This window comes from Hemitrygon akajei, unplaced genomic scaffold (genome assembly GCF_048418815.1).
Source record: "Hemitrygon akajei unplaced genomic scaffold, sHemAka1.3 Scf000045, whole genome shotgun sequence".
Classification (NCBI taxonomy): Eukaryota; Metazoa; Chordata; class Chondrichthyes; order Myliobatiformes; family Dasyatidae; genus Hemitrygon; species Hemitrygon akajei.
Window position 1 is genome coordinate 6,240,647 of NW_027331931.1, and position 65,750 is coordinate 6,306,396.

General features: G+C 43.9%; 1 protein-coding gene across 1 annotated transcript; it reads left to right on the forward strand.

Moving 5' to 3' along the window:
• Window positions 1–29,563: 29,563 nt before the first annotated feature.
• On the forward strand, window positions 29,564–45,252 carry LOC140720611 (uncharacterized). The gene is made up of 3 exons (XM_073035439.1): window positions 29,564–29,588; window positions 31,392–31,538; window positions 43,144–45,252. The coding sequence occupies exon 3, from the start codon at window positions 43,550–43,552 to the stop codon at window positions 45,008–45,010; it is 1,461 nt and encodes a 486-aa protein (XP_072891540.1). The 5' UTR covers window positions 29,564–29,588; window positions 31,392–31,538; window positions 43,144–43,549; the 3' UTR covers window positions 45,011–45,252.
• The last annotated feature ends 20,498 nt before the right edge of the window (window positions 45,253–65,750 follow it).

Here is a 65,750-nt window from a genome sequence, read left to right on the forward strand (position 1 = left end):
TGAAAGAAAAATTCACTGCTCGCTCATCTTCATCCTGATTTTGATCAAATACACAAGCTAATCATCCAAAATCCTCTTCTACACCTGGATAAATTTAGTTTTGCTTTACAAGCCAAATGGAAAAAAAAGACATTTCTCGGCTTTAAGCTGGTTTTACGTCATTTCAACTATCATTAATAGCGGATCAACCCCTTGGCCTCGCTCCACCAACTGTAGCTGATGGGAAAGAGGCTCTTTTTCTCTTTGTGTTGATGGGAAGAAGAATAATTTAGTGAGGCAATGAATGAGACAAAACACATTTCCAAACCTCCCAAATGGTTGCTGTCCTCTCGTTAACATTTATCACTTTCAAAATTCAATATTTTCTATTCATATAGATGCAATAATAATAAAGATTCAAGCTTCTTTAACTTTTTATATATTCAAAGACTAAACAGGGTCTGTATAGGTCTAACCATGTAACACCCGTCATGTGAGGATATTGTGACTATCGACACTCACAGGTACACTTCCTGTCCAACCATTTCTGCGAGAGAAACGGTACGAGGCAGAGTTGCCAACCTACCACTTTTGAGACTAATATTCAGCAATATTCCTGGCTTTAGCAATAGTTCATCAGATGTTCTTTTTTCATAGTTGATTACTTGGTTCCAATTTAGGGGCTAAAAGTGTAAAAAATGAATTGCTTTATTTCTGTTATTTTTATACCTCTGAGGAACACTGCTAAGCGCTGCGGGCCCTGCTGTCTGCTCTGACTCAGTCGTATTAGTGAGGCTACATCTGTGGTGGTCCGTGGATTACTCGCTAATCCTAAGGTAAGTTTTTCTGACATACAACCCTTTGACTTCTAAGCAAAGTTATTTTACTTGCTTGATAATTATATTCTATGATAATCAGCTAAGTGCAACCATGCAATACTTTGTCATATTATTAAATTAAGTATTATATGTTTAATTGTACCAGTTATACACTGAAATGTAGTGATAGACTATAATCTTGTTAATATCTTAGCTATCACTATATTTCTGTGGAGCTCTAGAATTCATATATTTCTTTCATCTTGGTTTACTGCTTGACGTTACAAGAAGCCCTATATATGTCACACCCAATTTGTGTACCTGCTCATTACACGAATGGGGCAAGGAAGTTGTTCAGTACATGAAAGGAGCAGGTACACAAATTGGGTGTCACAAACTAGGGGTGATTGATAAGTTCCTGGCCTAAGGTGGAAGGATTCAATTTTACAAAACCTAGCAATCTTCAATTATCTGAAACAGAAATACCACAAAAGTTATTAGTTTCAAACTTTCTGCATAATCACTCAAAGAGTTGAACTACACGTGCAGGTACCGAGCGCTGTATAACTTCAGGCCGCGAACTTATCAATCAACCAACCACCTCCCCCCGTACAGATCCGGCAGCTAAAAAATTGCCACTGCACCCCTGCTCCAGCCGTCCGGTAGAGCTCGGACCCGGCTCTTTCCCAATGCAACCGGCCCACATTTACACAACACCGGGATCATTCCCTACTCACCCCTGCTCAAATCAGAGAACCGCCAAACAGCTGCAGTCGGCACCGCGCATGCGTTCACAGGCGTTTCTCCGCAGCACCACCGGTGGCCGGAGGTCTGCTAATTGTTGCCGACGGCCGGCGATCCGCACAGCGCCACCAGTGGCCGGAGATCCACACAGCGCCACCAGTGGCCGGAGATCCGCACAGCGCCACCAGTGGCCGGAGGCCGGAGGGACAACGGAGAGGAAAATCACAAACACGACAAAGTCTGCAGATCCTGGAAATCCAAAGCAACACAAACAAAATGCTGGCCGAACACAGCAGGCCGGGTAGCAACGGGAATGGAAACCGGAATGAAAATGTTTGGACACCGGGAAGTCCCGCTCGGAGCGGATAGTTCAAAGGTTAGTTTATTATTAAAGCAGATATCCATAAACAACTGTGTTTTTTTTCTTCTCCAGAGAACCACGAAACAAAGAAAGAGCATGAAAGTCGTTCACAGAGAAAAATCAAACCTACCCCACCCCCCGGATCAAGAAGTACGGGATCCCAGTCTTCAAACCCCAAAAACCACACCTCCCGCACAAAAGGGAACAATAATATCGACACCCGATAAAAACACCCCTACCCCGCACAACCGCGGAGGAGCCGGTATCACCAGTGTCGAGGCGGCCGCATCGGGAGCAGCGGACACAACGGGCGACCCCGGAAGATTCACAGGTGAAGTGTCGCCTCACCTGGAAGGATGTTTGGACAACGGAGACAGTTCGGCCGTCCACTGTGAAACCCCTGAACTCCGCATCAAATCCGTCCAAACGAATCTGGGTGAACTTTAATGACCAATAATATAATTCCTCTCAGCGATCAGCTGTATGAGTGATTCCCTGACTCTGAGAGGCAGGGGTATCTATGGTCCACACTGTCAGGGTGTTGAGTTTACCAGGAGACAAAGACTGCAGGGACGAGAGGTTTTCTGTTGACTAATACACTGTGTGTGGACCCCGCTGGCAATTCTGGTGTTGTGACCCGAATCGAGACAAACACCACGCTGCCCACTCCACCAACAACACGGCACAGCCGGACACATAACAGCGGACTTTACATCCCACAACACTGGATTCAGTGATGAAACCCGTGATTAATGTTGTTGTCCCACTGAAAAGTCCATTAAGGTGCTTTTAAATGCCAGCGCTCTCCCACAGGTGACGTCAGACACAGCTCCTCCCCCCACGCGCGACTGACGTCACACATGGGCTCCCGACACCGGGATCTGCCCTCACGTGCGCGGTGTCTTACGTCACCCACGCGCTGCTGTGCTCGAGCTTTATCGGTTTAACGGCTGGGCTAATAATCACGTGACCAGCCCCTCCCCCACCGCTATTCCCATTGGTGCGAAGCGATGTCAGTCACAGGTTACAACCATTCGCGGAGGCGGACAGGCCGAGTGGGCGTTACCCCGCTGAGTCCGTCTCCCGCTCGAGCGCCGACCGCCTCCTCAGAGCGGAGAAAACCTCAAAGTAAATGTCCGCTTTCTGATTTATTTCCATTTCCCTCCGAGGGAAGTTGGGGCGTTTGTGAAGCGTCTCCTGCGGCCGGAGTCTGATGTATCGCTGAGAGGTAGGAGGAGACCGCTCGGCCCGTCGGTTTGATGCCGGTTCCCCGGGGAGGGATTTTATTGAAAGGATGAAGATGGTGAGAGAGGGGGCGGACAGGATGTTTGTCCCGGTGGAGACAGGAGGGGCTCATCTGTGGAAATGTCTGAACCCACGGTGGTGCCTAGCAGAGGGATTCACCACATTGGGGGCAAACACCGGCAGACTGTTGCCCTGAAAGCGGGGCCAGTGGTCCGGGCAAAGTGACAATTATTTGTGTTTTGTTGAGTTTGTACCTGGAATATGGTGTAAAATCCCGCTCCCCACACTAACACGGGTTATACAGACCAAAGAACAAACTGCCGGAGGAACTCAGTGGGTCGGGCAGCATCTGTGGAGGGAAATGGACCGTCAACATTTCGGGCCGATACCCTCCCTCTGGACTGAGAGTGGACGGGAAATAGTCAGAGAAAAGAGGTGAGGGGTGGGGATGGGGCAAGAGCTGGGGAGTGAGAGGTGGACCCAGGTGAGAGGGGAGGTGGGAAGGTGGAAATAGTGACAGGGGTGGGAGGTGAGTGGTTGGGGCAACACGGGGCTGCAGAAGATGTAAATTAATTCCATAGAGGATGAACAAAGAGGTTAGAGAGTATTTGTTACAGAGAGTGCAATGAAGATTCACCAGACTGATCCCTGGAGTGGTGGGTCATCATATGAAGAAAGATCAAATGCGATAACCCTTTCATTTAGAGAATCGAGGACTGAGAGGTGAACACATTGAAATGCAGAACATCATTACCGGTTGAACCAGGGATCCCAGTCTCTGAAACAGGGGGTGGACTGTCTGGGACTGAAATGAGGGGAAATGTCTCCACTCCAAGGGCGGTGAATGGAAAGAAACATGTGAATAAGAGCAGCCGCCATCTTGTTGATGGTTACAGGGGCCGAATGGCCACCTCCTGCTGTTTCTCACTTGATGTTTCAGTGTTCCTGTCCACTGAGTCCAGAGGAATGTGAACAGAAATTAGTGTTTATAAACACAGAACTGATTTAAATGAAACGTGAACATTTCCTGTTTGGGTCTGAATTATGTTTTGGACCAGGATGGGAATTGAGCCGGTGACTCTGTGACCTGGAGGTGGAGGGAAAGGGATCGGGGAAGATATGGTGTGGAAAAATAATCATGTATCTGGGGTAAATATGGAATAATGTGGTGAATGCGGTGGATGGGTCGGGCAGCGTGTGAGGGGCAAGGAGCAGAGTCACCGGTTCAGGTGGGAGACCCTCCACCCGTCACCTGATCCCGTTTCCTGTTCATGTTTTTCTGCAGATCTGCAGCATCTGCGGGTCACTGCTCTACGTGTACGTGTAGCTTCATCTTTCCCCGTTCAGACAAGGCAGTGAGATCCGGATCTGTCACGTCCTCTCGTTGTGGGTGGACAATGTTTCTTTTCTGCAATATTTTCTGCATGTTTCATTCACTGTTTCGACGTGCTGAAGAGTTGCCAATGTTTCTGGGTGTCTGACCCATTTATGTGAGAATTTATCCTTTTCTATTTATCTGAGCTTCTCATAAATGTGTAAAGTTTAATTCAGCTTCACTTCAGAATTTCCAAAGCAACAACCCAGTCAGTCAAATAGTTCCACACAATTAAGATATTTTATTATATCTGTAATTTTTTTTCTATTTTTGTACTATATATATATGTATATTCTTATTTTAAATCACAATTGTTAAAAAAACTATTGTTATGAATTCGGTTCTACTACTACGGCAGGGACAACAAATTTCATGACACATGCTGGAGCTATTAAACCTGATTCTGATATTGATATGGGAGACCCACTACCGGTCACCTGATCCCAGTTACCGCAGATCGTAATGTGAGATTGAAGCATTTTCCATATATTTGCTTTCCACAGAAATGACAACAGTTCAGTTTCCTTCTGCGGTTCCAGAGCAGAAGCTCAGTCTGTCTAATATTTCCACACAATTAAAATGGGAAATTTGTTTATCATCATCATGTACTGAGCTACAGTGAGAATCTTGCCTGACATGCCATCCACACAGATCGATTCATTGCAACAGTACATTGAGCTGATATACAACAAAATAATAAAAGCATTAAGGCTGCAGAGAAAGTGCAGTGCAGATAGACATATGGTGCAGGGTCACGTTGAGTTACATTATGAGGTTGAGTCCATTTTATCATTCATTTGGCTTATAGACACAGACAGGAAGCCGTCCTTGAGCCTGGTGTTACGCACTTTAAGGCTTTTGTATCTCTCCGCCAATGTGGGAGCGGGATTGCAGCAAGAATGTCCAAGTAATGAGGTTATTTGAGTACATGGCCTGCTTTTCCAAGGGAGGGGAAGTGTAGGAAGAGTCCATCGAGTGGAGGCTTGTTTCTCTGATGTTCTCTGCTCTCCAAAGTTCTCTGCAGTTCCTTGCAGTCATGGGCAGAGCAGTAGCCATACAAATGAGTGAAGTATCGACAAGGAGCTCAAAGACCTCGGCCTTCACCCTGTCTTGTGTAGCTGGATCCTGGACTTACTGTCAGATCCCCAGCAGATAGTAAGGGTGGGCTCCATCTCCTCTGTCTCTCTGACCCTCAGCACACATAACCCATAGGGTTGTCTCTTTGGCCCTGTCTTTTACTCTTTGTGCACCCATGACTTGTGTTGCCACCCACAGCTCCAATCTGCTATTTAAATTTGCTGACAGCACTACATTGATTGGCCTAACCCCAAATACTGATAACAATCAATCAAATGCCTTCTGACGAGGCTCGGTCCAAACAAACTTTTCACCCTTCTTCAGGAGATTGGTCAAAGGAAGAACAATAGCGGCAAAGTTCTTACAGAACTTACGATAATATCCATCCATTCCCAGAAACCTTCTAAGAGCCTTCTTAGCAGTCAGAATAGGAACTTGAGAAATTGCCTGGACTTTTGCCCGAACAGGAGCCAACTTGCTTTGACCAACATCATAGCCAAGACAGGTCACACTGGCATGTCCAAATTCACTCTTAGCCAAGTTAACTGTAAGGTTGTCCTAGGAAAACCTGTCAAATAGCTTTTCTACTGCAGAGATATGCTCTTCCCAAGTGCCACTCCCTGTAACTAAGTCATCAATATAGGTATCTGTGTGTTCTAACTCTCGAATTACAAAATCAATCATTCTCTGGGATGTTCCTGAAGCATTTTTGTATTAAGATATTGTATTCACACAAACCAGATGGTGTCACAAATGCAGAAATTTCTCTACCTCTGTCCGTCAATGGAACACACCAATACCATTTCAACAGATTAATCTTTGTAAGAAATTAGCTTTTCCAGCCTTATCGATGCAATCATCCACCCTAGGGATAGGATAGGCATCTGTTTTTGTTACTGCATTTACCTTTCTATAATCAGTGCAAAATCTAACACTGCAATCAGGTTTGGGCACAATAATGCAGGGTGACTCCAATCTCATTTTGAAGGCCTAATAATACCATTCTCCAGCATATACTCAATTCCCTGGTCAGCCAATTTACATTTTTCTACGTTCATGCGCTTTGGGTGTTGTTTAATCGGTTTGGCTTGACCAACATCTACATCATGTACTGCGACTGTGGTTTGCTTGGGAAGATCGGGAAATAAATATTTAAACTTCAGAATTAATTCCTTCAGCTGTTGTTGCTTTGGCTGCAGATGAGACAAATTGTTAGCAACATTTTCTGGAACAACCGAGTTCATTAGCCTAACTGGGACCATGTTTGGCTTGTGAAAAGTCTCAGACGAGTCAATTGTTTCATTCTCAGGGTTGCCAGTTTCATTTGTTTTGACAACAACACACACAGATGGTACCTGCCGGTCAAAAAAAGGCTTTATCATATTTATGTGTACCACTTGTGTTAGTTCGAGTCAGCTGGGTGTTTTACTAACATAATTCACATCATTATTTTGAGAGACTATTTCATACGGTCTATTGAATTTCGCCTGAAGTGGATTTGTCAACATAAGGCAAGCAGCTGATCTCCCACCTGGTATTTTCATTCGCAAGCCCGCTTATCAAACCAACACTGCATTTTGTCTCGAGAAATCTTTAAGTTTTGTCTCGCTAGACTACAGGCTTGGTGTAGTTTATTTTTGAACTTCAAATCATAGTCTAACGAGTTAACACCAATCCACCATTCCTTTTAACAAGGTCAAAGGTCACTCTGCGACCAAATACAAGTTCAAATGGAGTAAAGCCCAGTGATTCCTGTACTGACTCTCTTTCTGTGGAGAAAAGCAAATGTATTCCTTCATCCCAGTCTTTTCCATTTTCAACACAATATGTCTTAATCATTGTTTTGAGGGTAGAATGAAATCTTTCTAAAGCCCCTTGTGATTCTGTATGGTACGCAGATGATGCAATTTGTTTTGCTCCCAGTTCAGGAACTACCTGCTGGAATAATCCAGATGTAAAACTACATCCTTGATCAGACTGGATTTCTTTAGGCAAAATAAATAAAGTGAAAATCTTGGTAAGAGCCTTCGCCACAGTTTTAGCTTTAATATTTCTGAGAGGTATTGCCTCTGGAAATCTGGATGCAGTACACATAATAGTTAGCAGATACTGATGGCCAGCTTTAGTCTTTGGCAATGGGCCAACACAATCCACTATAACTTTGGAAAAGGGTTCACCGAATGCAGGTACAGGCCACTGGGGTGAGCTCATTCGGTTTACCCACAACTTGACAAGTGCCTTTTGGAAACTCTTATTCAGGGTAAACATAACTTTATGAGTTAAAGCAAACTGATCTGTTAATCTAGCAGATTCCTGCATAGTGGCAGCATCATTTCCATCTAAATACGACTTTATGTCATAAGGGACGCACCCTCTGAATTCTTCAATTAAAACCAACTCTCTCAAGCTTTTAAAATCATCATTTACATGTTCAGATGTGCACCAGCGGTCAATACACACAAATTTCACCTAAGCAAATTCCGTATGTCTGGTTCACAGATTTCTTCAAATTTCTAAACTTTTGCCTGTCTGCTTCTGGGACCAACTCATAAGCTTTGAGCGCAGCCTGTTTCACTATGTCATAATGTGTGGTGCGTGGCCATGTGGTTAAGGTGTTGAACTCTTGATCTGAAGGTCATGAGTTCCGAACCTCAGCCGAGGCAGCGTGTGTGTCCTTGAACAAAGCACTGAACCACACACTGCTCCTGCACATTTATAGCCCAGTGGCGATGATTGGGGCAGCATAAATAAATAAATAATAAGCTGCTTCAGCAACTGTCAAAGCAGAATAGGCTTGCTAAGCCTTCCCCTTAATTACACTTTGTAAGAGAATGTTCTGTCTGCTTTTCTGCCTCTCCAGCCTGAAACTGCCTCTGCCTTTCCGGAGCCTCCCATCTTTAATTTTTCTAACTTGTACTGGAGCTCAAGCTCACGAGGTTTACTTTCAGGAAACACCTCCAACTCCTCCACTTTAAACACACCCTCAGATACATAATGTTCAGCTATTATCCTCTGCATCTGTGCCCTCCTCATTGTCAATTTCACCTTAGCAAGTATTAACGTTTTAGCAATACTCAACAACTCAATCCTTCTGGTGTCCTCTAATGCCTGAGAGGTTCACATTTCCAGATATCTATCAACATCCATTGCTGCTGATTTTCCACACACAAATAAATCAAAAGAGATTTCCCCAATGAAATCGATATTAAATCAATCCTTAAATTTGTTCATATCCCAGATGCAGGCCCCATTTTGTTACAAACCGTAACGCTTTAGAAACGAACTAGCAGCAACAGACTACTCCCAGTGGCCACACATTTTAATTCCAAATCCCATTCCCATTCTGATATGTCTATCCATGGCTTCCTCTACTGTCAAAATTAATCCAAACTCAGGTTGGAGGAACAACACCTTATATACCGGCTGGGTAGCCTCCAACCTGATGGGATGAACATTGACTTCTCTAACTTCCGTTAATGCCCCTCTTCCACTTTTTACCCCATCACTGACATATTTAATGCTTTGCCTGTTTTCCATGTCTCTCTGGTGCTTCCCCCCCACCTTTCTTTCTCCCGAGGCCTCCTGTCCAATGATCCTTTCCCATCTCCAGCTCTGTATCACTTTTGCCAATCACCTTTCCAGCTCTTAGCTTCATCCCACCACCTCCGGTCTTCTCCTATCATTTCGCATTTCCCCCTCCCCCTACTACTTTCAAATCTCTTAGTATCTTTCCTTTCAGTTAATCCTGACGAAGGGTCTCAGCCTGAAACGTCGGTAGTTCTTCTCCTTATAGATGCTGCCTGGCCTGCTGTGTTCCACCAGCATTTTGTGTGCGTTGTTTGAATTTCCAGCATCTGCAGATCTCCTCGTGAGTGTTATGTGTATAAATAGAACTCCCAAATTATTGAGCTCAGGGGAAACAAGGCTTGGAGTCTTGAGATGGTAAAGTATGAAAGTTCAGTTCAACCACAGAATAGGTGATGAGAGAGATATTTGTAATCCAGGGTAAATGTTGAGAGAAGGCAATTATGTCATATTCCACAGGTTCCATGGTGGTAAAACGAGACCAACAGTCGCTGTAGATTTTATCTGTCATCCTTCCAAATCCACATACTAATTATCACCCGAAGTGACTTGTCATAAGGGGTATCGTCTTCAAATGAATTACCACACCACAGCCAGGCAAGGATTGACACATAAGTGGTCACCGCAGGATACCCCAAATCAGATCCACTTCTATGGATCAAATGAGGTGACAACCACACATTTGATGTACGGTGAATCGATAACCCATGTGGGCAAAGGAAAGTTCCAAACAATGACCCTTGGCCACTGGTTCCCTGGTTTCGATTCTTCCATTTTTCCTCCTTCGTCTCCGTCTGACTCTGAGTGTCTGTGTCCTCGGTTAAAACTAAACAAGCTGTAAGCGATGTGAACAAGCTGCAAGTCAGACTGATTTGCCTTCTTAATCTCTCTCTCTCTCTCTCTCTTAAAATGACAGTCTACAGCACACAAAACCTAGGGATTCATAACAATGGCCAATCCCCATTGTGAGCTGACAGGTGTGCCAGAAGGTGGGATGACTGAGTGAATCCTTTCCCACATTCTCAGCAGGTGAACAGCCTCTCTCTAGTGTGAACTCGCTGATGTTTCTGTAGGTGGGATGACTGAGTGAATCCCTTCCCACATTCTGAGCAGGTGAATGGCCTCTCCCCAGTGTGAACTCGCTGGTGTCTCTGTTGGTTAGCTAACCGAGTGAATCCCTTCCCACAGACTGAGCAGGTGAACGGCCTCTCCCCATTGTGAACTTGCTGATGACTCTGTAACTTAGCTAACTCAGTGAATCCCTTCCCACAGACTGAGCAGATGAATGGCTTCTCCCCAGTGTGAACTTGCTGGTGATTCCGTAGGGTGGATATATGAGTGAAGCTCTTCCCACAGACTGAGCAGATGAATGGCTTCTCCCCAGTGTGAACTCGCTGGTGATTCCGTAGGGTGGATAAATGAGTGAAGCTCTTCCCACATTCTGAGCAGGTGAACGGCCTCTCCCCAGTGTGAACTCGCAGGTGATTCTGTAGGTGGGATGTGTGAGTGAATCCCTTCCCACAGACTGGGCAGGTGAACGGCTTCTCCCCAGTGTGAACTCGCTGGTGACTCCGTAGGTGGGATGACTGAGTGAATCCCTTCCCACATTCTGAGCAGGTGAATGGCCTCTCCCCTGTGTGAACTCGGTGATGACTCCGTAACTCAGATGACCAAGTGAATCCTTTACAACACACTGAGCAGGTGAACGGCCTCTCTCCACTGTGAACTCGCTGATGACTCTGTAGGCTGGAAGAGTCAGCGTATCTCTTCCCACATTCTGAGCAGGTGAACGGTTGCTCCCCAGTGTGAACTCGCTGGTGTCTCTGTAGGGTGGATGACTGAGTGAATCCCTTTCCACATTCTGAGCAGGTGAATGGCCTCTCCCCAGTGTGAACTCGCTGGTGACTCTGTAGTTGGGATAAATGAGTGAATCTCTTCCCACAGACTGAGCAGGTGAATAGCTTCTCCCCAGTGTGAACTCGCTGGTGAGCCATTAGGTCAGATGACTGAGTGAATCCTTTCCCAGAAATTCAGCAGACGACCAGCTTCTGCCCGGTGTGGTGTGAACTGATTGGTGTGTCAACAGGTGGGATGACCAACTGCACCCCTTCTCACACACAGAACAGGTGAATGGCCTTGTCCCAGTGTAAACTTGCTGACGTACCTTCAATTGTGATAACCGAGTGAATCTATTCCCACTGTCTGAGCAGGTGAAAGGCCTTTTTCCTGTGTAAATTACAGGCGTGCCAGTTGGTCAAATGACCGAGTGAATCCCTCCCCACAGTCTGAGCAGGAAGGGTGGTCAATTGGATCCCTTGCTCCACTTCTTAAACATCTAGACAGAGACAACAAAACTGGTGTGCCATGTTTGAGCTTCCTGGAGATGAATTCCTTCTCATTTTTAACCTGTAAAAACATTTACAAAATCCATCAATGGGTGTAGGACAACATTTCAGATGAGATTACTTGAGTTGCCAAGGTTTGATCTGGTATCACAGTGTTACAGTGAGGTTCAACGAAAGTTGGAGAGAGAAATCATCTCCTGACTGGGTAGAGTGCTGGTATCTGGAATGACCATCAAACTGTCTGATGATCTTCCTGTCTCGAAAAGAATGGGGCATTTCTGCCATCTCTAATCTGTGCCTTGGCTCAGTTTGACTCTCTCCATTGATATTAATCCCTGTTCCCACTGAGCTGCATGGGTTGCTCGCCCCACAGTAATTGAAACACTCTCACACAAATAGTCTTTCTTGACGTGCTGCTGGGATCTTCTTTTATGTATTATTAACTTAAAGTGCCACAGTTTTAACGCCATATAAAAAATTCCTGCTGAAATGACTGGTTGGTTCGCACAGCTGTCAAAAGGGGTTAGAGTGAATTTTTGTATTATTTCAGGTTCTTGTCACAATCATAGAAAATTTCAACACAGAAACAGGCCCTTTGGGCCATCTAGTTTGTGCTGAACTATTTAAACAGCCGACTCCCACACCTCTACCGTCCAGGTACCAACACAAACCTCTTAAATGTTGAAATCGAGCTCGCATGCACCACTTGTGCTGGCTGCTCATTCCACAGCCGGATAACCGTCTGTGTGAAGAAGTTTCCCTCATGTTCCCCTTAACATTTCACCTTTCACCCTTAACCCATGGCCTCTGGTTGTCATCCCACCCAATCTTCGTGGAAAAAGCCAGCTTGCATTAACACTATCTGTGCCTCTCTATCACAATCAAATCTCCCCTCAATCTTCTACATTCCAAGGAATAAAGTCCTGATTTGTTCAATCTTTCCTTATAACCCAAGTCCTCCAGACATGGCAACATCCTTGTGAATTTTCTCTGAAATCTCTGAACTTCCTTTACATCTTTCCTGTAGGTAGGTGACCAAAACTGCACACAATACTTAAGGCACAAACTAACGGAGATGGGAGTAGACTCTCACATGGTGGATTGGATAGTGGACTACTTGACAGATAGACCTCAGTATGTGCGGTTGGGAGACTGTAGGTCTGACACGGTGGTCAGCAGCACAGGAGCGCCGCAGGGAACCGTACTCTCTCCGGTCCTGTTCACCCTGTACACATCAGACTTCCAATATAACTCGGAGTCCTGCCATGTGCAGAAGTTCGCTGATGATACGGCCATAGTGGGGTGTGTCAGGAATGGACAGGAGGAGGAGTATAGGAAACTGATACAGGACTTTGTGATATAGTGCAACTCAAACTACCTGCGTCTCAATATCACCAAGACCAAGGAGATGGTGGTGGACTTTAGGAGATCTAGGCCTCATATGGAGCCAGTGATCATTAATGGAGAATGTGTGGAGCAGGTTAAAACCTACAAGTATCTGGGAGTACAGTTAGACGAGAAGCTAGACTGGACTGCCAACACAGATGCCTTGTGCAGGAAGGCACAGAGGCGACTGTACTTCCTTAGAAGGTTGGCGTCATTCAATGTCTGTAGTGAGATGCTGAAGATGTTCTATAGGTCAGTTGTGGAGAGCGCCCTCTTCTTTGTAGTGGCGTGTTGGGGAGGAAGCATTAAGAAGAGGGACACCTCACGTCTTAATAAGCTGGTAAGGAAGGCGGGCTCTGTCGTGGGCAAAGTACTGGAGAGTTTAACATCGGTAGCTGAGCGAAGGGTGCTGAGTAGGCTACGGTCAATTATGGAAAACTCTGAACATCCTCTACATAGCACCATCCAGAGACAGAGAAGCAGTTTCAGCGACAGGTTACTATCGATGCAATGCTCCTCAGACAGGATGAAGAGGTCAATACTCCCCAATGCCATTAGGCTTTACAATTCAACCGCCAGGACTTAAGAACTTTTTAAAAGCTATTATTAATGCTTTTTGAGATAGTGATTTAGATGCATATCATATTTTTTACTGAGTTAAGTATTGTATGTAATTAGTTTTACTACAACAAGTGTATGGGACATTGGAAAAAAGTTGAATTTCCCCATGGGGATGAATAAAGTATCTATCTATCTATCTACTCCAAATTAGGCCTCACCAATGCCTTCTAGGAGTCAACATAACATCCATCTATTGTTATCAGTACTTTGGTTCATGAAGGGCAATGGGCTGAAATCATTCTTTCCATCCCTATCTACCTGTGATACCACTTTCAGTGAATTAAGGACTTGTATTCCCAGGTCCCTTTCTTCTACAACTCTCCTCCATGCCCGACCAGTCACTGTGAAAGACCTCCCTTGGTAGGTCATACCAAAGTGCAACAACTCACACTGGTCTGCATTAAATTCCATTTTCCATTTCTAAAACCATTTTCCCACCTGGTCCAGATCACACTGCAAGCCATGATAGTCCTCTTGCAGTCCGCTAAACCCCCAGTCTTGTTGTCATCCACAAATTTGCTGATCCAGTTAACCACACTATCATCCAGATTACTGATATAGATGACAAACAACAACAGATCCAGCACTGATCCCTGTGGCAACCACTAGACACAGGCCTCCAGTCAGAGAGGCAACCATCTGCTACCACACTCTGGCTTCTCCCAAAGACAGTGTCTCATCCAATTTACTGTCTAATCTTGAATACTGAGTGACTGAACCTTCTTGACCAACCTCCCATATGAGACTTTGTCAAGTGCCTTGCTAAAGTCCATGTAGACAACATCCACTGCCTTGCCTTCATCCACTTTCCTGATAACTTCCTCGAGAGACTGTAAAAGATTGGCTAGAGCCATGCTGTCTATCCTTTATCAGTCCACATCTATCCAAATACTTACAGTATATACTTGGTTCCTGCACACACATTCCAATAACTTTCCCAGTTCTGATGTCAAGCTCACCAACATATAATTTCCTAGTTTATTTTTACAGCCTTTCTTGAACAGCAGAACAACATTATCTGTCCTCCAATCCTCCAGTACCTCACCTGTTACTAAGGATGATTTAAATATTTGTGCTAAGGCCCCGATAATATCTGCACTTGTCTTCCGCAGGGTCCTAGTGAACAACTTGTCAGGCCCTGTGGATTGATCCACACTAATTTGCCTCAAGACAACAAACTCCTCCACCTCTGTAATCTGTACAGGGTCCATGAAGTTGATGCAGCTTTGCCTCACTTCTATAGACTCTGTGTCCATCTCTTGAGTAAATACGGATGCAAAAAAAATCTCCCCAAGCCTATGTTATCCCTTCATATGGATTACCATTCTGATCTTCCAGAGAATTAATTTTTCTCCCTTGCAATCTTTTTGCTCTTAACATATCTGCAGAATCCCTGAGGATTCTCCTTCACCTTGTCTGCTGGGGCAACCTCGTGCCTTCTTTTATTTCTTTCATAAGTGTTCACTTGAATTTCCTGTCTTTCATAAGTACCTCATTTGTTCCTATCTGCCTGTACCTGGTATGCACCTCCTTTTTATTGATCTGGGAGAGGAAAGCCAAAGGGGTGATAGATCTGCATGGTGGGAGGTGGGGGTAAGGAGGGTTAAACTAAAGTTGCAGGGGGAATGGGAGCCTGAATGGTAGTGGAGAGGTTGTGGAGACAGATGTTGTTCAGTCCTCAGACAAAGTCAGGAATGAAAAAGTTGAGCATGGTGCAGTGAATATGCTGAGACCTGTATATTTCAATACAAGGAGCAGTGTAGGAAAGGTGGATGTGTTCAGGGCATGGATCAACACCTGGAATCAACACTAGGATCTGGCAACTGTGGACTGGGATAGGCTGCTTTATGGCAAAGGTGTGCTTGGTAAATGGGAGGTCTTCAAAGCGAAATTTTGAAAGTACAGAGCGGGTATGTCAGAATAAAAGGTAAAGATAGAAACTGCAGGGAAACTTGGATTGCAAGAGATATTGAGACACTGGTAAAGCACAAAATGGAATTGCATAACAGGGATAGGCAGTCAGTTTCTTATGGAGTATAAGAAATGCAAGAGAACACATAAGAAATAAATCAGGATGGCTAAAAGATGGCATGAGGTTGCTGTCACAGAAAAGGTGAAGGATAATCCTCAGGGATTCTAGTGATAGATTAAGAGCAAAAGGATTGCAAGGCACAAAGTTGGTCCTCTGGAAGACCGGAATGGCAATCCACGTGTGGAAACAAAGCAGATGGGGGAGATCTTAAATATTTTTCCATCTCTATTTACTCAGGAGATGGACAAAGGGTCTATGGGAGTGTGGAAAAGCGGCATTAACCATTTCAACCCTGGGGGAAAAAAGCACTCCTCTGGCCACTCACATGCTCAATACCCCTCATCATTTTATACATCAAAAAATGTCTCTAAATATAAACAAGCAAAATTATACATTGCACAATCTACTTTCCACGATTCAGTACATTTACACAGACAGGTGTGTAAAAAGGGCCCAAAGAATATCAGGGACAAACAGGCCCAATTCACCCCAACCACAAACTGTTCCTGCTGCTACCATCCAGGAAACAGTACCACAGCAAAAGGAGCAACAGGCTCCAGGACATCATCTTCTACCAGGCCATCAGACTGATTAATTCCTGCTGATACAATTGCATTTCGACGTTATATTGACTGTCCTTTGTACAAACTATCTATTATAAATTACACATTGCACATTTAGATGGAGATGTAAGGAAAATATTTCTACTCCTCATGTTTATGAAGTATGTATCTAATAAAGTCAATTCAATTCAATTCACCCTCTCCACTATCTGTTCTGTCATTCTGGCTCCCTTTCCCCCTACAACTTATTTTAACCACATCACCCCCACCCCTGTTCACTACCACTAGCAAGCCTTACCACTAGGATATTCGTCCCATCTTGTTCTGTTCCTCTAACTAACAAATTCCCTATCAGCCTTTTGAGTTTCCTCTGCCAGGTAATTCCCCCCAACAGCTTCTAAAGTGGTCCACCTGTTGTTGTGGGGGATGGCCACTAGAGTACTCTGCAATGCCTATTTAACCTCATTCCCCTTCCTAACTCTCACCCAGTTTCCTGTGTCCTGCACCTTGGGAGTAACTCACCTCTCATCATGTCATATCTATCACCCCCTCCAACTGCTGGATGATCTGGAATTCACCCATTTCAAGTTGCAGCTCATTGAAGTGCAGGGTTACAAGCTGCACATCTTGTAGGTGAGGGCATCAGGGACACTGGAGGTCTCCCCTCCTTCCCTCCAATACCCCTCTAATTTGTAATAATCTCCCATCTAATTTGTAATAACCAGTGTGCAGATAAATCTTGTACTGTGCATTTTTTACCCAGTGACAATATGTGCACAGTGAATTTTATATAGAGAGGTATTCATTTTCACAGCTAGCAAATCACTGTCAATAGGAACTTTGATCTCCTCTGTGTTTGATCACGTTCATCTGCACTCTCACACAACCTATGTAGCAGGCCTGTAACGGGTACTGGAGGATTTTCTCACCAAAGATTTTGCACATTGTCCATATGTGGTTTGCTTGCTAAATTATGCTTTAAAAAGTCAGATTTCCAAATATCACTCCACTTCTTCCCACTTGCAAATTCTCCAGCAACTTTTGCTTCACCAAAATGCAAACAGGCATCCCCAGTTTCTGTATTCTACATAAATATTCCCCTGAACCCTCCCCCAATGACTGACGGTGGTGAACTCAGTGATGGTAATGCCAATGTATATGAAGGGAAGGGCAGTTCTCTGTCTCACTGGAGTCTGGCACATTTGTGATGTGAAAGTTGATTGTTGTCCAGGGCAAAGGTGTTTGATATCATTACGTCCCCAGAAAGAATGGGACAAAACATGTTCTCACCGGTAGAAAAGTCCAGAGAAAGAGGAAGTAGAGGAAGCAACACACACAAAATACTGGAGGAGCTCAGCAGGCCAGGCAGCATCTATAGAAAAGAGTACTAATGCCGATTTTCTCAACTGCTGATGTAAAAGATTTTGTTCCCTTTCTCCGAGTTCCTAATCCTTGCATTTAGATAGCTGCAGCTCAGCTCTGTCTGAGAGATCCATCGGTTCCCATTCCCTCATCTACCGGAAGCTCCCCGGGGTTCGTGTACGGATCGTGGGGCTGAGAGAGAGGAAGAGGGCAGGACTGTCCCGGGATTGCTGGCCACGGTGTCCGAAATTCAGAGGAATTATCCCGAAGTCGGTGTTTAACGGAGAAGCACCCTTACCTGCAATCGACATTTTGAAAGCCTTCTGTGTACTGCGCGCATGCGTGAAACTCTGGGACGGCGTCAGCCTGACGCCTGCGCAATTCTTCGGCACTTCAGCGCGGGCGAAAATCTTAACGCATGGCCCTATGGGTAATCACGGTACCATTAAACATTTCTGCAAGCACCGGTTCAATGTCCATACCTCATTTTTTTAATCATGTGTATAGAAAAAATCTGCAGCTGTTTTAACGCAGAAAGTGGCTCCCATAAGCAATATACTCAATATCAACGTGTATCTAATGCCAAAGTAAAATGCAGATATAAAACACTGGAGATTCTGCAGTTGCTGGAAATACAAAGACGCACACACACAAAACGCTGGAGGAACTCTGCAATTCAGAGAGCAACTAAGCAGCGGAGTACACAGTCTAGACATGCGGAAGGGCCTCTGCCTAAACGTTTTCTATTTATTCCTCTCCAAAATTTCTGCCTGATCTGTTGATTTCCACCTGTGTTTTGCAGAAATTAACCACCTTTTTTTCGATCAACCAGTTTCCAAATGCTTCTAATCTTTCACTTTTGACCACATCCTGCTGGTCTTATTCGTCGTCCTCCTCTGGACCCCATCTCTCTCTGGAGCCCCTGACTCAGGCTGGCAAATCTTCGGTTTCTGACTCTGCGCCATCGAAGATTCACTCGCTAGTCTGCTGTCAGACTTTAGAGGTGCATTGTGTTACGAGACCGCAGGTTCATTTACTGTTAGTGTCGCTTTAAGTGCCTGAGTGAGGCGGGGCTGTGACGTCAGACACAAGCTGCGGCAGCCTGAGGGAGCGGGAGAGGGAGAGGGAGAGGGAGACAAGCTGTTGGAACTTCAGCGTGTGACTGCTATAGGCTGCAGCTCTTCCATGCCCAAAAGGTTGGGTTGATCTGATCATCGGCACGCAGTGCACAACGGATGTGTGACTGTCACTTCGTATCATCCATATGTGTGGATTTGCTGGAGTATCCTGTGGTATCACTTTTGTTGGCCCTTACCTGGAATCGGGGTGTTCTGTGGTAACCACTTGAAGACGATATTCCTGTGACTGTCACCTGGTGATATTTCTAAGTGGATTTCGGAACTAATCGACGGATAAGATCTTCAGCGACTGTTATTTCGTTTACCCAGCATGGAATGTGTGTGGAATTCTTCGTAATTGCCTTCTCTCTACATGTTCGTGTGGATTTACACATCTCTCCTCTCACTCACTTATTCCATGGATTACTGAACTTTTCTAATTTACCATCTGAAGACTTTAAGCATTGTTTCCCAAGCTTGATAGTTTGGGAGCTATATATACGCATTACACTGTTAACTTCTGTTTATTTCCTTTAATCTTTTATATTTGGAGTAGATACTGTTACGTACCCCGTGACGGGTCAAAGAACCAGCAGAAATAGAAAACACCGTGGAGTCTGGTATTGCTATAAACTAATGCTATTTATTAGTAACTACGCGATACAGCAATATAAATGCAGATATATCAAACAGGTTAGCAATGATTATATGTGTGTGTGTGTGTGTGTGTGTGTGTGTGTGTGTGTGTGTGTGTGTGTGTGTGTGTGTGTGTGTGTGTGTGTGTGTGTGTGTGTGTGTGCGTGCGTGCGTGCGTGCGTGCCTGCGTGTGTGAGTGTGTGTGTGTGTGTGTGTGTGTGTGTGTGTGTGTGTGTGTGTGTGTGTGTGCGTGCGTGTGTGTGTGTGTGTGTGTGTGTGTGTGTGTGTGTGTGTGTGTGTGTGTGTGGAAATAGGAAAGCCAAGCTTCTTCACGCCTCGGGGTGAATGGATACCGTCTTACGGTGATGAGTGAAGTTCGGTTCAGTTCGTGGGATTGAGTCGAGTAGTGATGGAGAGAGAGAGAGGAAGAGTTTTGAGTCTTCAGGTAAGCTGACGCCGTCGATAGTCCCGTCGTCCTCCGAAATCCGTTGGAAGCCACCTACTGTGACCACTACAAACGGGACCGTTCTTCTGTGGTGGAGTTATTAACCCAGGCGAGGGATGGGCACACGAATAACTCCCCACCGGTCACAGCCTTTTCACACTGCGATAGCCACTGATCGATCCTCCAAAGCCCACCTTTTTCTGTGGACACAACAAAGCTCATTCAGTGTCCAAAACCATTTGTCTGGAGGTCTATCAGCGGACCTCCTACTTATCTCACCGTGCTGAGCCCCAGCTGTCCATCAAACAGTTCCTCCCTTCTCTGTCTGTAAGAACACAGAAGCTCACAGTGTCCTTGTAAAAGTGTAAACAAGCTTGCAGAGAAACCATAACTCTCTCTCTCTCTCTCTCTCTCTCTCTCTCTCTCTCTCTCTCTCTCTCTCTCTCTCTCTCTCTCTCTCTCTCTCTCTCTCTCTCTCTTCTCTCTCTCTCCTCTCTCTCTCTCTCTCTCTCTCTCTCTCCCCCTCTCTCCCTCCCTCCATCCCCCCCCCCCCCCCGTGTCCGGTGTTGAACATCTCCCTCTCTCTTTTCAAAAACACAGTTCATTGGGGTAATTCAGGACCCCGTCACAATACTAATGAAGATAGTCGTTTCCACATCGAAACCAGACTCCATTAGTGATCTGTTGCTGCTGGTACGTAACAATTGCAACAACCCAGCTGTCTGAGGCACAGTCCTTTAAAATTGGTGAAAATGACCCAAAACGTTGAAAAGGGCGGGGAAGAAGGAGTTTAACCAACTTCGTCCGGAGCCCTGAAGAACGTCACAACCACAGAGAGCTCATCGTCTTATTCAACCTGGAGAAAATCATGCAGGAAATTCATGCAGGTGTATAGGATGATGAGAGGCATTGGTCGTGTGGATAGCCAGAGGCTTTTTCCCAGGGCTGAAACGGCTCACACGAGGGGGAATAGGTTTAAGCTGCTTGGAAGTAAGCACAGGGGAAATGTCAGAGCTAAGTTTTTATAAGCAAAGAGTGGTGTGTGTGTGGAATGCACCGCCAGCGACGCTGGTAGAGGCGGATACAATAGGGTCTTTTAAGAGAATCTTGATAGGGACATGGAGATTAGGAAAATAGGTGGCTATGCGGTAGGGTAAATCTAAGCAGATCTAGAGTAGGTTACATGGTCGGTACAACATTGTGGGACAAAGCATCGGTAATATGTTGTAGATTTCTGTGATTCTATGAAATTCAAGAGAAATCTCCTATCCCACGGAGTGGTGACTAGTTGCAACCTGTCATCTCAGGGAGAGTGAGAGGGGAACGGCAGGGAGAGATTTTCATATACTGATATGGAACAGAAACATGGGCAGGGACCAGCTCGGCCGAGTGGCCTCTCAAGTGAGACACGGGATTTGATACAAACTGATTTATCTTTCACAGATCCACAATATTAAACACCAGCCTAATTTAAGGCTAACATCAGCAGAACGGACTCCTCCAATGCTCAGTGACCAGGGTTCAGTCCTGGGTGCGATGAGCAGCCGCAAGAACTGCAGAATCTGACAGTAACAGTCCCTCATGAACCTACAGCTGCCTTCAGTCACCGTGATGGTTAAACATTTAACACGGAGCTGATTTGAACTTCCTCCCTGATGTGAAGTTGCTGGTGTTGCAGCAGCTGGGATGATTGAGTAAAACTCTTTGCTCACTCCGGACAGAAATGTGGCCTCTATTTATTGTGAACTCACCGGAGCATCACAAGGTGGGTTAACTGAATGAGTCTCTTCGCACACACGGAGCAGGTGAACATCGGTGTATCTTTGATGGCCGACTGAATCCCTTCCAAAATGAGAGCCAGTGATTGACATTTCACTGCTGTTAATGTCATGGCGGTGTATCCAATCAGATCACGGACATGGACAAATGGATCACTCCTTATAGCAAGTGGGGCGCTGTCTTCTCCAGCATCTCCACCTCCACATTCAAGGATCGGCGGCATTCAAGCGCTGGTGAACTGACAGATACAGCGGAACTAACGTGTTGTTGTGTTGGGATTCCCAAACACAAATCCTTTGACTTTTCTACACTGCTAAAAGTTTACAAAGCACGTCAGTGGGTGAAGGACAACAATTCAACTGAAATAATTTGAGTCTTCATGGTGCCTGCTGATAAAAACACTGTCACAACTCAAAACATTTTGAAGGAACAAAGCTTCAACTTTTAACTGGCCACAGTTCCGGTATCAGGCACAACATCAAAATCTCTGCTTCCCTCTCTGTATCAAAATGGATCATTCCTCCCCTTTATCAGTCTGTGACTTGGCTCAGTTTGTCTGTCTCCTTCGCATTCTGAGCATGCGCCACACACCTACTGAGATCACATTTTATTTACACGGCTGTGACCAGAGACTTTCTGATTATTATGTCCCTCCCGGCATTTGACGGTGGTAAACTCAGAGTCAGCAATGGTATTGAACATCGGGAGTAGGTGATTAGGCTTTTCGTTGGAGATGATAAACTGCCGGTAGTGTGTGGCTGGATGAGTGGGTCGTTTTCAGACTGGAAGGAGGTAGCGTTTGGAGTACCCCAGAGATCAGTCCCTGACCACAGTTGTTCACAGTTTAATGTCCTGGCGGAGGCAGCGAGATGTGAGATGTCCCAGTCTGCTGGTGACGCAGAAAGAGTGGAGTTGGGGGAGGGGAGGCTATTCACATGCAATTTCGTAGCTTTGCAATCAGTACATAGTGCACTGTGGGGCTGCAGTGGCTGGTTCCAATCTGCTAATTAAATTTGCTGACTACACTACACTGACTGGCCTAATCTCGAATAATAACGAGGCAGCCTACAGAGAAGTCATCACCCCGACACAGTGGTGTCAAGAAAACAACCTCTCCCTCATTGTGACAAAAACAAAGGAGCTGGCTGTGGATTACAGGAGGAATGGAGACAGGGACCAAATTCAACATTTCCAAGTCTGTTATTGACACAGAATGCACATTTTAATATTGATCTTGACACAATGTATTTTGTACATTGTTAATGACATAAAACATATTTATAGATTGTTACTGACAGAGAATCGTATAATTTGTGTTCCGTGTGTTATCTGAATGTACTTGCCTGTGATGCTGCCACAAGTCAGTGTTTCTCAGTCCCTGTACCTTCCCGTACTTGTGTACTTGGCAATAAATTCAACAGGACCTGAGAAATCTCAGTGAGATTTGATTAGTGATGATCATCTTGGCAGCTCGGTAGGTCGAATGTATAAGACAGTACACTGTTAAATGCAAAACCCTGAACAGTGTCGCTGATCAGAGGGATCTTAGACTCCAAGTTCATCGCTCCCTGAAAGAGACTACACAGATTGATCGGGTGGTTAAGAAGGCAAGTGACATGGTTGTCTTTATTAGTTGAAGCATTGAGTTCAAAAGTCGGGAAGTTGTGTTGCGGCTGTTACGAGCCTGCGGTCGTACTGTGACTGTTTCTTTAAGAGCGCCGGCGTGAGGAGGCGGGACTATGACGTTAGTCACAGGCTGACAAGTGCTGACTGTGGTCTGAACCATAAGAGAGAGAGAGCGATCTGCAGACAGGCAGTCGGCCAGTCTAAAGAGAGAGAGTGAGACTGGAAACGCTGATCGCTTCAGTTAGTCGCAGCTGAGGCTTGGAACTCTCCTATGCCCACAAGAGTGGGTTGATCATCGGTACACGGAACCACAACGAACGTGTGTGGCTGTCACTTCGTATAATCCATAGGAGTGGATTGTGGAATATCTTGTGTTAACCCTTGCCTGGGTATGTTGTGTGGTAACCCCTGGAAGACGGTATTCCTGTGACAGGTCACTTTCGCTGATAACTCGTATGTGGACAGATTCAACGGATAAGAACTTCGTCGACGGTTATTTTGAAGTAACGGCCTTTTCTCTACTTTTCACCCTGGATTACAAATATCTCTGAACCGTCATTTATTCCGTGGATTATTGAACTTTCCTACTTTACCATCTCAAGACTCTAAACTTTGTTCCCTCAGGCTCGATAGCCTGGGAATTACATTTACACATATATACACTTAACACTGTTAACTTTATTTCGTTAAGTTACTATTTTATAAGTAGATACTGATAAACAGAGTGTTTTTACCATCAAAACCAGACTCCAGTGTGAACTCTATTGCTGCTGGTTCGTTTCTAAAACGTTTCAGTTCGTAACAACAGTTTTATAAAACTAGTTAGACCACATCTGGAGTGTTTCATACAGTTCTGGTCGCCCCCATTCTGGGAAGGATGCCGGGGCTTTGGAGAGGGCGCAGAAGAGGTTTACCAGGATACTGCCTGGATTAGAGAGCACGAGGTATAACGAAAGGCTGGACAACAGTTCAGTTCATTTCAGAAATGACAACAGTTCAGTTTCTTTCTGTGGCTCCAGAGCAGAAGCTCAGCCTGTCTAATATTTCCGCACAATTGAAATGGGGAATTTGTTTACTATCATCACGTACTGAACTTCCAATGAAAATCTTCCCTGACGTACCATCCGCACAGATCGATACATTGCAACAGTCCATTGAGCTGATATACGACAGAACAATCACTGTAACAAAGCATTATGGCTGCAGAGAAAGTGCAGTGCAGATAGACATATGGTGCAGGTTCACGTCGAGTTACATTGTGAGACCGAGTCCATTCTATCATTCATTTGGCTTCTAACCACAGACGGGAAGCCGTCCTTGAGCTTGTCATTACGAATAACTGCAGGTCTTTTTTCTCACTTTCTCGTGGCACTAGACAGGGATGTCCATTAAGCCCTTTATTATTTAATCTTGTATTGGAGACTTTTGCTATAACACTAAGTGAAGCTAAAAAATATTCATGGCATCTCTATGAATGGAACCATACATAAGATTTCTCTTTAAGCAGATTATCTTTTGGTTTTTATTTCAAATCTTGAGGAATCAATTCCTTCTCTTTTGGAAACACTTAAAGATTTCGGTAAATTTTCAGGATATAAACTTAACTTGAATAACAGTGAATTGCTTCCATTAAATGTCCCTGTTAGTATATATAATGATATTCCTTTTAGAATAGTTAATATATTTAGATATTTAGGTATTATTATTACTAAAAAAAAGATCTTTATAAAGCGAATATAGTTCCTTTAATGGACTCCATGAAACAACAATTTTCTAGATGGAATCCACTTACTTTTTCTTTAATAGGTCGTATTCATGCTGTGAAAATGATTTTACCTAGATTTTTATATAGTTTCCAAAATATACCTATCTTTTTAACTAAAACAAATTTCGATCAAATTGACTCTCTTATTTCTTCCTTTATTTGGAAAAATAAAAGACCAAGAATTAATAAGTATCATTTACAAAATTCTAAAAAAAGATGGTGGACTTGAACTTCCTAATTTAAGACTGTATTATTGGGCTGTGAATATTAGACAATTATATATTTGGTTATATTGGCTTGATAAGAACCAAAAATCATTATGGGTTGATTTGGAATTAAAAGCTGTTAAACAATTTTATTTAACTTTAGTTTTAGGAGCTCCATTACCTTTACAGCTCTCTAAAATTCCAAATTTAAATCTTTACCCGGTTATTAAACTATCCCTACGGATTTGGGTTCAGTTTCGTAATTATTTTTAAAATTTTAAACAATTTACGTTGTATAGTTTTTATATCGAAACTTTCCATTTAAGCCTTCAAGAACTGACCCCATTTTTCCCCTATGGAAAAATAAAGGGATCCATTCTTTTACAGATTTATTTTGTAATGGTCGATTGATGACCTTTGAAGAGTTAATTAACAAATTTCCTCTCGCTCGTACACATTTTTTGCAATATGTTCAGGTGAAACATTTTTTTACAACAATGTTTACCTAAGTTTCCATATTTACAAGAATCTGATTTGTTTGATACCATTTTGAAATTGAATCCCTTAGTGAAAGGTTCCGTTAGCAGAATTTATAATTTATTTTTGTTACAAAAAGGGAACCTATCACTAAAGATTAAACAAGATTGGGAGAGAGTACTTAATATGACCCTTGTTAATGAAGATTAGCTTCGAGTTTTGAAAAACGTAAATTCTTCTTTTGTATGTGCCAACCATTGTTTAATTCAATTTAAAACTGTTCACCGTTATTATTTAACAAAGCAGAGACTATCTAAAATAGTTCCTACTACAGACAAATGCTGTGATAATGTGAAACTGAAGTAGCTACTTTGTCACATATGTTCTGGTCATATTCTTCATTAAAATTATTTTGACAATCTTTATTTTCTACAATTTCTAAAGCTCTGAAAATTAATTTACAACCTAATAGATTGACTGTTCTATTTGGAATAGCTCTACATCATATTCAGGGTATTTCATCTTCAGATCTACCTGTAATTGCATTTGTTACACTACTGACAAGAAGGGCTATTTTATTAAAATGGAAAGATATTTCTTCCCCAACATTAATTGAATGGTTTTCTCAAGGAATGTTATGTCTTAGTTTGGAAAAAATAGAAGTAGAACTTTTGATACTCGATTCGATTTTGAGAGAAGATGGGGTTCTTTTGCCAAATATTATCATTTAATTTGAATTATGCTATATGGTTTCCGTCCAATTTTATTTTTTTATAAATATGAAATGACGGTTGATGATTCTTTTTTTAAAAATTTAGATGATGTTCAAACGTATTGCTCCGGAGGGTTCATTCCTAATGGATTTTTCTCCCTTTTTTTTGTGGTTACTGGGTTTTTTTCCGAGGGAGATGGGGTACTTTTTACCCTTATTTTTCGATATATATATTTTCCGTTTTTATATTTTACGATCAGTTCTTTTAGCTTTATTAATTGAATACATACTAATCTATTGACGCTTTGTATCATTTTATAGCTGTAGAAGATTATGTGTCAATAAAAAAAATCTAAAAATGAAAAATGAAACTGGCAAAACAATCACTAGACATATGGTGCAGGGTCACGTCGAGTTACATTGTGAGGCCGAGTCCATTTTATCATTCATTTGACTTATAACCACAGACAGGAAACCGTCCTTGAGCCGGGTGTTACGCGCTTTAAGGCTTTTGTATCTCTTCCCCGATGGGGGAGCGGGTTTGCAGCAAGAATGTCCAGGCTGTGAGGGTCTTTGAGGGACTGCTTTTCCGAGGCAGGGGAAGTGTAGGAAGAGTCCATGGAGGGGAGGCTTGTTTCTCTGATGTTCTCTGCTCTCCAAAGTTCTCTGCAGTTCCTTGCAGTCATGGGCAGAGCAGTAGCCATACGAAGGAGTGAAGTATCGACAAGAAGCTCAGAGACCTCGGCCTTCACCCTGCCTTGTGCAGCTGGATCCTGGACTTCCTGTTCGATCGCCGGCAGGTGGTAAGAGTGGGCTCCCTCACCTCTGTCTTTCTGACCCTCAGCACACATACCTCACAGGGTTGTCTCCTTGGCCCCCGCCTTTACTCTCGAAGCACCCATGACTTGTGTCGCCACCCACAGTTCCAATCTGTTAAGTAAATTTGCTGACGACACTACACTGACTGGCCTAATCTCAAATAATAACGCGGCAGCCTACAGAGAAGAAGTCATCACCCCGACACAGTGGTGTCAAGAAAACAACCTCTCCCTCATTGTGACAAAAACAAGGGAGTTGGTTGTGGATTACAGGAGGAATGGAGACAGGGACCAAAATCATCATTTCCAAGACTGTTATTGACACAAAATGCACATTATAATATTGATCATGACACAATGTATTTTAGATACTGTTAATGACATAAAACATGTTTATAGATTGTTACTGACAGAGAATCGTACAATTTGTGTTCCGTGTGTTATCTGAATGTACTTGCCTGTGATGCTGCCACAAGTTAGTGTTTCTCTGTACCTGTACCTTCCCGTACTTGTGCACTTGGCAATAGATTCAACAGGACCTGAGAAATCTCAGTGAGATTTGATTAGTGATGATCATCTTGGCAGCTCGGTAGGTCGAATGTATGAGACAGTACACTGTTAAATGCAAAACCCTGAACAGTGTTGATGATCAGAGGGATCTTAGACTCCAAGTTCATCGCTCCCTGAAAGAGACTGCACAGATTGATCGGGTAGTTAAGAAGGCAAATGGCATGGTTGTCTTTATTAGTTGAAGCATTGAGTTCAAAAGTCGGGAAATTGTGTTGCGGCTGTTACGAGTCTGCGGTCGTACTGTCACTGTTTCTTTAAGAGCGCCGGCGTGAGGAGGCGGGACTATGACGTCAGTCACAGGCTGACAGCGCTGACTGTGGACTGAACCATAAGAGAGAGAGAGAGAGCGATCTGCAGCCAGGCAGTCGGCCAATCTAAAGAGAGAGAGAGACTGGAAAAGCTGATCGCTTCAGTTAGTCGCAGCTGAGGCTTGGAACTCTCCTCTGCCCACAAGAGTGGGTTGATCATCGGTACACGGAACCACAACGAATGTGTGTGGCTGTCACTTCGTATAATCCATAGGAGTGGATTTTGGAATATCTTGTGTTAACCCTTGCCTGGGTATGTTGTGTGGTAACCCCTGGAAGACGGTATTCCTGTGACAGGTCACTTTCGCTGAGAACTCGTATGTGGACGGATTCAACGGATAAGAACTTCGTCGACGGTTATTTAAAGGTAACGGCCTTTTCTCTACGTTTCACCCTGGATTACAAATATCTCTTTCCCATCATTTATTCCGTGGATTACTGAACTTTCCTACTTTACCATCTCAAGACTCTGAGCTTTGTTCCCTCACGTTCGACAGTCTGGGAATTATATTTACACATATATACACTTAACACTGGTAACTTTCCTTTATTTCGTTGTTACTATATTATAAGTCGATACTACTAAAGAGAATGGCTTTAACATCAAAACCAGACTCCAGTGTGAACTCTATTGCTGCTGGTTCGTTTCTAAAACGTCACACTTCGTAACAACAATTTTATAAAACTAGTTAGACCACATCTGGAGTGTTTCATACAGTTCTGGTCGCCCCCATTCTCGGAAGGATGTCGGGGCTTTGGAGAGGGCGCAGAAGAGGTTTACCAGGACACTGCCTGGATTAGAGGGCATGAGCTATAACGAGAGGCTGGGCAAACTTGTGTTGTTTTCTCCAGAGCGGCGCAGGCTGGGGTGAGACTGGATGGACGTTTGTAAGATAACGAGAGGAATAGATAGAGTGGACAGACGATATATTTTTCCTGGGGGTTGAAATGACTAATACATTTAAGGTGAGAGGATATGTGAGCGGCAAGTTTACGGTCAATTATGGAAAACTCTGAACATCCTCTACATAGCACCATCCAGAGACAGAGAAGCAGTTTCAGCGACAGGTTACTATCGATGCAATGCTCCTCAGACAGGATGAAGAGGTCAATACTCCCCAATGCCATTAGGCTTTACAATTCAACCGCCAGGACTTAAGAACTCTTTAAAAGCTATTATTAATGCTTTTTGAGATAGTGATTTAGATGCATATCATATTTTTTTTTACTGAGTTAAGTATTGTATGTAATTAGTTTTGCTACAACAAGTGTATGGGACATTGGGAAAAAAGTTGAATTTCCCCATGGGGATGAATAAAGTATCTATCTATCTATCTATCTACTTCTGTCCACAGAGTAGTGGATAGCTGGTTCTCAGTCTGGGGGGTGGGAGACCAAAGCCGTCACGTGATTCATTTGCCCCTCCCATTTAACCGTAGATGGGCAGCATCTGTTTCCGAGGCCCCGCCCTCCGGACACCGAAGCGATCGCTTCGCGCATGCCCAGCTTCTCCGGGTGTACGGTGTTTTCCTCTCTGCTCATTGCTGAAGTGGGTCGGCTGTGTGAACGGGGAAGGCTTTTCGTCTCCACGGTCAGCATCCCTGTCTGCTGACCGAAGATATCACTTTCCTATCGGTGAGTATTGAGACCGATCCCGAGCGGGAAGATCCGATGTTGGCCGTGAGCCCCGAACTGAGGGCCAGTTACTCATTTATTTTCCAGTTATCTGGGCTCGTCAGAAATGTGTCCCCTTCACATAATCTGCATTGAACGATTCAAACCAGGAGCCCAGGCTGTCTATTTCCTCAGAATTGAAATGGAAGTCCCGCCAACAGGTCATGTGAGGCTGTGTGCCGCAGATTCGCCCCGCCCTCCGCTTTGTGACGCAAGATCACGTGGTGTGATTTTGGCCGCTGAGTCTCATTAACTTCCCCGAACTCGCCTCGTTTCCTGAGGCTCCTCACATTTGTCCTGGAGCTTTATGGCTGTTGTGTCTTCTCCCGGACTGGGGTGGGTGAGAAAGGAGAACGTCCCAGGTTGTGGGGATCTTTGATTTCACTGACTGCTTTACCGAGGGACTGGGAAGTCTAGTGGGGAGGATGGTTTCTGTGATGTGCTGATCTGGATCCAAAGGTCTCTGCCGTTCCTCACAGTCACGGGCGGAGCAGTTACCATGCAAAGCGTGAAGTGTCCGGATGGGAAACTTTCTATGGTGTGTTGATAAAAATTTGGTGATGGTCAAAGTATATATGGCAAAGTTCTTGTTGTTTCTTCTAACTCTGTCATTTTCGAATCTTTTATACAGTAGTATGTATCATTAATTCAGTAGCTGTGGTGTGTTCTGACGTCTCCGGACCGGCTTTTCCATGTTTACAACAGTAGGACTAGACCCGTGAGTCTGGCGTTCAAACTGTGTTTGGAAATTCCCCCACCCCTCACTGTCACCAGTCTGTCATTTGGTGGAAATCAGGCAGAATCTCAAGTTGCTGGAGATCTGCACTAAAAACTAAATGTTTGAAGTCATTCTGACGAAACGTCATTAACCTGAATTGTAAAGTTTGTTCCCCTCCCCGCAGCTGTTCCTTACCTGCTGAGCAGTTCTGGTAATTCCACCTTCTTTTTATTACATTTAACCTGGAAATTGAAATGATTCGATCTGTGATAGTAGAACAGTAAATAAAGCACAACTTTTCCCTGTCAATTATCCTGGAACCAGCTTGTCTGTTATTGCTGGAAATATTTTCAGTACAGTTGTTGCTAACGAGGTACACATGAATAATCTCAGGAGTGATCGGCTTTATGTGTGAGGAGCATTTGATGGGTCTGGGCCTGTGCTCAATGGAGTTCAGAGGGGTGGTGGGGGGATGTATGGTTAAGTAAACCTACCAAATGCTGAAAAGCCTGGATACAGTGGACATGGAGAGGATGTTTCCATTAGACAGAGAGCCTGTGATCTGACAGCACGGTCTCAGAATAAAGATGCTTCCCGTTAAAATTCAGTTGAGATTTTTTTTTTTGCATTAGGTGTCCGAAGTGTGGAATTTGTTGCCACAGAGGTTGGTTGAGGCTGTGATTTGGGTATATTTATGACAGAGATTAATATATTCAAGATTGCTAAATAGCTTCAAGGTTACAGGAGGAAGGCAGGAATATGGTGTTGGAATAAAAACCAGCCATGTTTAAATGGTGGAGCAGATCAGATGGATCAAATCACCTAATTCTGTTCCTTATGTCTTACCATGACTGAATGATGGCTCCTTTTTATCCCATATTCTTTTGTGTCATGTGAGGGACAATAAAAGATTGTTCACTGAGATCATTATATCTGCCTTCAATGTTTAAATTTCAGTGAGTTTTGTTCTTACTAACATTAAGCAGAAATGTTTGGTTCTGCTTTTTATTGTTAATGTGCTTCATTATCTTTCATGTTAACGTTAGACCTCCAGTGAGAGATTTATTGGAAGAAAAACCACAACTGAAGATGAAGGAACAGCAACAAGTGAACCAGCCCGAGGACTGAGAGCATCAACTGGAGAGAACCCATCTGAATCGGAGATTCCAGTGATTAAGTCAGGAGAAAGTTTGGTGAGTCTCATTTACTCAAACACTGGTCCTTTAGACATTACATACCTGTACAAAGGAAGGTAGGAAATAGTTGGAGTGAGACTGAATGTGCCCTGAAGAACCAGTTATGCCTCTGTCAGACCCAGTTGCAATCACTCCAGGTCTGGTAATGTGCTTCCAGCAGCCCAGCCCTTTAAAACCACTCCCATTTTGTGGAAGTCGAATCCGGAGAGAGCCTCTCATAGACTGTATAAGTACAAACTCTTTCTTCCAAGTATCTGGGGCTTACTCAGTTAGTCGCTCAAACAGGAACCGTCAATGACTGTTCCTGCCCAATCCACTGACTAACAATTCCCCTCCACCACAGATATATCCGTCCAGGTACTCCCCACACAAGACATGCTGGAGCCAAAGTTATTTACTACATGACAGGCTGGAGCCCCTAAAGACAAATTACAAAACAGTCATAATGGCTTACACACACAGAACAGACTAAAGCTGCCCTATCTCTGCGCATGAACACACAAGGCGATGAGCATCCTGAAACCCTAGATAGCCTGAAACCCTAGATAGCTACCCTCAAGAAGAAATATGGCTCAGCATGGCTTAGTACATCTATTGATCATCAGCAGTTTCTTTCAGAAAAACAGGCTGCTATTTTTTAACGAAGTGTTAAACCATATTTCATCATTCCCTGCTTTTTGATCGTTACATGAGCAATAAAACAGTAAATTTTTTACAGAGAAAGCAACCGAGTACAGCTTTGACTTCTCAGTGGGTAAAAATGGCATACAACAGTAACTATAACAATGATATGTACAACTATTAGGACATAATGCAATATTATGCCCCACATATTACCAAACAGGCCTTCGAAGATCACCATTTTTACCCTTCAGTGAACCCGTGTAAATCCTGCCCTACTTTCTTGATGCTGTCAATCTCCTAGGCAGTGTGCTCGGAGAGGGATGTAATGTTATTAGACTCATCAGGGATATAGGTGCAGTATTCTGTGTCAATAATACCACAGGTTCCCCCTTCTCAGTTAGGATAAAATCTGAAGCCGTACGATTCTGTACGACTGTTTGCCGCATTGCAATCATTTCAGTGGATATTTCTGTTACTTGGGCCTGTGTTTCTGTCAGGGCCCCTGCAGTATTGTGGCCAGCTCCTCAAGTGCTTGTAGCCAAATTGATTATCTCTCGTGAATTCCCGGCTACTCCATAGGAGAGAAAAGCGATCATCAAAGATCGCTCAGTCTCAGTTATTCCTCTCCGTTGCTGGGCACCTGCAAGTATGGCCACGATGCATGTTTCTCAGTGTAGGAAGTTCCGTTTGTTGGGGGCCTGAGATACATCTGTCAAAACACTGTGTCTGTCAGGGCCCCTAGTTCTACCCGTTTGACATAAGTGTGACAGAGACAGAAAGATCGTAACTGGATGCTGGGGTGAGCCCTCTCAAAGACATAAACACAAACACCACTGTTACGCACCCGTAATGGTTTAAATGAACCAGCAGCAATAGACAAGACCTGGAGTCTAGTTTTGATGTTAAAAGCACTGTCTTTATTAGTATCTACTTGTATAACAACTTAAGCAAAATAATCTAAAGTTAAAGGTGTTATGAGTACACATATGTGTAAATATAACTCCCAAACCACTGAGCTCAGGGAATAACAAGCTCAAAGTCTTGAGATGGTGAAGCATGAAAGTTCAGTTCAGCCATGGAATAAATGACGAGAGAGAGATATTTGTAATCCAAGGTGAATGTCGAGAGAAGGCAATTATGTTGAATTCCACAAATTCCTTGGTGGTAAAACGGGATAACAGTCGCCGTAGGTCTTATCCGTCGTTGTTCTAAATCCACATACAAATTATCACCAGAAGCAGCTTATCAGAGGAGTACTGTCTTCAGAAGGATCTACCACCCAAGCAAGGGTTAACACACAGGTAGATTCCGCAAGGTACTCCCAATCCAGATCCAACACACAAAATATTACCAACAGTGATTTCCACAGAATATCCCTTCTCACAAGTGGTTACCACATAACACACCCGAATCCAGCTAAGGGTTAACAAAAGTGGTAGCCACGGGATACTTCAACAAACTCCCCTTATGGATTATATGAATTATCACCAACAGTGATTGGTCACAGGGGTACCTCTTCAAGTGAATTACCACACCCAGGCAAGGGTTAGCACAAGTGGTCCTCACAGGATACTCCCAAACTAAAAGATTCACTCCAGTGGATCAAACAAAGTGACAATCACACATTCAGTATACAATGGATCAATAATTAACCCACCCTTGTGGGCATAGGAGAGTCCAAACAGTGACTTTTGGCCACTAGGTCCTTTGTTTCGAACCTTACATCTTCTTTCTTTCTCTCCGGCTGACTGTGTGTCCTTGCTTAAATAAAACAAACTGTGAGCTATGTGAACACAAGCTGCCAGCAAGTGTAAACACGCTGCATGGTCAAATAGTTCCAGCCCCCTCTCTCTCTCTTTGTAAGATTCAAACAGGAGCCGAGAAAACTGGCGGCTGACGTCACTCAGGCACTATCTCTCAAAATGACAGTCCAAGGCAAGAAACCGAGAGGTTCATCACTCTCTACTATCAACCAATACAATTTCCTTTATACCGAGAGAGTCCTTCTACTCAGCTCCTTCAGTAACACATTTGTAGTCTGTTCGATGTATCCACCGAGATTGCCCCTTCAGTTTCACAGCTGTCGGAGTGGTCAGTAACACTTGATATGGTCCTCTCCACTGAGGTCTGAGTTTCCCTCAATCCCAGTTCCTGATCAGGATAAATTCCCAGGTTCTATGGTGGGATAGTCACTCCTCTCTGCAGGGTAGTTCTCTTCCTTGTAAGCCTGTCATACCTATGAATGTAACGCTTGGAAAATTTTGGTTAGTTGGCATATTTATTTCCCCATCTCTTCCAATATCTAATTTTGCTGGTAGGCTTTCTGGGAGCAATGGTGCACAAGGTCTTGGTCCCCAGGATATTCTCATGGGCCATGCATAAATGTTTTAAACTGGTGACAACCCCGCTTTCCCCTATGGGGTAACCCTCGTGGAATAGGGCTAACGGTAGGGCCTTCAACCAAGTGAGTCCAGTCTCCGCTGCTGGTCTGGCCAGTTTACTCTTCAGAGTGCCATTGGCTCTTTCCACTCTGCCAGTGGCCCATGGGTGGTGTACACAGTGGAATTGTTGCTGGATAGCTAGTTCGTTACATACCCCTTCGTTTACTTTCACCACAAAGTGTGGGCCATTGTCAGAGCTCAGCATCTCTGGCAGGCCGTACCTGGGAATTATATCCCATAACAATACCTTCACAACAGTCATAGCGGTATTAATGGTAGTTGGAATAGCTTCAATCCATCTACTAAACACATCTATAATAACTAAGCAGTATCTATAGCAATGTACTCTAGGCAATTCAAAAAAATCAACTTGTAGACACAGAAAAGGATCCACCTGTCAAGGGAGTCGCACCTGGTGTGCAGGGTACAGGTTATCAACCATTCCCTCCTTTCCCAGGTGTGTACAATTATGTATATAATCAACCAATATTGGTAAAAACTGTGTAGGAACACAAACCTGTCCCACTGGGGTGATCCAAAAACCTAGGTTGGGGTCTTTCTGGCACCCCATCGGGGACCACAGTTTGTGCTCCTCCTCAGAGGCGTCCCCCTGAAAATTACGTACCTCCCACATGTCCGGCAAACCCCTTCTGCTTTAGTCATGGAGGGTTGCTTGACGGGAACGTGAGGAGGCTACAACTACTGAGGATTGTGCCGCACTTTTCACTGTCTGATCTGCTAGAGTATTGTGTTTAGTGACACAGTCGGACATGCGTGTGTGGGCCGCACATTTAATAACAGCCAGAACGCGAGGTAGCTGCAGAGCGGTGAGTAAGTTGTTTACAATGGTGGCATTACTAATGGGATGGCCAGAGGAAGTCAGGAATCCCCATGTTCCCAGAGAGCTCCGTAGTCATGTACAATTCCAAATGCATAACGGGAGTCTGTGTAAACGTTCCCACTTTAGTCTGTTGCTGGGATACAGGCACGAGTCAGAGCAAACAGCTCAGCCTTCTGGGCGGAGACAGCTGCTTCAAAAGAGGCCTGCTCAATTACTTCACTGTCCGTCACTATCGCATCGTTTCCCTGCTGGATCCACAAAAGAGCTTCCATCCTCATAAAATTGCTTCGGGCTAGAGGGGGATATTGCAGAATGGATGGGAGAGTCTGTCCTTCCTTCACGGTGATCCGGACAGGGGGATAGTTGGTGCGACTGACTTCATGGCCTGAATTTGCTCAGAGATGGGGTACAGCGTCTTGGGATCGGTCAATATTAAAAGTGTGTCTCACCAAATGTCCCGCCTTCACCTCAGACTCCTTCCAGTATCGGAGTTGGACCGCAGCCAAGTCTTGCCAGTCTCCCTCGGTGCTGGAGGCTTGTTTCAGCAAGGTGTAGGCAATGAACTCTGGGCTCTTTGGCTTGAACCCAGGGCAAACACTAACAGTGGATTGGGGATCTCTCCAATCATCATGACTGGGAAATTCTGTCCCTCGAGGGGTGCATAATATTGACTTTCCTCAGCTGAGCACCCCGTAATGTCACAGCACAGAGTCACATGGGGGTCGACCACTGGCAGAAGGGGTTCAGACGCAGTGGAGTCCAGATTAAATGCCCACCACTGGGAGGTCGGAAATTGGGGAAGCTATCAGTTGTTCACCTGTCACAGGGTGACACCATTGCCTGTGCAGAGAATCTCAACTTCCAACAGACAGAGCAAGTCTCTCCCTGCTGGATTACACCCCCGACTGTTATGTGAATACGTACGTTCCGTGCCTTTAAATCCAGACAGAGTGAATGTTGCGTCTGATAACTGCAATCCCTTTTCCGATACTATTTCCCGATTGAGAGTGGTTGTAGTTGTCCCCATATCAATCATAAACGGAACTGGAATAGCAGCAACTGTCAATATTACATTGGGCTCTTCCTGAGGGCTGGTACTCATGGTAGGAAGCATCTTTGCTTGTCAATTTCTAAACGGGTTGCTGTCCCCACCTGTCCCTTGGTAGGTTGTTGTTCCCATTTCTGATCCGCAGATATAGCCCGCTCGCATCCTCCTTCCCACTGAACATATTCACCTTTAATATTCTTTTCATATCTTTTTATTATTATTATTATTCAAAAATAGCACAAGTGCATCGAAGTAACAACACTTACAATGCCTCATAAAAGAGGAAATTATCTTGAGGATTGAAAATTTTGTGAATTAAACTAAAAAGAAAAGTGAGGGGAAAAAAGAAGAAACCCATTGGAGGTACAACCCCAGAGCCAAGCGTCATACAAAAAGCTTCTAAAAATAAACATCAAACCACCAAAAAGAAAGAAAAGATATATCAAAAAAATTTACATTTAGATCGTGGAGGAAATATATCAGTTAACTGAAATGATAATAATGAGCAGATGATCCCCATCTTTTCTCAAAATCAAATAAAGGTACAAAGGTTCGACTTCTAATTTTCTCCAAGACACAGCATCACCTGAGAGAGCCATTGTGACAAAGTAGGAGCTGATATATCCTTCATTTCAACAAGGTGGCCCTCCTAGCTATCAATGTAACAAACATGTTGGTCAGACACAGAAATACCATGGATATTTTGAGGAATTATTCCAAAAAGCATAGTCAATTTATTAGGTTGTAAATTGATTCTGAGTGCTTTAGAAATTGTCGAAAAGACTGACTTTCAAAACTGTTTTAATATAGACAAGACCAGAACATATGTGTCAGTGTGGCTATCTCATTTTTACATCTATCACAATACTTGTCAACATTGGGAAATATTTTTGGAAGTCTCTCCTTCGTCAAATGGTAATAATGTACAATTTTAAATTGAATCAGTGAATGACTAGCACAGATCGAAGAAGAGTTAACCAGCTTCAGAATCCATGTCCAATCCTCCCATATAAAAGGGAAATTGAGTTCCTTCTCCCAATCCTGTTTAATCTTAAGTAAAGGACGCTTATCCCTTTGTAATAATAAATGATAAATTCTTCCAATAGAACCTTTCAACAAGGGGTTCATATTCATAATAGTATCTGACAAATCAGCCTCCAATATGTAAGGAAAATTACTTAAATATTTTTGTAAAAAATGTCTAACTTGAAGATATTGTAAAAAATTTGAATATAAGAGAGAATGCTTATCGACAAATTGTTCAAAAGACATCAATCTGCCTTCTTTAAATAAATCCAAAAAAGAATTAATACCTTTATTTTCCCAAAGTAAAAAAAATTGGAGCACTCCAAGAAGGTTTAAAAAGTAATTATGGTAAATTATACTACAAAGTTTAACTTTTTTACGATTAAAAAAAATTGCGGAACTGGTTCCAAATTTGTAAAGAGTGCTTAACCACAGGATATAGGTTTAAATTAGCAACTTTAGCTAATTGTATAGGTAGAGTAACTCCTAATAACAAAGTTAAATAAAACTGTTTCACAGCTCTCAGTTCCTGGTCTACCCAGATTGGCTGTTCATTCCTATCAACCCAATATAACCAGAAGGACATACCAGAAGTTAACAGCCCAATAATACATTCATAGATTAGGCAAAGTGAGACCACCATCCTTTTTCAACTTTTGCAAATGACATTTACCAATTCTTGGTCTTTTATTATCCCAAATAAAAGATAGAATAATAGAATCAATCCGATCAAATAACTTCTTAGTAAACAAAAACAGGAATATTCTGAAATAAATATAAAAGTTTTGTTGGGCGGAAGCAGACACTTTGCTTGCTTCCTCTGGAATAATCCCAAAAATTGCTGTAAGTGGATTAGGTTGAACATCCACATCTATAACTTTAGATAATATTCCAAACACATCCCTCCAAAAATTGTTTAAACTTACACATGACCAAAACATATGAGTTAGAGTAGCCACTTCTGCATTACATCTGTCACAAATAGGGCTTATATTAGAAAAAATATGCACCAATTTATCTTTGGACATATGGGCCCTGTGTACTATCTTAATCTGAATTTAGATATGGCGTGTGCAGATAGGTGAATTATTGACTAAATAATAAATTTTACTCCACTGATTATCTGAAAGTGAATGTTGAAGTTGTACTTCCCAGGTGCGTTGAACCCTATCATTAGGCGACATGCGAGCATTCATTAACTGTTTATAAAGGATTGCTATGAATTGTTTTTGAAAAGGTTTAAACTGAAAAATAGCATAAGCCAAATTTAAAGAGCAGGCTGAGGGGTAAATTGGTAAAAAATCACGTAAAAAATTCCCAACCTGTAAATATTTGAAAAATGTGTATTAGAGATATCATATTTGTCCATTAACTGTGAAAAAGACATTAAACACTCTTGTAAAAACAAATCTTAAAAAGTCCACTAAAGGAGGAAAATTGGCTTTATAAAGATCCTGATATTTTTTAGTAATTATAACACCTAAATATCTAAAAGAATCCATAACTTTAAAAGGAATATTATCATATATAGAGACAGATTCATTTAAAGGAAGTAATTCACTTTTACTAAAATTTATTTTATATCCTGAAAGGTCTCCAAATTTGTCATATAATTTTAGCAAAGCAGGAATAGATTATTCAGGCTTAGATATATATATCAATAAATCATCAGTGTAAAGAGAGATCTTGTGTATGGTCTCATTCACAAAAATCCCATGAATATTTTCGGCTTCACAAAGAGCAATAGCAAGGGGCTCTAATCTTAAGTTACATAACAAAGGACTTAATGGGCAACCTTGGCTTGTCCCCGTGATAGCTGAAAAAAGGAGACCTACAGTTATTAGTGACAACAGCAATAGGAGCTTTCTATATCATTTTAATCCAATTATTAAAATTAATACAAAAACAAAATTTTTCTAAAGTACCGTAGATTCCGGATTTTAAGCCGCTACTTTTTTCCCACATTTTGAACAGCTTTGAACTTTGCGGCCAATAATCCGATGCGGCTAATGCAAGGTTTTTTTCATGCCGCCTCGTAAACATTTTGCCTCGTAACAGTAGACCAATAAAATTGATGAGTAGTTCACAGAGGTCCAATGAAATTGTACGATAAATCAAGCGCACTTTCACAATTAAATTATCGTAAATCAGTCATTTGTACTCACCCTCATCAACATGGAAAACACTCGAAGCATTGTGCTACCTACCCTCTTAGTTTAAACTATATTTGTTTTCTGTACTACATCGCGGGATGCTATGACGACACACCCGGTTTCGCGGCGTCTTGTGGGAAAATGCCGTTTGCGATGAAACGGAAAGGAGGGGGTCGAGCGGCGGAGCGGCTTTGGATCCGAGCGAAATCTGCTTTTAAATGCCGTTTGCGATGAAACGGAAAGGAGGGGGGGAGCGGATTCCGCGAGCGGCTTTGGATCTGAGCGAAATCTGCTTTTAAATGCCGTTTGCGATGAAACGGAAAGGAGGGGGTCGAGCGGCGGAGCGGCTTTGGATCCGAGCGAAATCTGCTTTTAAATGCCGTTTGCGATGAAACGGAAAGGAGGGGGGGAGCGGCATTACGCGAGCGGCTTTGGATCCGAGCGAACTCTGCTTTTAAGTTAAAGGTATCAATAACTTTTCCTGGTAGGCTGCAGTATATATATTTTTTACCAGTCGTTAGGAGATATTGGAATGTTGTTCAGTAAAGAAGTATACGCAACGTATATTTAAAAGTAGCCGCGTACGGGCACGGTTCGAAAAAAAGCATTTGCAATATGTATTTGTTTTTGTTACCATATGGATTTAATTAAAAGTTAAAAAAATCCTCACGTGTAATATCTTTCTGTGTAAATATCTCATATTACAACGTGGGACACCTGCGGCCTAAAATCCGGTGCGGCCTTTACATTTAAAAAAATGATTTTATTTCTAAAATTAGTGCCAGCGGCTAAAAATCAGGTGCGCTCTGTAGTCCGGAATCTACGGTATTAAATAAATATTTCCATTCGATTCAATCAAATGCTTTTTCAGCATCCAAAGATATAAGGCATTGTGGAGTTTTAGAAGAAGGTGAATGTATAATGTTAAATAATCTCCGAACATTTGAGAAAGAAAAATGACCCTTTATAAAGCCTGTTTGATCTTTAAAAATGACTTTACCCAAAATACTCTCCAACGGATTGGCCATCATCTTTAAGTGAATCTTAGCTTCAACATTCAATAATGAAATAGGTCTGTATGAGGCAAAATCAAAAGGATCTTTATCCTTTTTGAGAATTAAAGAAATAGAAGCTTCATAAAAAGTAGAGGGTAAATCACTTTTCACAAAAGATTCTTTAAACATCTCCAACATATATGGAGAAAGCAATTTTCCAAATTTTTTGTAAAATTCTACAGGATAACCAGCAAGTCCTGGGGCCTTACCAGATTGCATTGAGAAAATAGCTTTATGAATTTTGGATTCAGTAATTTAGGCATCCAGAATTTTTTGATCCTCAACAGAAATTTTAGGAAAAGCAATCGTTCGTAAAAAAAAACAACAACAACAGTCATTTCAGAAGAGTCCACTGGACATTGAGATTTATAAAGTTCAGTATAAAAGTCTTGAAAAATCTTATTAATTTCTTCATAATCCCGAGCCAGGGTGCCATCTTTTCTACGAATTTTCAAAATTTGCATCTTGGCTCCAGCTGATTTTAATTGAGATGCAAGTAGTTTATTATTTTTATCTCCAAACATATAAAATTGGGTCTTTATCTTAAGTAGATAACCTTCAATTGAATGAGTTAATAATAGGTTATATTATGATTGAAGTTCCACCCTTTTTTAAAATGTCAATATTAGGGGAAGTCACATAGATATTATCTAAATCTTTAATTTGTTTTGAAATTTTATCTAATTTTGCTTTAGTCTGTTTTTTAAGTTTAGTTGAATAAGAAATAATCTGACCACATAAAAATGCTTTGAATGTATCCAATATAATTAATTTAGACATACCTCCTATATCATTAAAAAGTAAAAAATTATTTTATCTGGCTTTCGATAAAACTAATAAAGTCAGAGCTTTGCAATAAAGTCTGAGACATGTGCCATGGTGGACGGCCAAAAATGTCATCGTCAAATTCAAAGGACAAACTCAAAGGCGCATGATCAGGTATAGCAATAGCGTCATATTCACAGTTTTTAACATTAGGCAAAAGACAGGGATCAACTATAATATAATCAATCCTTGAATATATTTTATAAACATGGAAAAAAAAAAGAATATTCTCTGTTATCAGGGTGTAAATGCCTCCATAATTCGATCAACCCAAAATTGGTCAAAAAAGAGTTAATAGATAGATAGATAGATACTTTATTCATCCCCATGGGGAAATTCAACTTTTTTTCTAATGTCCCATACACTTGTTGTAGCAAAACTAATAACATACAATACTTAACTCAGTAAAAAATATGATATGCATCTAAATCACTATCTCAAAAAGCATTAATAATAGCTTTTAAAAAGTTCTTAAGTCCTGGCGGTTGAATTGTAAAGCCTAATGGCATTGGGGAGTATTGACCTCTTCATCCTGTCTGAGGAGCATTGCATCGATAGTAACCTGTCGCTGAAACTGCTTCTCTGTCTCTGGATGGTGCTATGTAGAGGATGTTCAGAGTTTTCCATAATTGACCGTAGCCTACTCAGCGCCCTTCGCTCAGCTACCGATGTTAAACTCTCCAGTACTTTGCCCACGACAGAGCCCGCCTTCCTTACCAGCTTATTAAGACGTGAGGCGTCCCTCTTCTTAATGCTTCCTCCCCAACACGCCACCACAAAGAAGAGGGCGCTCTCCACAACTGACCTATAGAACATCTTCAGCATCTCACTACAGACATTGAATGACGCCAACCTTCTAAGGAAGTACAGTCGACTCTGTGCCTTCCTGCACAAGGCATCTGTGTTGGCAGTCCAGTCTAGCTTCTCGACTAACTGTACTCCCAGATACTTGTAGGTCTTAACCTGCTCCACACATTCTCCATTAATGATCACTGGCTCCATATGAGGCCATATAACTGACGCAAAATGATTTGGAAGTCGTTGATTAGTTGAGCTCTTATCAATCATAGGATTTAAGCAACAGTTAAAATCCCCACCCATTAACAACATATACTCATTTAAATCTGGCAGTAAAGCAAATATTTTTTTTTTTAAAAATGCAGGATCATCGAAATTAGGACCATACAAATTAACCAGAACAACCTTTCTATTACAAATCACTCCTTTAACAATTAAAAATCTACCATTAGAATCTGACTCAATATCCTCTTGAGTAAATATATTAGATTTAATAAAGATAGACTCAGCAGGAACAGGGAATAATACGAATGGAGAGATTCCAACTCAGCCAAGGTAGAAATTGGAGATGGCAGAAATGCCCCATTCTTATAGAAACAGGAACAGCATCAGGGAATTGATGGTCAATCCAGATACCAGCACTCTGCCCAGTCAGGAGATGATTTCTGTGTCCAACTTGGGTAGAATCTCACTGTAACAGTGTGATACCAGATCAAACCTTGGTAACTCAAGTAATCTCATCTGAAATGTTGTCCTACACCCATTGATGGATTTTGTAAATCTTTTTACAGGTTAAAAACAAGAAGGAGTTTGTCTCCAGGAAGTTCAAACACGGCACACCAGTTTGGTTGTCTCTGTCCAGATATTTAAGAAGTGGAGCAAGGGGTTCAATCGACCATCCTTCCTGCTCAAACTGTGGGGAGGGATTCACTCGGTCATTTGACCAACTGGCAACCCGTCATTTCACACAGGAGAAAGGCCATTCACCTGCTCAGACAGTGGGAATGGATTCACTCGTTTATCACAACTGAAGGTACATCAGCAAGTTCACACTGGGCAAGGCCATTCACCTGTTCTGTGTGTGAGAAAGGATTCAGTCAGTCTTCCCACCTGCGGACACACCTGTCAGTTCACTGTGGGCAAAGGCTGGTGATCTGCTGAATTTCTGGGAAAGGATTCACTCAGTCATCTGACCTAATGGCACACCAGCGTGTTCACACTGGAGAGAGGCCGTTCAGCTGCTCAGTCTGTGGGAAGAGATTCACTCAGTCATCCCACCTGCAAAGTCATCAGCGAGTTCACACTGGGGAGAAGCCGTTCATCTGCTCAGTCTGTGGGAAGAGATTCACTCGGTCATCCACCCTACTGGTACATCAGCGAGTTCACACTGGGGAGAAACCGTTCACCTGTTCAGAATGTGGGAAGAGATTCACTGATTCTTCCACCCTACAGAAGCATCAGCGAGTTCACACTGGGGAGAAGCCGTTCACCTGCTCAGAATGTGGGAAGGGATTCACTCAGTCATCCCACCTACTGGAACACCAGTCAGTTCACACTGGGGAGAAGCCATTCACCTGCACAGAATGTGGGAAGAGATTCAATCAGTCATCCAATCTACAGAGACATCATCGAATTCACACTGGAGAGCGGCCATTCACCTGCTCAGTCTGTGGGAAGAGATTCACTAATCCATCCACCCTTCTGAGTCATCAGCGAGTTCACACTGGAGAGAAGCCATTCACCTGCTCAGAGTGTGGGATGGGATTCACTGACTCTTCCACCCTACAGAGACATCAGCGAGTTCACACTGGGGAGAAGCTGTTCATCTGCTCAGAGTGTGGGAAGGGATTCACTCAGTCATCCAATCTACAGAGACATCATCGAGTTCACACTGGTGAGAGGCCATTCACCTGCTCAGAGTGTGGGAAAGGATTCACTGACTCTTCCACCCTACAGAGTCACCAGCGAGTTCACACTGGGGAGAAGCTTTTCATCTGCTCAGTCTGTGGGAAGGGATTCACTCGGTCATCCACCCTACTGGTACATCAGCGAGTTCACAGTGGAGAGAAACCGTTCACCTGCTCTGTCTGTGGGAAGGGATTCACTGATTCATCCACCCTACAGAAGCATCAGCGAGTTCACACTGGGGAGAAGCCGTTCACCTGCTCAGAATGTGGGAAGGGATTCACTCAGTCATCCCACCTACTGGAACACCAGTCAGTTCACACTGGGGAGAAGCTGTTCACCTGCTCAGACTGTGGGAAGAGATTCGCTCACTCATCCAACCTACATAGTCATCAGCGAGTTCACACTGGGGAGAAGCCATTCACCTGCTCAGAGTGTGGGAAGGGATTCACTCGGTCATCTCAACTACTGGCACACCAGCAAGTTCACACTGGGAAGTGGCCTTTCACCTGCTCAGAATGTGGGAAAGGATTCACTGAGTCATCCACCTTACTGGTACATCAGCGAGTTCACACTGGGGAGAAGCCGTTCACCTGCTCAGTCTGTGGGAAGAGATTCACTCGGTCAGCCAACCTACAGAGACATCAGCAAGTTCACACTAGGGAGAAGCCGTTCACCTGCTCAGTCGGTGGGAAAGGATTCACTCAGTCATCCCAAATACTGGAACACAAGTCAGTTCATAGTGGGGAGTGACCATTGTTATGAATCCCTAGGTTTTGTTTGATATGGACTGTCATTTTAAGAGAGATTAAGACGGTGAATCAGTCTGACTTGCAGCTTGTTTACATTGCTCGCAGTTTGTTTAGATTTAACTGAGGACACAGACACTCAGAGTCAGATGGAGACGGATGAAAAATGGAAGAATCGAAACCAGGGAACTAGTGGCCAAGGGTCACTGTTTGGAACTTTCCTTTGCCCACAAGGGTGGGCTAATTATCGATTCACCATACATCGAATGTGTGGTTGTCACCTCATTTAACACATAGGAGTGGATCTGATTTGGGATATCCTATGGAGACCACTTATGTGTTAACCCTTGCCTGGGTGTGATGTGGTCATTCATTTGAAGATGATACCCCTCATGACAAGTCACTTTCGGTGAAAATTCGTATGTAGATTTGTAAAGATGACGGATAAAATCTACAGCAACTGTTCTCTCATTTTAACACTGTGGAACCTGTAGAACAGACAGACGGACAGACGTACTTTATTTATCCTGAGGGAAATTGAGTTTCGTTACAGCCGCACCAACCAAAAATAGTGTAGAAATATAGCAATATAAAACCATCAATAATTAAATAATAATAAGTTTATCTTTGCAAGTGGAAATAAGTCCAGGACCAGCCTATTGGCTCAGGGTGTCTGACACTCCGAGGGAAGATTAGAAAAGTTTGATGGCCACAGGCAGGAATGACTTCCTGTGATGCTCAGTGTTACATCTCGGTGAAATGAGTCTCTGGCTGAATGTACTCCTGTGCCTAACCAGTACATTATGGAGCGGATGGGAGTCATTGTCCAAGATGGCATGCAACTTGGACAGCATCCTCTTTTCAGACACCACCGCCAGAGAGTGCAGTTACACCCCCAGAACATCACTGGCATAACAAATGAGTTTGTTGATTCTGTTGGTGTCTGCTACCCTCAGCCTGCTGCCCCAGCACACAACAGCAAACATGATAGCACTAGTCACCACAGCCTCGTAGAACATCCTCAGCATCGTCTGGTAGATGTCAAAGGACCTCAGTATCCTCAGGAAATAGAGACGGCTCTGACCCTTCTTGTAAACAGCCTGAGTGTTCTTTGACCAGTCCAGTTTATTGTCAATTTGTATGCCCAGGTATTTGTAATCTTCCACCATGTCCACACTGACCCCTTGGATGGAAACAGGGGTCACTGGTGCCTTAGCCCTGCTCAGGTCCACCACCAGCTCCTTAGTCTTTTTCACATTAAGCTGCAGATGATTCTGCTCGTACCATGTGACAAGATTTCCACCATAGCTCTGTACTCAGCCTCATCTCCCTTGCTGTTCGACATAACAGTCTTCTCTCAACATTTATCCTGAATTACAAATATCTCTCTCATCACCTATTTTGTGGATGAACTGAACTTTCATACTTTACCATCTGAAGACTCCAAGTCTTGTTTCCCCCGAGCTCAATAGTTTGGGAGTTATATTTACACACATACATACACATAACACTGTTAATTGTTGTTTAACTTGCCTAAGTTACTATATTATAAGTGGATATAATTAGCATTGTGGTTTTCACATCAAAAACAGACTCCAGTAGTAGTCTATTGCTGCTGGTTCGTTTCTGAAGCATTACGGTTCATAACAAAATGGGGCCTGCATCTGGGATATGATCAAATTTGAGGATTGATTAATTATCGATTTCATTGGGGAAATCTCTTTTGATTTATTTCTGTGCAGAAAATTTGTTGATCGATGTCAGGAAGCGCCAACCTCTGATGTATTAGAGGACGCCAGAAGGGTTGAGTTGTTGAGTATTGCTGAAAGGTTACATCTTGCTAAGGTGAAATTGACAATGAGAAGGGCACAGATGCAGAGGATAATAGCTGAACATTATGTTTCTGAGAGTGTGTTTAAAGTGGAGGAGTTGGAGGTGTTTCCTGAAAGTAGACGAGTGAGCTTGAGCTCCAGTACAAGTGAGAAAAATTAAAGATGGAGGCTGCGGAAAGGCAGAGGCTGTTTGAGGCTGGAGAGGCAGAAAAACAGACAGAAAATTGTCTCATAAAGTATAACAAAGGGGAAGGCTCAGCAAGCCTATTCTGCTTTGACAGTTGATGAAGCAGCTGATTATTTATACTGCACCAATCAGCACCACTGGGCTATAAACGTGCAGGAGCAGTGTGTGGTTCACTGCTTTGCTCAAAGACACTCACGCTGCCTTGGCAGAGGCTAGAAATCATGACCTTCAGATCACTAGTTCAACACCTTAACCAGCTGGTCATGCACCACACATTATGACCTAGTGAAACAGGCTGTGCTCAGAGCTTATGAGTTGGTCCCAGAAGCATACAGGCAAAAGTTTAGACATTTGTAGAAATCTGTGAACCAGACATATATGGAATTTGCTTATGAGAAATTTGTGTGTATTTCCTGCTGGTGCACATATAAATATGTAAATGATGATTTTAACAGCTTGAGAGAGCTGGTTTTAATTGAAGAATTCAAAAAGTGCGTCCCTGATGACATAAAGATGTATTTAGATGGAAATGATGCTGCCACTATGCAGGAGTCTGCTAGATTAGCAGATCAGTTTGCTTTAACTCATAAGGTTATGTTTACCCTGAATAAGAGTTTCGAAAAGAGTAGCAGGGATAACCAGGGTAAACCAGAAATTAATGCTGGGATTTGTCAAACTTGTCAAGTTGTGGCTAAACCTAATCAGGTCATCCCAGTGGCCCCACTGCTAACTATTATGTGTACTGCATTCAGATTCCCAGAGGCAATGCCTCTCAGAAATATTAAAGCTAAAAATGTGTCGAAGGCTCTTACCGAGTTTTTTTTTTACTTTATTCGATTTGCCTCAAGAAATCCAGTCTGATCGAGGAAGTAATTTTACATCTGGGTTATTCCAGCAGGTAGTTTATGAACTGGGAGCAAAACAGATTACATCATCTACATACCATCCGGAATCACAAGGGGCTTTAGAAAAATTTTACTCTACGCTCAAGACATGAAATGATCAAGACATACTGTGTTGAAAATGGAAACGACTAGGATGAAGGAATACATTTACTTTTGTTCACAGTAAGAGAGTCGGTTCAGGAATCATTGGGCTTTACTCCATTTGAACTCGTATTTGGTCGCAGAGTGAGGTGACCTTTGACCTTGTAAAAGGAGCGGTGGATTGCTGGGGATGTACATGTTAACTTGTTAGACTATGTTTTAAAGTTCAAAAATAAACTACACCAATTCTGTAGTCTAGCGAAACAAAACTTAAAGACTTCTCAAAACAAAATGAAGTGTTGATTTGATAAGCAAGGTTGCGAAAGAAAATACCAGGTGGGGGATAAGGTGCTTGCCTTATGTTGACGAATCCACTTCAGGTGAAATTCAATAGACCGTATGAAATAGTCTCTCAATTTAATGATGTGAATTATGTTATTACAACACACGACCGACATAAACTAACACAGCTGGTACACATAAATATGATAAAGCCTTATTTTGACAATCAGGCACCATCTGTGAGTGTTGTTGTCAAAATATATGAATCTGGCAACCCTGAGAATGAAACAATTGACTCGTCTGAGACTTTTCACAAGCCAAACATAGTCCCAGTTAGACTAATGAACTCCGATGTTCCAGAAAACATTGATAACAAGTTGTCTCATCTGCAGCCAACGCAACAACAACAGCTGAAGGAATTAATTCTGAAGTTTAAAGATTTATTTCCCGATGTTCCCAGGCTAATCACGGTCTCAGTACATGATGCAGATATTGGTCAAGCCAAACTGATTAAACAACACCCATATCACATGAACGTAGAAAATGTAAATTGGCTGAGCAATTGTTGTAAGTGTGGAAACAGATTCAGTAGGTCTCAGAGGCACTGATTATGGGAAGGTAAATGCAGTAACAAAAACAGATGCCTATCCTATCCCTAGGGCGGATGATTGCATCGATAAGGTTGGAATAGCTAATTTCTTACAAAGATTGATCTGTTGACAGGGTATTGGTGTGTTCCATTGACGGACAGAGGTAGAGAAATTTCTGCATTTGTGACACCATCTGGGTTGTATGAATACAATGTTTTGTCTTTTGGAAGGAAAAATGCTCCAGGAACATTCCAGAGAACGTTTGATTCTGTAATTCGAGGGTTGGAACACACAGATGTCTATATTGATGACTTAGTCACAGTCAGTGACACTTGGGACGAGCATATCTCTGCAGTAGAGAAGCTGTTTGACAGGCTTTCCCAGGCCAGCCTTACAGTTAACTTGGCTAAGAGTGAATATGGCCATGCCACTGTGACCTGTCTTGGCTATGTTGTAGGTCAAGGCAAGTTGGCTCCTGTTCAGGCAAAAGTCCAGGCAATTTCTCAAGTTCCTATTCTGACTGCTAAGAAGGCTCTTAGAAGATTTCTGGGAATGGATGGATATTATCGTAAGTTCTGTAAGAACTTTGCTGCTATTGCTCTTCCTCTGATTAATCTCCTGAAGAAGGGTGAAAAGTTTGTTTGGACTGAACCTTGTCAGGAGGCATTTGATCGATTGTTATCAGTATTTGAGATTAGGCCAATCAATGTAGTATTCTGAGCAAATTTAATTAGCAGATTGGAGCTGTGGGTGGCAACATAAGTCATGGGTGCACAGAAAGTAAATGACAGGGCAAAAGAGACAACCCTGTGGGTTATGTGTCCTGAGGGTCAGCGAGACAGAGGAGATGGAGCCCACTCTTACCACCTGCCGGCGATCTGACAGGAAGTCCAGGATCCAGCTACACAAGGCAGGGTGAAGGCCGCGGTCTCTGAGCTCCTTGTCGATACTTCATGCCTTTGTATGGCTACTGCTCTGCCCATGACTGCAAGGAACTGCAGAGAACTTTGGAGAGCAGAGAACATCAGAGAAACAAGCCTCCACTCCATGGACTCTCCCTACACTTCCCCTCCCTCGGAAAAGCAGGCTATGTACTCAAAGATCCTCACAACCTGGACATTCTTGCTGCAAACCCGCTGCCACATTGGCAGAGAGATACAAAAGCCTTAAAGGTGTACCTGGTGTACAACCAGGCTGAAGGATGGCTTCCTGTCTGCAGTTATAAGCCAAATGAAAGATAAAATAGACTCGGCCTCACAATGCAAAGCGACGTGACCCTGCACCATATGTCTATCTGCACTGCACTTTCTCTGCAGCCATAATGCTTTGTTACAGTTATTTTTTTGTTGTATATGAGCTCAATAAACTGTGTAATGTATCGATCTGTGTGGATGGTACATCAGGCAAGATTTTCACTGTAGCTCAGTACGTTATGAGAATAAACAAATTCCCCACTTTAATTGTGTGGAAATATTAGACAGACTGAGCTTCTGCTCCGGAACCACAGAAGGAAACTGACCTGTTGTCATTTCTGTGGAAAGCAAATATATGGAAGATGCTTCAATCTCACATTACGATCTGCAGTAAATGGAATCAGGTGACCGGTGGTGGGTCTCCCATATTAATATCAGAATCAAGTTTAATAGCACCGGAATATGCCATGAAATTCGTTGTCTGCGGTAGCAGTAGAACCTAATTCTTAACAAAAGATTTTAACAATTGTGATTTAAAATAAGTATATATATAGTACAAAAATAGAAAAAAATGTAATAAACTATTCTAATTGTGTGGAACTATTTGATCCGGATCTCACTGCGTTGTCTGAAGGGGACAAAGGTGAAGCTACACGGACACGTAGAGCAGTGACCCGCAAATGCTGCAGATCTGCAGAAAAACGTGAACAGGAAACGGGATCAGGTGACGGGTGGAGGGACTCCGACCTGAACCGATGACTCTGCTCCTCTCCCCTCACACACTGCCCGACCCATCCGCCGCATTCCCCACATTATTCCATATTTACACCATATACATGTCTACTTTTCCACACCATATCTACCCCGATCCCTTTCCCTCCACCCCCAGGTCACAGAGTCACGGGCTCGATTCCCATTCCCTTTTTCAGAGACTGGGATCCCTGATTCAACCGGTAAAGATGCTTTGCATTTCGATGTGTTCACCTCTCAGTCCTCGACTCTCTAAATGACATTTAGAGTTATCACATTTGATCTTTCTTCAGGTTATGACCCCACCGCTCCAGGGATCAGTCAGGTGAATCTTCATTGCACTCTCTATAACAAATACTCTCTAACCTCTTTGTTCATCCTCTATGGAATTAATTTCCATCTTCTGCAGCCCCGTGTTGCCCCCACCACTCACCTCCCACCCTTGTCACTATTTTCACCTTCCACCTCCCCCCTCACCTGGATCCACCTCTCACTCCCAAGCTCTTGCCCCATCCCCACCCCTCACCTCTTTTCTCTGACTATTTCCCGTCCACTCTCAGTCCAGAGGGAGGGTCTCGGCGCGAAATGTTGACGGTCCATTTCCCTCCACAGATGCTGTCCGACCCACTGAGTTCCTCCGGCAGTTTGTTCTTTGGTCTGTATAACCCGTGTTAATATGGGGAGCGGGATTTTACACCATATTGCAGGGTTAGGGTTAATGGACTTTTCGGTGAGACAAAAACATTAATCACGGAATCCAGTGTTGTGAGATGTAAAGTCCCCTGTTATGTGTCCGGCTGTGCCGTGTTAGTGGAATGGGCAGCGTGGTGTTTGTCTCGATTCGGGTCACAACACCAGAATTGCCAGCGGGGTCCACACACATTGTATTAGTCAACAGAAAACCTCTCATCCCTGCAGTCTTTGTCTCCTGGTAAACTCAACACCCTGACAGTATGGACCATAGATACCCCTTCCTCTCAGAGTCAGGGAATCACTCAGACAGCTGATCGCTGAGAGGAATTATATTTATTGGTCATTAAAGTTCGCCCAGATTCGTTTGGACGGATTTGATGTGGAGTTCGGGGTGTCACAGTGAAAGGGCCGGACGGCCGAACTCTCTCCGTTGTCCAAACATCCTTCCAGGTGAGGCGACACTTCACCTGTGAATCTTCCGGGGTCGCCCATTGTGTCCGCTGCTCCCGATGCAGTCGCCTCGACACTGGTGACACCGGCTCCTCCGCAGTTGTGTCGGGTAGGAATGTTTTATAACGGGTGTCGATATTTTTCTACCCTTTTGTGCGGGAGTGGTGGGTTTTGGGGGTTGATGATCGGGATGCCGTCCTTTTTGATGCGGGGGGTGTGGAGGGAGTTTCATTTTTTTTCTCTCTGAACGACTTTCATGCTTTCTTTGTTTCGTGCTTCTCTGGAGAAGAAAAAAACTCAGCGTTATTTATGAATACCTGCTTTGGTAATAAATTAACCTTTGAACTATCCACTCCGAGCGGGACTTCCCGTTGTCCAAACATTTCAATTCCGATTCCCATTCCCGTTCCGACGTGTTATCCCATCCCTTGCCAAGTTGAGGCCACCCTCAGGGTGCAGGATCAGCAACTTATATTCCGTCTGGGTGCCCCCACCCAACCTGATGGCATGAATATCGATTTCCCCCTCCGGTGAACAAATTTACCTCACACCCCTCCCTCCCACTCCCTCTCATCCTCTCTGTCTTTGTACGTCCTCTCACCTGCTTATCACTTCATTCTGGGTCCACTGCTCCATCCCTTTCTCAATATATTGAAGTGTACCTGTGAGTGTCGATACTCAAAATATCCTCTGACGTCAGGTGTTACATGGTTCGAACTTTGTACATCCTGTTCAGTGTTTAAATATATAAAAAGTTAAAGAAGCTTGAATCTTTACATAAATTATTATCGCAATATACGAATAGAAAATATTGTATTGTGGAAGTGGCAAATGTTAATGGGAGGAGATCAACCATTTGGGAGGTTTGGAAATGCATTTCATCTCGTTCATTGCCTCACTAAATTAGATAGATAGATAGATAGATAGATAGATAGATAGATACTTTATTCATCCCCAAGGGGAAATTCAATGTTCCTCCAGTATGATATCACATAAACACAAGACAGACCAAGACTAACTGACCAAAAAAACCACATAATTATAACATACAGTTACAACAGTGCAAAGCAATACCATAATTTGATAAGAGCAGACCATAGGCACGGTAAAAAAAAGTCTCAAAGTCCCAGATAGCCCATCATCTCACGCAGATGGCAGAAGGAAGAAACCTTCAACGTGGCAAAACTTCCCGATGCAGCCTCTGGAAGCACCCGAGCACAGCCAACTGTGAGTCCGTCCGAAAACTTCCGACAACTTCGTGCCTCCGACCAGCCCTCCGACACCGAGCACCGAGCACCATCTCTGCCGAGTGCTTCAACCCCGGCTCCGGCCACCAAGCAACAGGCAAAGCCGAGGATTCGGGGCCTTCCTCTCTGGAGATCTCTCCGATCGCTCAGTAGCAGCGTCAGCAGCACAGGCATGTCAGAAGTTTCGCCAGATGTTCCTCCGTGCTTCACACATCCGTCTCAATCAAATCAGGATTGTGCACGGCCCCTACTTACAGATAACGGATATTCCTTACTGGAGTGGCCGCTGCGCCCTGCGTCGTCGCGCCGCCATCTTGATTTTTCCTGTCAACACAAAGAGAAAAAGAGCCTCTTTTCAATCAACTACAGTTAGTGGAGCGAGGCCAAGGAGTTAATCAGCTACTAATGATATGAAATGACGTAAAACTAGCTTGTAGCCTAGAATTTTTTTTCCATTTGGCTTCCAAAACAAAACTAAATTTATCCAGGTGTAGAAGAGGATTTTGGATGATTACCTTGAATATTTAATCAAAATCAGGCCGAAGATGAGCGAGCAGTGAATTTTTGTTTCATTATTTTCGACTCTTAAACATAGGTTTCGATGCTCATTCCGTGCTTAATATAGCTCCTTCCTGGTATCCAATGGTACCCATTGGAAAGAGCGGAAGAATGCTCACATTTGTGTACAGGTATTTCCCAGCTTCCTAGGACAACGGGTCGAGCGAGAAGGAATTTCACAAATACCTAAATTAAAAACAGTCACAGCTCCAGGATTTCACCAAAACGACCAAATATCCTAATGTTATTAGTGGTATTTTTCCCCACCAGCCAACATCCCCGCTTCCGTAAAATTCCCTCTATTTAATATCCGGGGTTGTTAAATTCCGTGCATGTTTATTTTGAACTTTTTACAGAGGTGTCGGAGCGGCGCTCTGGTGAGCTCTGGTAGCACTGCAGCCCTGAATGTATGAGACAGTACAGTGTTAAATGCAAAACCCTGAACGGTGTCGATGATCAGAGGGATCTTAGACTCCAAGTGCATCGCTCCCTGAGAGAGACTGCACAGATTGATCGGGTGGTTAAGAAGGCAAATGGCATGGTTGTCTTTATTAGTTGAAGCACTGAGTTCAAAAGTTGTGAAGTTGTGTTGCAGCTCTGTAAAACTAGTTAGCCCACATCTGGAGTGTTTCATACAGTTCTGGTCGCCCCCTTTCTCAGAAGGATATCGGGGCTTTGGATAGGGCGCAAAAGAGGTTTACCAGGACACTGCCTGGATTAGAGGGCATGAGCTATAACGACAGGCTGGACAAACTTGTGTTGTTTTCTCCAGAGCGGCGCAGGCTGGGGTGAGACTGGATGGACGTTTATAAGATTACGAGAGGAATAGATAGAGTGGACAGAGGGTATGTTTTTCCTGGGGGTTTGAAATGTCTGACACATTTAAGGTGAGAGGAGATGTGAGGGGCAAGTCTGTTTATTTCCACAGAGTGCTGGGAAGCTGGAGTCTGTGCCTGGGGTGTTAGACCCCACCGGTCACATGATCCCGTTTGCCCCTCCCATTTAACCACCGATGTAACAATCTCTTTCTGCATGTTCACAATCTCCAGGTGGGCGGTCACGCATCCTCCATGTTGTGTTGGGAAATCTGATGTCGGCCACTGAGTCCCGTTAACTTTCCCGAACTCGCCTCGTTTCCTGAGGCTCCTCACATTTGTCCTGGAGCTTTATGGCTGTTGTGTCTTCTCCCGGACTGGGGTGGGTGAGAAAGGAGAATGTCCCAGGTTGTGGGGATCTTTGATTTCACTGCCTGCTTTACCGAAGGACTGGGAAGTCTAGTGGGGAGGATGGTTTCTGTGATGTGCTGATCTGGATCCAAAGTTCTTACCAGTTCCTCGCAGTCACGGGCGGAGCAGTTACCATGCAAAGCGTGAAGTGTCCGGATGGGAAACTTTCTACGGTGTGTTGATAAAATTTTGGTGAGGGTCAAAGTATATCTGTCAAAGTTCTTGTTATTTTTGCTAATTCTGTCATTTTAGAATCTTTTGTACAATAGTATGTACTATTCGTTCAGTACCTATGTGTTGCTGGAGGACCATCAGTGATTGTCCTTGACCCCTTTTCCCACCTGGTTCCATCTGCTCATCTTGTTCAAACTCTGTCCAGTCTCCTCACCCCCCCTCCCCCTCCCCGTTTCAGTGATATACATCAACCATCTGGGTCTTCCTCAGTCCGCCTTGTATCCCACCTCCTCAATGTTATATATCAGCAAACTTTCCTCCAACCCTTGTCTTCATTGTGAAGTTTTCTTTTGTACCTTTGGCCTCGCTGAGTCATTTCCAGAATCGGTTATTGTTAGCTGGAATGCCGGAGGGTCATCAGGTCCCAGTTCTGTTGTGCATTGGTGTGGAGGTGCTAGTTTATGAACAGTGACGGACTGACACACTGCAGCATTTTACTGGCAGCAAAGAGTACTGGGAGAGTTGGTGCTTGGGCTCTAATCCTGTGATCGGCATTCCAGGCAAATAGAACTGTTGGTGTGTTGGCTTTGACTTTAGTTAGTGCTTCTACAGATGGGGCTGGATGGATGTCCTTCTTCGAGCAGCTGGACATTGGTTGTATGGAAATCCCAGATTGCACTACCCAGTGTGAGATGTGGGGACAATGTGTGAGACTCTCAGGGTCGGTGAGTGGCAGATTAAGCAGTGTGATTCTATGAGGTTGGGTCCTGGGATATCATAGTTTTTCATCCAGGTAAAATGGACCCAGGGATCGAGCTGCTTGGGCTTATGAGGTGTTGAGCGAGTATTTCTGGTCTGGGTTCAGATGTTTGTATCTGGAGTTCCTTTGGAAGTAATGACTGCCAGTCTGAGGAGAGGATGAGTTCCCATTCCATCCTCACAGGGACAGCCTGTGAGTAAATGGGCTGTTCTGTGTTTACAACAGTAGAAATAGACCCTGAGTTTGGTGTTCAAACTGTGTTTGGAAATCCCCCCCTCACTGTCACCTGTCTGTCACTCGGTGGAAATCAGGCAGAATCTCAAGTTGCTGGAGATCTGCACTAAAAACTGAAAACGTTTGAAGTCATTCTGACAAAACATTATTAACCTGAATTGTCAAGTTTGTTCCTCTCCCAAAGCTGTTCCTTACCTGCTGAGCATTTCTGATAATTCTAGTTTCTTTTTATTTCTTGATTTATATTTCATGAAATGGACCTGTCTTAACCTGGAAATGAAAATGGCTGTGATAGTTTGTAGGCCTCCGTGAGAGTCTCTGCAAGTCTCCCTTCTCCACGCCACCGATGTTGTCCAAGGGAAGGGCATTAGGACCCATACAGCTTTGCACCGGTGTCGTCGCTCAAGGACGCACACGCAGCCTCAGCCAAGGCTCGAATTAGCAACCTCCAGATCACTGGACCAACACCTTAACCACTTGGCCACGCGCCAACACATGTGATAGTAGAACAGTAAAGAAAGCACAATGTTTTCCTTTAAATTATCTTGGTACCAATTTGTCTGTTATTCCTGGAAATGTGTTCAGTACAGTTGTTGCTAACAAGGTGCGCATAAGTAATCTCAGGAATGATCAGTGGAGCATTTGATGGTTCTGGACCTGTGCTCGACGGAGTTCAGAGGGACGGTGGGGGTGGTGGAGGAATGTATGGTTAAGTAAACCTACTGAATGCTGAAAAGCCTGGATACAGTGGACATGGAGAGGATGTTTCCATTAGACAGGGAGTCTGCGATCTGACAGCACTGTCTCAGAATAAAGATGCTTCCCCTTAAAACTCAGATGAGAAAATTTTTTTTTTGGCCAAAAGATGTCTGATCTGTGGAATCTGTTGTCACAGAGGTTGGTTGAGGCTGCTATTTGGGTATATTTATGACAGAGATTAATATATTCATGATTGCTAAGTAGCTTCAGGTTTTCAGGAGGAAGACAGGAATATGGTGTTGGAATAAAAATCAGCCATGGTTGAGTGGTGTGGCAGACCAGATGGATCGAATCACCTAATTCTGTTCCTGTGTCTTATGTCTTACCATGACTGAATGATGGCTCCTTCTTATCCCATATCATTCTGTGACATGTGAGGGGTAATAAAAGATTGTTCACTGAGATCGTTAAATCTGCCTTCAGTGTTTAAATTTCAGTGAGTTTTGTTCTTAGTAACATTACGCAGAAATGTTTAGTTCTCCTTTTCATTATTAAGGTGCTTCATTGTCTCTCTGGTTAAAGTTAGACCTGTGGTGAGAGATTTATTGGAAGAAAAACCTCAACTGGAGGCAAACCACGACTGAAGACGAGGGAATAGCAACAAGTGAACCAGCCCGAGGACTGAGAGCACCAACTGGAGAGAACCCATCTGACTCAGGGTTTCCATTGATTCAGTCAGGAGAAAGTTTGGTGAGTCTCATTTACTCAAACACTGGTCCTTTAGACATTACATATCTGTACAAAGGAAGGTAGGAAATAGTTGGAGTGAGACTGAATGTGCCCAGAAGAACCAGTTATGCCTCTGTCAGACCCAGTTGCAATCACTCCAGGTCTGGTAATGTGCTTCCAGCAGCCCAGCCCTTTGAAACCACTCCCATTCCCTCACAGTGGTTACTCAGTTCAAGATCTTGCATCCTCTGATGTAGCTTTTGGTCAGTTCTGAGTGGGGAGAGGGGAAGAGAGGGGAGTATTTATGCTGAGTGTCTTTCAAAAACAGTATTTGTTTGAACTTGCTGCAAACTCTCTACTCATACCCTGTACTTTCTCAACCAGATTATTGACATAGAAAACAAGTAGCAATGGGCGTAACCTCAGGAAACGTCACTAAGTACGGGACTCGAATCCAAGAAACAGCCTCTCACCATCACCCTCTGCCTCCTACCACCCAGCCATTCCCAGACTCTGGGGCTCTGTAACAAACTCAATGTTAACAGGAAGATTAGTCAGTGATTAAGATGATGAGAGAATTGTGGTCTCCTGAAAGGACACGTGAGCTGAGCTGTCTGATTCATTGGACCAGATCCACCCTCGCTGACAACGTAATTTACCCCTTGCCCATCCACCCAGGTCATGTTACTGCCGATGACCCACAGTACCCCAACCACCCTCCGTCCCGCCAGTGGCCCCACACCCTTCTGACCATTCACCCCACACCGACACATGGACAGGCCCCCTTCACCCACGTCCACCCTCCCAGCTTGGGGAACCAGAGCAGACTGATCCCGCGATCCCGACTCAGTGCAAAACTAAAACCAGGGATGCAAGACTGGAGAGCCCGGAGCCTCCAGCTGTCCGGCTAGGGCCCGGCCCTTTCCCACTGCAACCGGTCCTCGATTTACACAAACCCGAGATTAACCTCTTCCTCACCGCCACCTGAAGAGGAGAAACACCCGCATCAGCTGGGGTTGAGCGGCAGTTGGTCCCCGTATGTGTTAAAACTCCCCGCTGTCGGATATGGAGACCAGAATCGTACACGGTAAAACCACATAATGATTATAGCACGGAAACAGGCCATCTCGGCCCTTCTAGTCCGTGCCGAACGCTTACTCTCACCTAGTACCACCGACCAGCAGTCAGCCCATAATCCTCCATTCCTTTCCTGTCCGTATACCTATCCAATTTTTTTAAATGTCAAGATCGAACCTGTCTCTACCGCTTCCACTGGAAGCTCGTTCCACACAGTTACCACTCTCTGAGTAAAGAAGTTACCCCTCGTGTTACCCCTAAACTTTTGCCCCTTAACTCTCAACTCATTGTCCTCTTGTTTGAATCTTCCCTACAATCAATGGAAAAAGCCTATCCACGTCAACTCTATCAATCCCCACATCATTTTAAATACCTCTATCAAGTCCCCTTCAACCTTCTACGCTCCAAAGAATAAAGTCCTAACTTGCTCAACCTTTCTCTGTAACTTAGGTGCTGAAACCCAGGTAACATTCTGGTAAATCTCTGTACTCTGTTGACATCTTTTGTATAATTTGGTGACCAGAACTGTACACAATACTCCAAATCTGGCCTCACCGATGCCTTGTACAAATTTAACATTACATCCCAACTCCTGTACTCAATGCTCTGATTTATAAAGGCCAGCATACCAAAAGCTTTCTTCAGCACCACATGAGATTCCACCTTCAGGGAAATATGCACCATTATTCCTAGATTTCCTCACACTGTCTACAAGCTTTCTCTATTTGTGAACTAACCTCCTGTCTCCTAGTCTCTTCAATTTGATTCCCACCCCCCCCCCAACCATTCTAGTTTAATGTCTCCCCAGTAGCCTTCACAGATCCCCCCGCCAGGATATTGGTCCCCCTAGGTTTCAAGTGCAACCCCTCCTTTTTGTACAGGTCACACCTGCCCCAAAAGAGGTCCCAATGATCCAGAATCTTGAATCCCTGCCCCCTGCTTCAATCCCTCAGCCACGCATTTATCCTCCACCTCATTCCATTACTACTGTCACTGCCGCGTGGCACAGTCAGTAATCCCGAGATTACTACCTTTGCGGACCTTCTTCTCAACTCCCTTCCTAGCTCCCTATATTCTCCTTTCAGGACCTCTTCCCTTTTCCTAACTATGTCATTGGTACCTATATGTACCACGACCTCTGGCTCCTCACCCTCCCCCTTCAGGATATCATGGACGTGATGAGAAACATCCCGGACCCTGGCACCAGGGAGGCAGACTACCATCCGGGTCTCCTGACTGTGTACACAGTATCACCTATCTGACTCCCTAACTATTGAGTCCACTATTGCTACTGCCTTCCTCTTCCTTTCCCTACCCTTCTGAGCTACAGGGCCGGACTCTGTGCCGGAGGCACGGCCACTGTTGCTTCCCCCGGGTAGGCTGCCCCCCCCCCCCCCAACAGTACTCAAACAGGAGTACTTATTGTCAAGGGGTACAGCCACTGGGGTACTCTCTAGTACCGGACTCTTCCCCTTCCCCCTCCTAACCGTGACCCACCTGTCTGCCTCCCATGGCCCTGGTGTGACAACCTGCCTGTAGCTCCTCTCTATCACCTCCTCACTCTCCCTGACCAGACGAAGGTCATCGAGCTGCAGCTCCAGTTCCCTGGCACAGTCCCTTAGGAACTGCAGCTCGGCGCACCTGGCGCAGATGTGAACGTCCGGGAAGCTGGGAGACTCCAGTCCTCCCACATCCGACACCGAGAACAGCAAGCTGCCCTCACACTCATAATTCCCAGCATGGAACCGTAATCCCACGGTGGATTTGTTCGGTGACTTGTGAACATACGTGATTAATGACCCTGCAACTGGGGACTGAATAAATAGTTAGTCTAACAATTCTAATCATACACACCATCTCCTTGCCTTTCTTGCTTCCTCACCGCCTCTCTCCCTCCCCCTTCCCTCTTCTCTGTCCCTCTCAGTTACACTGCTACTCGACCAGTCTCCCACTCTCTCCCTCCCCCTTCCCTCTTCTCTGTCCCTCTCAGTTATACTGCTACTCGACCAGTCTCCCACTCTCTCCCTCCCGTTCCCTCTTCCCTGTCCCTCTCAGTTACACTGCTACTCGACCAGTCTCCCACTCTCTCCCTCCTCTTCCCTCTTCTCTGTCCCTCTCAGTTACACTGCTACTTGACCAGTCTCCCACTCTCTTTCACCCCTTTTCTCGCGCTCTCCTTCTTTGCCAATCTCTCTACTCCTCTAGTAACAAATCGTACTCCTCTCTCGTCTCTCTTCATCTCCTCACTCTCTCATACCTCTCTTCATTTCTCTCACACTCTCTCCCCTCTATCCATTCTCTTACTCTTACTCTTCCATTCTCTCTCCCATCCCACAATCCCTGTCGCTACCCCCATCACCCGCCACCTCACTCTCAATCTCCGTCACCCTGTCTTCTCCTCTCCATCTCTTCCTCTCTCACGCACCTCAATCAAACTTGTCTCATTCACTCACTCACCTCCGCCACTCTGTAACCGCCTCCATTTCCAGCTCTCAGCCTCTCTATCTCTCTCTCTACATCCCACCCTCCCCCTCTCTCAAACACTCTCCCTGCTGCCTCCTGTATCCCACATTGTCTTCCCCTCTTTCTCACCCTCTAAATCTACCACTCACCCCACGCGTTCTCCCTCTTCGCTCCCTGTCAATCGTCCTCCTCCTCCCCCTCTCTCCCGTCACACCCCGCACTCTCCACCCCATCCCATACAGTGGTATGGAAATGGTTAGGCACCACTGGTCAAACTTTCTGTTACTGTGAATAGTTAAGTGAGTAGAAGGTGAACTGGTCTCCAAAAGTCATAAAACTAAAGACAAAACATTCTTTTCAGCATTTTAAGCAAGATTAGTGTATTATTAAAAACACAAAATGCTGGCAGAACACAGCAGGCCAGACAGCATCTATGGGAGGAGGTAGTGACAACGTTTCGGGCCGAAACCCTTCATGAGGAGTTTAGTGTATTATTTCTGTTTTGTAGAATTTTAGAGTGTGGGAAAAAAAAGGAAAGGAGCACCAAGGAAAAGTCTGGGCACTCCAAGAGATTTGAGCTCTCAGTTAAATTTTACCACGGTCTCAGACCTGAATTAGCTTGTTAGGACAATGGCTTGTTCACAGTCGTCGTTAGGACAGGCCAGGTTATGCAAATCGCAAAGCTTTATAAATACCCTGACTCCTCAAACCTTGTCCCAACAATCAGCAGCCATGGGCTTCTCTAAGCAGCTGCCTAGCACTCTGAAAATTAAAATAATGGATGCCCACATAGCAGGAGAAGGCTATAAGAAGATAGCAAAGTGTTTTCAGGTAGCCGTTTCCTCAGTTCGTAATGTAATTAAGAAATAGCAGTTAACAGGAATGGTGGAGGTCAAGTTGATGTCTGGAAGGCCAAGAAAACTTTCCAAGAGAACTGAACGTAGGATTGCTAGAAAGGCAAACCAAAACCCCCATTTGACTGTAAAAAGACCTTCAGGAAGATTTAGCAGCCTCTGGAGTGGTGGTGCACTGTTATACTGTGCAGTGACACCTGCACAAATATGACCTTCATGGAAGAGTCATCAGAAGAAAACCTTTCCTGCATCTCCACCACAAAATTCAGTGTCAGAGGTTTTTCTGACGTTGAGGGAGAGGTTGTTTTCTTGACACCAGACAGATGTTCAGACCTCAGACAGAGTCAGCATCAAATGCTTGAGCATGGTGCGATGAATGTGTTGAGCTGTGGAAATCACAATGCAAGAAGCATCGTAGCAAAGCCAGATGAGCCCAGGGCATGGAATTATGATATCGTAGGCATTACTGGGAATTGGTTGCACCCAACAGTCTGAGGGATGTAGGGGAACAAGTTTGTAGAGAGTTCACAGACTATACCAAGAAACAATAGTTGATACAGTAAGTGATTTTAACTTTCCATATATTGACTGGGACTCCCATAGTGTAAAAGGACTAGATGAGGTCGAGTTTGTCAAATGAGCCTTAATCAGTACGTAAAACATCCGGCGTAGAAGTGTGCAATAAGCTGTTGGGAAACGATCCACGCCGGTGACAGAAATTAGTGTATGGGAACACTTTGTGTCTAGTGATCATAATGCCATGAGATTCCAAGAAAATATGGAAAAACAGAGGTCTGGGCCTCTCGAGATTCTAAATTGGAGCAAGATCAATTTTTATGGTATTTGCAAGGATTTGACAAGTGTAGATTGGGACAGGATGTTTTCTGGCAAAGGAGTACTTGGTAAGTGGCGGTTCTTCAGAAGTGAAATTTTGAGGGTGTAGAGTTTGTATGTGCCTACCAAAATAAAAGTTGAAAGGTAACTGGTGCAGGGAACTTTTGTTTTCAAGAGGTAGCAAGGCCCCGGATATTTTGTTCCTCCAAGTTCCTCAGGCTGTTGGGTGCTACCAAGACACATTAATGACTACAATGTCATATTTCCACACCCTGAACTCATCTGACTTTCTTTAGTTGTCTTCTGTTGGTTTCTAAAAGCTTCCAAATGTTTTTTGCTCTATTATTTGCCCTCCCTTTGGCTTTTATGTTGGCTTTGGCTTCTCATTTCATGGTTGTGTCCTCCTGCCTTTCCAATGCTTCCACTTCTTTGGGATGTATTTATCACTCAGCTCCCGAGTTGCTCCCAGAAACTCCAGCCATTGCTGCTCCATCGTCATTCCTACCAGATTCCCCTTCCAGTCAAGTGTAGCCAGCTTCTCTGTCACAGAAACATGGAGAAGGTCAGAACAGAAACATGCCCACTCTGAACGATCAGAATGGTGACCTATACGGGACTCAAAATAAATGGGGGAGGTTTTAAATAGTAGTTTTGCATCCATATTTGCTGAGGAGATGGACACAGAGTCTATAGAGGTGAGGCAAAGCAGCATCAACTTCAGGGACCCTGTACAGATTACAGAGGTGGAGGTGTTTACTGTCTTAAGGCAAATTAGCGTGGATGAATCCCCAGGGCCTGACAAGTTGTTCCCCAGGACTCTGCGGAATACAAGTGCAGAAATTGTCGGGGTCCAAGCAGAGATATTGAAATAATCCTTAGTGACAGGTGAGGTACTGGAGAATTGGAGGACAGCTGATGTTGTTCCACTGTTCGAGAGGGGCTCTAAGGAGAAACGAGAAAATGATACGTTAGTGAGCTTGACATCAGTAGTGGGAAAGTTATTAAAACATATGTGCAGGAGCCGGATATATAAGTATTTGGATCGATGTGGACTGATTAAGGATAGACAGCATGGCTTTGTGCATGGTAGGTCATGTCTAACCAGTCTCTTGAGGAAGTTATCAGGGAAGTGGATGAAGGCAAGGCAGTGGATGTTGTCTACATGGACTTTAGCAAGGCACTTGACAAAGTCTCATATGGGAAGCTGGTCAAGAAGGTTCAGTCACTCAGCATTCAAGACGAGATAGAAAATTGGATGAGACACTGTCTTTGGGAGAAGCCAGAGTGTGGTAGCAGATGGTTGCCTCTCTGACTGGAGGCCTGTGACTAGTGGTTGCCACAGGGATCCGTGCTGGATCTGTTGTTGTTTCTCATCTATATCAGTAATCTGGATGATAAGATGGTTAGGTATCAGCAAATTTGTGGATGAAACCGAGTCTGGGGATTCAGTGGACTGCGAGACGACTATCATGGCTTGCAGTGTGAACTGGACCAGGTGGAAATATGGCTTGAGAAATGGAAAATGGAATTCAATGCAGACAAGTGCAAGGTGTTGCATGTTGGTGAGACCTACCAGGGTGGGTCTTACGCAGTGACTGGTCGGACATGGAGGAGTGTTGTTGAAGAATGGGATCTGGGAATACAGGTCTATATTTCACTGAAAGTGGTGTCACAGTTCGATAGGGACAGAAAGAAAGATTTTGGCATATAGTCCTTCATAAACCAAAGTACTGAATGGTATGTTATGTTGACTTTGTACAAGACATTGGTGAGGCCTAATTTGGAGTATTGTGTGCAGTTTTGGCCACCAACCCACAGGAAAGATGTAAAGATTTTGAAAGAATTCAGAGAAAATTCACAGGGATGTTGCCAGGTCTGGAGGACTTGGGTTATAAGGAGAGATTGAACAGGTCCGGACTTTATTCCTTGGAATGTGGAGGATTGAGGGGAGATTTGATGGAGGTATACTACAATTATGAGGTTTATAGATAGGGTAAATGCAAGCTGGCTTTTACCACTGAGATGGGGTGTGACTACAACCAGAGGCCATGGGTTAAGGGTGAAAGGTGAAACATTCAGGGGAACATGAGGGGAAACTTCTGCCGGGTGAGTTTCCAAAGAGATCACCAGCTCGTAACCCAGCACGGAAGGAAAGCGTGCAGGGGAGCCGGCTGGATTCGAACTCAGGACCTTTCGTCCCGAAGTCTGGCACTGATGCCACTACGCCACCAGCCAGGTCAGGAGATATTGACATGGCATTGAAACTGTTGCACTTTAAATGAACATTACATAAAGGAAAGCTTTAGCTGCACATCAACAAAGGCTATTTACGTGAGAGGGTTTCTGTTACTGTGGGGCCAGACACCCTTTCAGCTCAGTGGGAAGAGGGAATAATTCAAATGGACAGAGTCAAACAGAGCCAAGTCACAGATTGGAGATAGATAGATAGATAGATAGATAGATAGATAGATAGATAGATAGATAGATAGATAGATAAATAGATAGATAGATAGATAGATAGATACTTTATTCATCCCCATGGGGAAATTCAACATTTTTTCCAAGTGCCCCATTCTTACAGAGCATCGGAGAGTTTGGGGGTCATTCCAGATACCAGCACTGTGCCCAGTTAGAAGGAGATTTCGTTCTCCAACTTTGTTGAACTTTACTGTAACAGTATGATGTCAGATCACACCTTGGCAACTCAAGTGATCTCATCTCAAATGTTGTCCTTCACCCACTGATTGATTTTTAAATCTTTTTACAGGTTAAAATCGACAAGGAATTTGTCTATGGGAATTCCAACACAACACACCAGTTGTGCTGTCTCTGATTAGATATTTAAGGAGCAAGGGATTCAATCAACCATCCTTCCTGCTCAGACTGTGGGGAGGGATTCACTCGGTCATCTGACCAACTGGCACGT

Bases quoted from the DNA above. Each gene is read 5' to 3' on its own strand.
- LOC140720611 (XM_073035439.1), top strand. From the start codon at position 43,550: ATGGCACACCAGCGTGTTCACACTGGAGAGAGGCCGTTCAGCTGCTCA.